The 72,089-nt window shown below is 40.3% G+C and overlaps 1 protein-coding gene across 2 annotated transcripts; it reads right to left on the minus strand.

The window, feature by feature from the left end:
- Positions 1-4,101: 4,101 nt before the first annotated feature.
- Positions 4,102-32,218, minus strand: LOC148019761 (glutathione S-transferase TCHQD-like). 2 transcript variants are annotated; one of them, XM_087699928.1, is made up of 4 exons: positions 32,022-32,218; positions 5,866-5,911; positions 5,543-5,781; positions 4,102-5,334 (listed from the first exon to the last, which is right to left on the minus strand). In XM_087699928.1, exons 3-4 carry the CDS (start codon positions 5,749-5,751, stop codon positions 4,749-4,751), a joined length of 795 nt encoding a protein of 264 aa, XP_087556054.1. In that variant the 5' UTR covers positions 5,752-5,781; positions 5,866-5,911; positions 32,022-32,218; the 3' UTR covers positions 4,102-4,748. The 2 variants fall into 2 exon arrangements, with proteins under 2 accessions (XP_087556054.1, XP_087556055.1); XM_087699929.1 differs by lacking the exon at positions 32,022-32,218 and adding an exon at positions 6,185-6,361.
- Between the last annotated feature and the right edge of the window lie 39,871 nt (positions 32,219-72,089).

Below are 72,089 nucleotides of genomic sequence, written 5' to 3' on the forward strand. Positions count from 1 at the left end.
CCTTGTACTTTGGCTCTCATTCTCTTTTCAAATATTAATAGAGAATATGAATAACCTAATAGAAGAGGTGAAAGCTAAGAAAACACCACATGGTGTATATACACTGGAAGAATGGATTCCTTTTTGTGGGAAAGTGATTGTATATCCCCAATATTGTGGAGCTAAACTATGGGGACACAAAGGTCAAAGCAAGAACCTAGAGAACTTAAGGAAATAATTGTTCTAGCCAAACATGATGGAGGAGATTATAGACTATGTCCAAACATGTCCTACTAGACACTACTAGTGAAAGCTCCCCACACCAAGCTAGCTAGCTTACTTCAACAAATGCCAATGCCAAGATGACCATGAGACATCATGAAGATGGAGGAGAGTTTTCTTCTAATGAGTGTGTTGACTAGAGAAAGAATGACATCAATGTCAACTCATAATAGCCCACACACCTTCAGCAAAATGGCATTATGAAGGGACACAACCATGCTATCATCAAGATGGCATGGTGTATGCTAAAGGGGAAAGGATTACTTAATTCATTAGTCAATACAATACTGTACATCTTTAACCAAAGCTACAATATGGCATTGAAGGTAAAAATGCCTCCAAAGCCTCACTTTGATAAAAAGCCTTCTATTGCACAATTTAGAACATTTGAATATGAATGGTATGTTCATATTCCAAATAAGAAATGCAAAAAGCTATAAGCCAAGGGCAAGGAATGTATCTTTCTTGGGTACAACTAGAAACCCAAAGCTTATCAAATTATATGATTGTGCATCTAAGAAAGTGATCGCCAAGCATGATGCAGTGTTCAAGGAGCAAGCACATGCAATGGAGGTAAAAGAATCATCTCCATTATCATCAAGCAAAGAAGCAACCCACCATGGCTACACCAAATGACAAAGTTCTTATAAAGAAGAAAGTGGAGGAGCTCTCAAATGATAAAGTTACTCGATCATAACCTACTTTGAAACTACAAGGGAGGCCATTTCCTAAATGGATAAAGCAACTCTTTGATAAAAAGAATCCAACCCCAACAATTGAGAAGCCACTTGTTGATGGATTTCAAGGGTCAAAGAAGATAATCAATCAAAGAAGGGCTTCTAAACACATTGTCAACATGGCCTCAATGGCTGAGATAATGCAAGTAACCTTATTCTACAAGTTTAGATGAGGCTTTGAATAATCCAATGTGAAAACTTTATGTGCAATCAAAGTATAACAACACATTCCAAATCCAAACTTGGAACTTAGTTGATCAACCAAAATATAGAAAAGTGATTGATACACCAAGTATAAATCAAATGGGTCTTTGGAAAAGTACAAGGCCCAACTTGTTACACAAGGCTACACAGATAAGACCCTGATTTTTAGGAGACATTTGCACCTACAACTAGAATAACCATAGTACTAGCCTTACTTACTTGTAAGAAGTGACTAGACCTTCAAATGGATGTGAAATTTGCATTCTTAAATAGACATCTCAAAAGGAGATATACATGGCCCAAATACCAAGATTTGAGGTTGTTGATCAAGAAAATAAGATTTGCAATCTTAAGAATGAATTCTATGGATAGAACTAGGCCCTAAGGGCATAATAACTAAGAATGGATGGATTTTTCAACAGCATTAAGCTTACCAAAAGTACTTCTAATTCTTCTATATGTTTAGGTAGGATAGCAATTATATAAAGATGGTTTTGCATGCACATGAGTTGATTCACACACTATATTATAAGCATATGCATTAAAAGCCTATGTAGATGTTAAATGCTAAGTTCAAAATGACAAATCTTATAGTTTTTTTTTGTCACTAAGATGTCTGAAGACCTAGCAGAATCTCCATTTCTCAATGAAGATATGTAGAGGAGGTCCCAAGGCATTCAAGGTGACAACATGTAAGGTGGTGGTCTCACCAATGGAAGTAAATGTAAAATTGTCATCATGGAATTACATCGCCACTAGTGGACATCAACTTATATTGGAAGCTCATGGGAAGCCTTGTCATCTATGCAACATTAGACCAAATCTTAGGTATGCAAATAAAACCATGAGTAGATTCTAAAATGATCCATGAGAGAATCATTGGAAGGTAGGGATATAAACACTCAATTATTTGAACAATATGATGGACTATGGTATCACCTAAAGATCAAGTAAGACCTTAGTCCAACATTGTGATTCAAATTGGATAAGAGATACAAATTCAAAAAAATCAATGACCAAATATTTCTTCTCACTTTGATTAGGAGTATTCTTTGGATCAACAAGAAGCAATCAAATGGGACATTATCTTCAACAAATACTAAGCACAAGGCAACATGCTTTGTTGCATGTGAAGCACTTTGGCTAAGAGAATATTGGGAGATATAAGACTTATAGTGAAAGATGCAACAATCATATAGTGTGACAATTAGAGTTACATGGTGATTGCAAACAACCCTATGTCTCACATCCACATAAAGGATATAGAGATTCAATATCACTATGTGGAAGCTCATTGAGGATGGAGTTGTGGACATGAAATATTGTTCGACATGAAAGAATTGATATAACATACTTACGAAGGCTCTTGGGAGCGATCAATTTAGCTCAAGATCCTCGTCAATGACCTTGGTCCAAACAAGTCCTTCACTTTCAAGTGGACATTAAGGAGGTTTGTCAAATGTGTAAACTACACATATGTATCCATAATTAGTCAACCTTCAATATTGTATATACATAAGAAAATGCTATCCTCCAACATCAAGGGATTTGCTATATGTAAACTCCCATTATTGCATGTGTTTTAAGTTCTAATTTGGAAATTTCCATCCCTTTTCTTTTCAACCTATAAAGATTCCCATTAAGTGATACCCTTTTGTGTGCTAAAAAGGGTCAAGTTTTTAATCTCTTTTTTTTAGCCCACATGATAAACTCAATATATATGAAAGACCCCTAACCTCAAGTCCCTAGCACATCATAGCCATTAGATATTCACATCTGCAATCACTATCTTGTAATAGAACTAGATGTTCAACAAGAAGTTTTTGCCTTTTTCCTTTGAAGCAATGTGCAATAAGAATGGGATGAGCAAAAGCAAAGCCTAGGAGACAATCTTGAAACATATATCAATAAGCTTGCTTTTGTCTCTTTGTGAAGCTTCTTCCAATATGGAGATGAAATGGTTGATCCATGGGCTACATTCAATGGTACGATGAGTTGTCAAGATGACAAAGCCTGATACTTTGGAAGCAACCCATGATGTGACCCTAGAAACTGAAGGACTACATATGATACAGATGCTTGGTAAGCAAACCACAGAAAGAAAACCAAAAAGTTTGTCCAAAGGAAGTCAAGTCAACAAGAGCCAAAGCGTGAGGATGGAAGCACAACACCTTTGCCATAAAAGAAAAAGCTAACATATTAGCAACTAGCAAGATATACAAGAGAATGGCGATGTTCCTCTCGCAAAGGAAAGGAACATAGCTAGCCAATGCCGAGTATGAGAGAGGAAGAAGCAATAGCAACAACAAGAGTAGTTTTTACACGATAGGAATAATCCTAAGGTGTCTTTAAGGCATATCCCACAATTCTTGGTCTGTGTATGTGCGTACACAACACATACTATGTACTTAATTTATTTGGTCCATTTCAAAATTGGTCTTATAAAGGATAGTAGCAACTTTTCAAGCTGACGTTGGGACTTGGAACACCTATTGAGAACAAAAGGCTTCATTTTTAGCCATGCTTCTATTTGTCCATGCCTAGAAAGTGGATGCAAAGGGGTTCGATTCTCCACCATAAGCTTGAAACTATGGTTAAAAGAAATATAATCAAGAAAACATGATTATAAGATGTCTAAAACTTGATTTGATCTTTCTAGAAGAGATCTAACCGCCACACTAAGGCAAGCCATAGCTCACCATGGGTTCAATAACATGACAAAAAATATGGACCAGAAGCTCCATGACAGATGCAATGCAAATGAATGGATAACTAATTAACTTATAGCAAGACTAGTGTAAGCGGATGCAATGCACAAATGTACAACATGATTAATCAATCAGCCTATGAGGAGATATCCACAAGCTAATTAGCACTCCAGATAGACAGCTGAAAGGCATAGATAAGCTTAAGATCACTTGTTTCCATTGCTCACTCTCCTTTTCCATGTGAGATTCTCTCATAGCTCACAAAAGGGCTTCCAATGTAAAGCATAACTGACAGTGGTTTGGTATGGTTTCAAGGCACTGACCAAACTTCATTTCAAGTAGATATTATACATCACGCTTTACACCTTATAACATGGATACAGTCTACAGATAGGCTTCTGACAAGCACGCAGATATTATTCCCTTCTCTGTTCATAAAAGCCGAATTCCAATCAACCATGCATACGACTGCCAAGTTCTGTCGTTTTGCAGTTGTCGATCCTTACTATACATAACCGTTCTGAAAACAGCAGTCACCCTCTACTTTCCTCCCGGGTTAACTTCTGGGCACCACTACACCGGTTTTTTTACAAATGTATCTCACAAAATATATATTACAACAAAAGAGAAGGCTTCTTGGCAAAGGTTTGAATGGACTGGGGACTCAGCCAGACACAAGGAACTAAATCCTGCAGCAACCTTTAGGTGAGTTTCTCACACATCTCTAACATGCCTTTACATGGGCCTCCTGCACTTATCACAGCCAATGACCGGATCAGTAACCAAAAAAGGGTGACATCGGAAAGTTACCACTCCGACCCCAATCAGTCCGCCCTAGTTAGTACCTCCTAAACAGATCACGAAAGCATATGTTTGTAGCAGTCATAAGCAGAGTCTTGTACCGATTCAAGCCAAGAAAATGCTTGCCAATGACTGTAAGATATGCCTGACGTTGCTTCATCCTAGCCCAGTACTCTGACAATTGCTGTCTACAGTGCACATACTCCTTATCAGTGCCCAGCAATTCCAGCCTTGCCAGAACAGGAATGAACATAACATCAGCCATTGTGAAGGAACCCCCCGCTAAATAATCTGATGCTGAGAGCTGATGCTCAGCTGCATCGAGTAGATCAACCAGCTGCTGAGTATTTGCAGTTACAGCTTCTGCATCCTTTAACAACTCCTCTGTGGCATAAGCACTCTGCAACTTAGCACGGTACTTACTTGACAGCTCAGGATGACTGGCCATACGTGCTATTACCACTCTTCGCTTAAATTTGTTAGCAAAGCGACGAAGCTTGTCTGGAACATGACTTTGCGTGAAGAGCTTTGGCGACCAATCATTCACCCTCTTCATCCAAGCTTGAACCTTCTCCCGGTCCACATAAGGTCCACCTAGTGGCTCATGAAGGTTATCAATGAACCTACAACAAATTAAACCTGATTTACTCAAAAACTACACGTAAATCGTATTTTTCCCAGTAGGTCCTTACAGATTTCATAGGTCCCTAGTGAAATGAAATCATAATATAGGGTCCCTAAGTTGATATCTTGACATAAACATAAGAGTCACACTACAGTAATTTGAAGCTCGCCTGAAGGTCACATTAAAGTACACTGTAAAGCACTTACTCAAGGATTGCAAGAGTCTCACACATGATATGACTGCCATTCGAGATCACTGGAATCTTGCCATTTGGGTTTACTCGAAACAACTCGGCATCTAAGTCTTTTCCTTCTAAAGGATTTAAGCTGTGAGCAACATAGTCTAGTCCCTTTTCTTCCAGTGCCAGCCTCACTTTCTGACTGTTCATGGAAAATGGATGGTGATACAGATGCATATTTGGTTGATTACCACAAAAGTGAGCACCCTGCTGACAAGCAAAAAGCACATTTGATACCTCCCTTTTAGTCTCTCACAAGTAGATTGAAATGCCTATTCAAATCCCACATACCTTCAATGCCCTCAAACTTCGGTATCAAAGACAGGCTCCTGACAACCTGTGTCAGTTGACAAATCATTTGCTAGATAGGGGTACAAATACAAATTGCAGAACAGTCAAAGATTTATTATTTAGATGTTTTGCCACATATACCAAAGCCTCATTGCAGAAAATTTGAGAACGAGACTAGATATTTTATTTATATCAATGTGAAAGAAACAGGTGAAAGTTTTAAGCTAATCAGATCATTGAATTTTGCTGTCTGCACCCACCAACAGGCTATGCAACAGAGAACAAGTACTACAATTTAGGTGTACAGAGAGTAGCCCACCTTGAAACACTGCATCTAAAGGTAAAATGCAACCTGAAGGGCTTGGCATGTGCATGAGGCATGTTTAAGTGTTAGTAATCACATTTATCCAAGTCTTTTTTGTTTGTCATCTCCTATTCATGAGCCTCAATCTGAGTCAAACAGGGACAGTTGGCGCTCTGGCACTGTCCACTTTAGTCCTGTTTGCCTGTGTATGTCCAGTCAGGCCTAGCAGCATGGACAGTGCCAGAGCGCCAACTGTCCACAGTTGGCGCTCTGGCACTGTCCACTTTAGTCCTGTTTGCCTGCATATGTCCAGTCAGGCCTAGCAGTGTGGTCCTGATTTTATGGTGTCATCCAACTATTTTTTGGTAGCTGCCCAGATGGCATTTTCAGCAGGTTTTCTGGCTACTGGTCCAACCAGAATTTATGGTCAGACCAGTTCCTCCTTTTCCTCTATTTATGGGTCGCCATTGCTGGCCAGATTCACTCACTTCTCATCATTCTTCTCCAGTGTTTTCTCTCCCCTTCCTGTCAAAAGTGTTACACCTATTGTGTTCCTCCTTAACTCTGGTGTGAACGCTCCCTTATCCACATGCACTTTTTACCTTCTAGTTGGAGACCAGCTTTTTCCCCGTGAACACCCACCAGTGGGTTTGGTACTTTGGTACCTTAGAGATTGTACCTTCATGTCATTCTCACATTAGTGGATGTGGCCTTCCAACAACCCTCCTCTTGTTCACTTGTTCATTGTGTGTGTGTGTGTGTGTGTGTGTGTGTGTGTGTGTGTGTGTGTGTGTGTTGCTGAATCCTAACCTAACAGTGGTATCAGAGCCATACCTCTTTCCAGCCACCACTCAGCTTGCAATCCACCACTGCCTCAGCTGACATGTGAGTCTCAAATTCAACCATCACTGTTTGTGGCATATCTGCCTAGTGAGCCTACCCTTCCCACCCTACGCAGCCTGTTTGCTGCCCATTCAGCTATCTTCTGGTCTGTCGCCCTGCTTGTGCAACAATTTTTGCACAGCCTGTTCACACCTGTTTCAGCCCTGTCGTCATCTGCCCATTTCTCCTGTTGTCTAGTGCGTTCACACTCTCAACCACAATAGCCTTTCAACTATCCTGTCATTCCTATCACCTAGTCTGTGAAGCCTGTCACTTGGTTTGCTTCACAGTTGCAGCCACAACACGTTGACCTGCAGCCAAACATGTCACACCACTCTAACACAAACCCACCTACTCCTAACACTTGATAAGTAATATTTAATGTTACCTACATTATTTTTAATCCCTAATCTACATTATTCCTACAAATGGGCCCATGTTCACACACCATACACGTAGATTTAAAATTATTGCACCAAAATGTTCAATTTCTCTCCCAAATTGACCAAAATTTGGGGTTTCTCATCAAATCATCAAATTCACCGAAATTTTGGGTATTTTCCATTCACAGCTGAAGATTGCCCAATTTCACGTTAGAAATTTGGGGCTTTTCACATTTGAGCCTAAATTTCTCCAAATCTTATCAAAACAAAAATTGGGGCTTTTGTGAAATTGTTCTACTTAATCAAAATTAAGGAAATTTTCATTATCTTCATTGACATTCCGGAGTTATAGAGCTGTCCAATGGATTCTCCATGCCAAAAGAAAAAGATTGGTTGCCATACCAACTCCATACGCGTTGTCAACTCATATTCAATGGCTGAAAACTCCAATTTTGGCAACAAAGAAGAGAAGAATGGTTATCTCCAAACTTGTGCTTATTAAATGCGTATTTGTGTGTGTGTGTGTGTGTGTGTGTGTGTGTGTGTGTGACCCCAATAGCCAAGATCAACTTTCTAAATGAGCAACCAATTGCTACTTAATTCAATCTCACTTTTGATTAAGAACTAGTTAATGTTGGAGATGGAGGAAGCGAGAGAGTGAACACAAGACAATGAGCAAGAGTGGCTAGTAGTAACACACTCAAAAATATGCAAGTGCTAGAATGATAGAATAGAAGTACAATAGGTCTTAAGACCTATCCCTAACTCAACCAGAGTTAATTTAAATCTAGAGTAGTGTTACTACTTTTAAAGACCTAGACACACTATACTTTGACGTAAGTGTCCACACCACACAAATTACATTTGAGATTGCCCATAATTCACCAATTCTAACACCCCCTTGCAATGCCAATGTGACGATGTACAAGGGGTGGATCAATCACAAAAAGGTAGTAAGTTCAAGGATTTTTGAAATTCCTTAAACTTTTCACATGATAGTGCCTTGGTGAAAATATGTGCAATATTCTCCTGTGTGGAGATGTAGATCATGCTAATCTCCCCCACATGTGATCTCTCTTTGACATAGTGATGATGTATCTCAATGTGTTTCATACGAGCATGATCATACAAGCATGAAACACTAGATTATGTGCTACTCCAATAGCACTCTCATTGTCAGAAAGAATAGGAGTGGGTCCCTCCAAATCAACATGAAGATCAGCCAATATATGGCACAACCAAATACATTCGACTGTTGTTGTGAAAGTTGCCTTGTACTCAACTTCACAAGATGAGATGGTCACAGTAGGTTGTTTCTTGCATAGCCAAGAAATGCATGACTAGCCTAGAAAGAAACAACGTCCACTAGTAGACTGCCTTGTATCGTGATCACTAGCCCAATCTGAATCATTGTAAGCATGCATTTGCAAGTCTCCCCCCTGGAAAATAACAAACCATACAATAGTGTTTCTTGCCAATAGCAAAAATACGCTTAACAGCTTGAAAATGTAGTATCCTTGGACTATGCATGTATCTGCTCACCTGTGATATTGCGTACTACTATATATCAGGACAAGTGTTGCACAAATTGATGAGACAACCAATGACCTGGCTATAAATAGCAACATCTAATAGATTACTACCATCGTGCATTGAGAGCTTCAACCTTGTTTCCATGGGTCTGCTCATAGGTTTACAATCTTGCATGTTAAACCTTCCTAGCAACTTCTGAACATGCCATGACTGAGAGTCGAGACATAACAATACCATACTGATTTTGGGTGAATTGAATCCCCAAAAAATAGTGAATCAGCCCCATATTTGACACATCAAGGCCTGGAAATCTGCAATTTTTATATCATTTGGTCCAATGAGTAGCGTATCATCTACATAAAGAATAATGATGATCAAATCCCCCCTCCTTCTCAACGTAGAGGGCGGGTTCAGTTGGGCTGTTTTGGAACCCTTGTGTGGTTAAAAATGCATCTATCTTGGAGTATCATGCACATAGAGCCTATTTTAAGCCATACGGGGGTTTTATTCAGCTTGCAAACCTTGTGCTCTTAGCCTTGCACAACAAAGCATAGAGATTGTGCAACATATGCATCCTCTTCCAAATCTCCATTCAAAAATGTTATCTTCATATCCAATTGATGTACATCCCATTTGAAATGTACAACCATAGCAATCACACATCTAATGGTGGTCATCCCAGATGTAGGAGCAAATGTCTCCTCATAGTCAATGCCCTCTTCCTAAGCATATCCCTTCACAACCAGCCTTGCCTTGTATCTATCAATAGGCCCATCAAATTTCCTTTTCAGCTTGTAAACCCAATGTGTGCCAATGGCCTTTTTACCAAAAGGCAAGTCAACAAGACTCTAGATATTACTGTACTCAATAAAGCGCATCTCATCACTCATGGCTTGCACCCAATGCACATACTGTTGTGCATCCTCAAAATATGTAGGCTCATCTTCATCCAAAAGAGTACTAGCAAAAGCATATGCTTCTTTATTATCAGCAAGATGACCCATATCAACAAAATGTCAAGCATATGATTCTTCATTATCAATAAGATAGCATGTATCAACAAAACGTGTCCCCTCTTGCATTTCTAGCATCGAAACGTGTACGTGAGGCAAAGGAGCATCCATATGACTCTCTTTAAGAGTCTTTAACAGCCATCTAGGGACTACTTTGACTGTATGTATAGCAGCCCTTTCTTACACAACTACATCATCCACTACCCTAGGAGAAACTGTATCAGCTAGAGGATGATTTTGGGAAAGTGGGGCAGGTTAGCATGCTGTAATGCATTTGTTTCTATATTTACACCAGGTACGGATCCGACTACAAGTGGCAAAAGACCCTCAAAGGCAACACCATTCTCAAAGGTAGCTGGCATTTCAAACCGCTCATGGGAATAGGCTGCATTTTCAACAAAAAAGACATCTCTGCTAACAAAAACCTGTGAAGCAAGAGGATAATACAAACAATACTCTTTGCTCTCTGAATTGTATCCAACAAAAATACATTTAAGTGCCTTATCATCTAGCTTCCCACAAAGCTCTTTAGACACATGAGCATATACTATACATCCAAACACCTAAAAGTAATCAACTTTTGGTTTCCGATCATGCCATGCCTCAAAAGGAATGATCGTCTTGAGGGCCTTTGTTAGCCGTACTATGTACATGATTAACACATTGTAGGCCCTCAAGCCAAAACTTATGTGGCAGCCCTTTATTTTTTAGCATTCATCTATCATCTCCATGAGTGTGAGATTCTTTCTTTTAGCCACTCCATTTTGTTTAAGTGCCATCCTCACAATGGCCTGATGTGTAATGCCATGCTGAAGCAAGAATATCTCAAATGCACGAGACATATACTCCCCCCTCGATCCGTGCATAGGGTCTGTACCTTCAAACCTATTTTTGCTTCCAATTTTGCAACCAAATGTTTGAAGTGCATAGATACATCCGATTTGGCATTCAAACCATACACCCAAGTGTATCTAGAGTAGTCATCGACAAATATAACAAAATACAAATGACCATCAAGTGCTCTCGTTTGCATAGAACTACACATGCCAAAGTGTATGAGCTGCAATTTCCAGAGAGCACATATCGCACCATCCTTCTTAAAGGTAAACTTGTGCATTTTACCGAGAATGCAACCCTCACAAGCATGGCGAGGTGGAGTATCCAAAGTAAGCAAAGCATCAACCATCTAACATCTCTGAAGAGTCATGAGACTACCAATTCTTATGTGACCATTGCAAGCATGCCAAAGCTCCGCATTCTGCATACTAGGAGTTAGTGTGCTAACTGTCAGAGCATGAAGAGATTTCTTCTCATAAGTATTAAGTAAAAAAGGACCTTTCTACAAAGTTTTTGATAAAAGAGCATAATCAAGCTCTCTATCTCTGACAATGCATTTGTCATCTTCAAAGATGACCTAAAAACCTTGTTTATTGAAGGCTGAAACTGAAAGGAGGTTTTTGGTGATCCGAGGCACAAACAAAATATCCATAAGCTGAAAAGAAAATCTGACCCACTTGTAGTAGCAGTGATTACAAGTGTACCAATGCCACATACATCATACCTAGAGTTTTTTGAACAAAATACTCTCTTCCCCATAGGAGATGATTGCACGGTGTAAAGAAACACTTCCATGAAGTGATGTGCTTGGATGCCCCACTATCAAAGTAACATGTACGTTGCATTTCAGTAACATTAAATCCTAAATCAAGTCATAGTTGCAATTCAGAAATGCATAGTCCTCCTAAACCAAGTTGGCTGTAGCATGACCATCCAAAGACCAACTAGTTGATGTTTCCTAGACAACCAAGCCGAAGTCCTTTTTCTTTTCCTTTGCTAAACTCTTGCAACATTTCCCTATGTAATGGCCTAGCTTTTTACATTAATGACATATTCCCTTCTTTTTCTTTGTCTGAATCTTGGGCAGCCTTACCAAATGACTATCCCACATCAGCCTTAGGCTGAATTTTTTGCATGTTACTTGCCTTTGCCCTTGCTTTTGTACCTAGAGAGCATAGTTACATCACCCGATCTCATAGGCATGTACCTAGATAGCATAGGTACATCACCCAATCTCATAGCCATGTATGTCTAAGTGTGTTCCTCTTGCAACAAGAGGTCAATCAACTCCACGAATATAAGGGGCTGTTGTGCATGCCTCAAAGACAAATTTAGTGAAGTGTGAAAACCGAGATAAGACTCTGGGAGAGAGTTCACAATGATATTGACCATCTCCTCATCGATCATCACCTCATCAATATTCAACAGATGCTCTCTCAAATCCTGAATGTTAATTAAGGTGGTCTGTCATAGCATCATCCTCATCCATGTGTGCATTCACCAATCCTCTTCTCAAGTAAGAGACTCTATCCTCATTGCATCCTACAAACATCTACTCTAAGGATATCCCAAGCTGCCTTTGAGGTCTTACATGATCAGACATGAGGTATGATTACCCTCTTGACTGAAAGAGCAATCAAGGATAAGGCATGTGTATCCTTAGAGTCCCATTTCATTTGTTCTTCTATAGGAGGAATGTGGGCAGCATTAGGGGCAGCTTGCTGTCCTCTAGGTCCTCTTTGAGGCATATGAGGTGCAAACCCTCCTAGTCTAGCTGAATCGCCAATCACAAAATCCCAAAGACCCTTGGCAACAAGCAAATTGTGCACCATGAAAGTCCAGATGGATTAATTGGTGCCATCCAATTTATCCTCCTGAGTGAGGACACCCAAAATGTTACTATGGTCACTATGACCTTGCTGAGCCATTGCTGCAATAAAGTGCATATCTACAATAAAGTGCACAAATTGCAACCAAACACTTGCAAGCTAAAGTGCAAAATGTGCGCACACGAGTATCGAGATCCCAACACGAGATAGATTATGCAATCACAAAACAGTCCAAAACTATCTCATAGCAAAATTTACTTGTAGATGCCTTGAAAGGCATACAAAAATTGTTCAAAACAGCAACACATGGCTATACCTTGAAATGCATGCCCAAAAAGGCAATTTCAATAATTTAATGATGTATTTCCCCAAATTTACAAAATAATTTCTGCCAAATCAAATCCAAACGGCAATTGAATGTTGTTGCTACAGATGTTTACTGCCTTGTGATGCATGCCAAGCAAAATCCCCAAATTTTCTTGACAAAATTTCCAAAAATAGAACAAATTTTATATTTACAACCTTAGAGTTCGGTATGCACGCTGTCGTGCCGCTATGTGCACACCGTGTAAAAAAATCTAGTATGTGGCTTTCTTATTGATTTAGAAAGGCAATGCCATTTTAGACATTAGTGTTAGTGTCCATGGTTCAAATAATTAGATTTTTGGATAATTTTTAGCCAATTTTTGATATTTTATATATTATATCTTATAAAAATCCATAAAATTGTAGACAACTTCTAGATTAGGATGACATGTAAAAAAAAGCATGTAGCTTTCAGCTATTTTGAGAGGATTTTATGTAAAAAGAAAGATTAGCGAAATCGCGCGACGCACGATCGCTGTTTTCAAGCAGTGAACAGTACTCCGAAGTGGGAGATAAAGGAGTCATCTCGTAGAATTTTGGCCAAGCGTGCTAGTACTTTACCCCCCTTTCAGAGCCAATGGAAGCATCAAATTGGCGATCTGAGCAGCATAGAGTAAGGTATTATTTTATACACGTTTTTGTCTATTAGAGTTTTATATTCTCATAATGCAAGAATAAACTGACAAGCTTCATCTCTGTTAGTATTCTTCTACATTTTCTAATTCTTTTTGGGAGTATTCTTCTACGTCTTCAATTTCTTCAAACCCCTTCTCTTCCGTCTACTCCTCTCCCTAAATCTACCTTCACCCTGCTGTCTCTTACCCCCATGGTGGACTCTCGACACCAAACGCACCGACACCGTGTTAGGAGAAGTTTATGTATCATCAAAGGTGAATTCCGAAAGATATTTGGGCTGATTTGGGACTGATATCTTCAATCATATTCAGAGAATTAGCTACAACATTGTTCTTTTAATTCATTTCTTACTCTACAAAAGACATCTGTCAAAATATGCAAGTATTATGTGCCCCTATGGCAAGGCAATGTTTGTAGATCATTCATAGATGCTTTGAGTTGAAGTAAGAGGAGCTTTTTCTCCTATTTCTTGGCTGTGGTAACTTATCCTTATCAGGAACTCAATTTGAAGCTTTTTTTAAGCAAGTCTCTTTGCCCTACAAGCCTTGTAATTGACTCATAAGCTTTTGTCCCTAACAGTCTATATTAAATGTAATCGTGCAAAGTTGATTCATGCTATGGCATCATGTATGAATGATGGGATGCAGAGTTGTTTATGATACATGACAGCATATTGTACTTGATTTTATAATTTATAATTGCTCTTACAGTCATGACAACAAGTTTGATTTGAGTTAGAACTTATGAGATAATACTCTTGTTATCTTTGCTAAGAATATGCAGTTGGAAGCTCTATCAACATCTTCAAGAACTTGGCTTGAAACCTTCAACCCTTCTCTTATCTCTACCATCTCCGGAGTTTAAGCTCTTGAACCCCATACATTCTTCTCTCTCAAACCCCTGTGATTGACCGTGAAGTTCCTCTTGAACCTTTAAACATTCATTGTTATCTACTTATCTCTTGAAGACACATCTCCATCTATCTTGTCCAGTTTTCTTGCCAAACCCTTGTGGTGACCTTCAACCCTACGTGCTGCAATAACATCAACAACAATCAGCAACTAGACTTCAACCTCGAGATGTGTGCCAGACACAAAAATCAAAAAAGCCCCAAACCTCTCATAGCAATGTCAAAGAAATTGCACAATGCTAGAAATATTAATGGAGATTCGTGCATGAAAGCTTGAATTGGGAAAAACTCCCAAATTTTCTTGACAAGATTTCAAGAAATTTTAAAAATTAAAAAAGTCATTTAAAAATGCCTAAATTTCTTGACACGAACTGTGAGAAATTGAAAAAAAATTTGAAATTGGAGAATGAGACAAGCAAGATGAAATAGTAATTCCAAAATTTTTTGAAAACCCCCGAATTTAATAAATTAGGGTTTTTATATTTTTTCTAGATTTGTAGAAAATTGCCAACAAGGATGAGGAAATGACGTGCACAACTGAGAATATATCGAGCAAGGCTGGGAGAGGCTGCATATGTAAGATTATGTACGGGACTACGTGCAAGTTGAAAACAATTGCAACTCCTCCAAAACAACTTCTCTTCCAAAACAACAACTCCTCCCTTCAAAATAACAACTCCTCTTCCTTTGTTGGCTATATAAACTTCACATGGGTAGCACTAGCTGAGCGATGAAGAGACTAAACCCATATATCTAGCTCTCATACCAACTATTGGAAATGGAGAAAGAGAGAGAGTGTGAAGTTTGAACACAAGGCAATGAGCAAAAGTAGGCAACAGTTTCACACTCAAAAAGATGCAAGTGCTAGAATAACAGAATAAAAGCACAATAGGTCTTAAGTAAGTTAGACGTATCCCTAACTCAACTAGAGTTAATTTTACTTTGGAGTCTAGTGTGACTACTTTTTAAATTCCTAGATACACTTTAATAAGTATCCACACCACACACATTGCATTGGATGTTGCTCATAATTGACCAATTCTAACAATTAATAACTTGGTTGTGCTTCTCAAATGAGAGAGAAAGAGTCGATCAATATCAACTTTCTAAATAAGCAATCATCTTCTCCTTAATTCAATCCCACTTTTGATTAAGCAAATCTTTGAATCCAATTCACCCCTTGATTCCACAGTCAAGAAAGCTCAAACTAAATCTACTTCTAATTGCATGCAATCAACTCTCTTGTAAACCTCTAGAATCTCACCCATTCTCTTATCCACAGCATTAAATTTGTATCAACCACCTTCATCAATCACTAAGACATGCATGCACACATTCCAACATACCGATGCATACTATGAGTCTTATCGGTTTTAGACTGAAATCAATAAATCTCCAATCAACAACACATCAAGTTGAAATTCGAGGCTCAAAATCTTCACTTTCAATCACTAGGAAGAATGAGTAGAAAAGATTTAAATCTCTAATTTTCAGCCTGAAACAATGACCACCCTAAATAGACCAGCATTTTCCAAGGGAATCACTTGTCAACAAAAATAGTGATCTCCTTTCATTCTATGCTCTATTGAGTTTGAATGGAGTCAAATTCAACGTCGGCTCCAATTGTAATACATCAAGGTAGAGTGCACCATTGAGGACGATCCAAGTCACCCTCCTCCTTTCATTTACATCTATAGAGGAAACAATCCTAAAATTTCACCGTGTAATGAACTTTACATCTACTTATACTAAAACCAGCACTAGATTCTAGGTCCTTATCCTTGGGATTACCAAGATGCTTAGAACTTTCAACCTGTTACAAAAATGATACATTTGTTGCAATTCTAGCTCGACCAACATTAAACATTGCATTTAGTTAACTAACCCCAATTCTTATGTACCAAACATACTAGGAGTACCAAATGCATTGCCAAACATTCCTCCTAGCATACCCAAGGGCCATTTCAATGTGATTGTACATAGGATATTTAACCTTGTATTTCATTCATTCCTAGCTGTGTACCAAATATATTTGTGTCACACATACCAAAAGAAGTAGTACCATGATCACCATAGCATGAAACCCACATCTTCCTTCAACGTAAACCCAATGTCTCATAGATGCACGCCTTGCAATCCAAAAGGTATAGTATTACATTTTCAAGGATTCCATTAGTGGACTGTCTGTTGATGTGGCCAATTGCAGCTGTCCGACTGCATTAAACTCCAATCAGTAGTACTGCAATAAATACACAATGCTGACATGGCAGAAAACGTGCTGGCATGGCAATCTTAGAGCGGTCGCAATGCAATCGTGGCCATCCTTGGGCTAGAAACTGGCAAGAAATACACACTAATTGTGCACAAACAGAAGAAATGCACACTAAACTGTGAGAGCTCCCACGTCTCCATCAAAATCTAACAAGAGCTCACAACCAAGAGATGACAGACTGGCATGACTAAAATAGGCAAGCTAACAGAATAGCCACTCTCTCTTAAAGGAGTGGACTGCTTAGGGGACGATAGCCAAATATTATTCTCTCTCAATGGAGTGGACTGTAGAACTGTAGGTTGTCAAGGTGGCATTCCTAAACCCTAGAAAAAGAAGAAGCAACCTCCATAGCACATTGCGGTAATCGCAACGGGGTCGAGGCACTGAACAATCCTCCTTTTGCTCGAGAGGACTTAGAGCGCATCGGATGTGTCTTATTGTCTTGAGCATAAAAATCTAGAAGCCTGTGCAAGATAAACTCCATGGCCCAAAAGGGAGAGGTGGCAAAGCGAGTACCTAGGGGTAGATGCATATATTCGGCGATAAAGGTAGAAAGATCCATGTCAGCAAGCATCGATTGGAGGTCCGATGATGCTGGAAGAGAAGCATCCAATAGTATATTGTCATGAGGACATGTATTTTTGAAAGCTCACTTAACATGTGGATTAATTTTTAATCACATGGTTGAGTAAATGTTGCACATGTGAGGTGTAACTAGGGTTAGCGTAAATTTACAAGTCCGGGACCTGAGGAAATCACGAGACGTCAAAGACAAAAGGTGCTATAAGTTATGCTACACAAGTACTTCGTGGTATCTGGTGCCAGTTGTTGGCCTAGGCCATTCATTTGGCCATAAGTGTCAGTTGATAACACTAGGAAAGTGGCGTTTAATGGTATGTAACGCCAATCTGATAGTCAAAGATGGCACAAAGATACTCGAGAATGAAAGTTACCTTGCCAATTTAATTATTAGCCAATTAGATTATTTTTTGAGGCACCGAAATAATTATTAGATTAATTGTCAGTATTTAAAGACTGAAAATTAATATTTAATTATGGATAATGCTAGGAAAACCATTTGGGAAGGCTGCCACTTGTCAAAAATGCCCATGCAAGACTGAAAAAAGTCTTTAGAGGCTCGACATAGGCATTTTTAGTGTATTCAACCTACAAGAGAGAGGGAGAAGATGTTACTGGTTTGATTTGCAGCCATTGGAGAACCTTTTGAAGCAACCAGAGGTAGGAGAAGACCAATCAACAGCAGGAGACAGCATCTACACACTATTAAGACAGGGCAACAATAGCAAATGACTAATTTTCTTCAGTTCTTTGCATCCACAAGCTGTTGAGACGGTGCAGCAACAATAAATGACAAATTTTCTTCGGTTCTTTGCAAAGAAAGTCTGAATTTTCTCTCTCCTCAGCCCTCTCTCTCATCTCCTAGCCTTTCTACAACCTTGCTCCAAAGATTACAACATTGAGATCACCACAAGCTGAGAGATTTCAGATTTCTCTGTTGTAAATCACCCAAATCTGCAGTAAAAATTAGGGTTTAGCAACAACCTCGAGAAATGTGTCAGAAATTGGAAGCTCCAAGACTTGGATTCAACAGGACTGAAGCTGTTATTTTTCAAATTCAAGTGGAGGGACCAAAAAATCAATGAATTTAGGGTATTTTCCATCTCCATCAAAGCGAGTGAAGGCTAAATGATTGCCCGAATCAAGGGACAAATCAAATTGAAGATTGGCTGGTCATTTTGAATAAGAAGGGGAGTTGAAATACTGAAAGGGATTAAGAAAATCCCATCTATATCAACTTCTTCAATTAAGTTAAATAAATACAGAAAGGAGTGCCAATTTTGGGGCCAACATGGTATTCAATGTCCAGGATTATATGGTAAAGTGTGCATTTCAGTTTTGTGAATTTGTTAATTGCTTTAAATAGTGCTTAATCATGTTATTTACGACCCTATCCGAGGAGAAAGCGTGGTTTCATAGTTCCATTGCCAAGATAACATTCAATCCCTTGATTTGGTGGCCCAAGACACCTGATTGCAAGCCAAAGCTTTGTGTTAGTGCTGATTTTTACTCTCAGTTGAGAAATTACAACAATATGTCTTCATATAGTGAGATGGACTCAAGTGGTGATTATGACTCTCGGTATGAACATTCACATGGAAATTATATAAGTTACATGTGATATACAAATATAATGTACATTTACATCACCTGCACATTTCCATGAGTTACATGTGATATGTAGGGATAATATACATTTGTATGAGCTACAATGTGATGTGCAGGAGTGATGTGCATTTACAAGTGATGCAAGAAAAATACGTCTACATGAGTTACATTTGAAATGCAACTTTGATGTATATTTGCATGAGTTATTTGAGATATATGCGTTGTAGATCATATATGGATACATCTTGGTTTAAGACATTATTTATGCTTAGTCTTTGCATTACTTTACCTTGGTATGGTCAAAATAGCATTTCAGTATTTTGTTGGTTCTAACAGTGGTTACAATTCATATGTGTGGATTGTAACTTGGTTTTGGTGGCTAGAATTTCAAGCATGCAAAGGGCATGAGCATGGTTAAGCAATAGTGGTAGACTATGATATTGCATGTGTTTCCAATGGTAACTAATCACTGGCAACCGAGCTTGATTGCAAGGTTTCAAGGGGGATGTGTCTCATAGAAACATGAATTTTAACTTAATGCTTGTAGTTAAGATACTTTTATGTGTGTGTGTGTGTGTGTGTGTGTGTGTGTGTGTGTAGTGCACATTTGAGATTAAGTTAAATACAAGTCACGTAATCCTAGCTTGGGCAGTGGGGGACATTGGTGAAAGAAGTGTGGATAGATGCTAGCCGTGTACCTTGGTCAGATCTTGATTAGGAATGTTAAAGAGATACTTGGATATGACTTTTGGTCTCGTAGGGGTTAGGAAACAAAATGATTTAATGTCTCTAACTAAGGTTCATGGAAAGTTCCAAGAGTTTCAAGTTCAAAACACATTAGGAGTTTAAAATTGAGGTTCAGTAGCACTTAATGTTATTTAAATTGAGGGCAAGCCAAAGGGCTATTCAGCTCTAATTTGCATATGGAGGCCCCACCAAAAATGCAAACTTCCCAAGTGTCAATTTGCGTTCAATTTTGGGTTACATAAAAGTATACCTTTCAATTCGGGCTCTTTCTTTCCCATCCTAATGTGGTTTTTGAGCTATGCAAGGCTAGAGAAGGCTACAAAGATTAGTTTTGGGACAATATACAACACCTAATACACATTCTAGAGCAATTGGCAGCTGCTCAACCTGATTTCAAAGGATTAGACAAAAAGAAAACCCTAATTTCTGCATAGAAACTCCATCTACGGTACTTTCTAGGCTCAGATATAGAGGGTGATTAATTTGCAAGCTTCTAAGAGGTGAAGTGTTGAATTTTTTAATTATCATTTATTTTATGAGTTCATTGCTTGTTGTAGAGTGTTGAGTTTTTGAGTTATCATTTACTTTATGAATTTGTTGCTTGCTATAAAGTGTTGAATTTTTTAATCATCATTTATTTTATGAATTTATTGCTTGCTGGTAAATTGTTGTAAATCAGTGTTATTCAAGGTTTCACAATGCTTTTGTAATAAGGAATATACAAAAAGCCTTTCATGTTATATTGTTAAGGCCTTCTCATAGGGATATGCCAAAGGATGCATCTGCTCAAATTCAGCTATATGTTGAGGAATAAATGAGGTTTTGGTACCTGAGAAAATTTTGGCACATAAAGAAAGGAAAGCAAAAGGCAAAGTTTTTGAGCGCTACTTGGTGTAGTTTCAAAATTACTCACCCATGGATGCAAAATGGGTGGAAGAGGGTGGCATGGCAAATCATCCTCAGTTATTGTAAAATTTACCTCAATGCATTATAAGTAGAGCCAACCTTAGATCAAGCTCATTCAAGTTCAACAAAGCAAGAGGTTCAAAGTATTGTTTGATACTCCCGGTGGAGATAACACTTGTACTCTAGTGATGGACAACTCATGTATATAGTGGATCTTGGATGTACTTTGTTTGCATCCAAGGTATTGGTTTCTGACAATATTTCTACCATAAGGTCATTATTCAATGTACAAATCAATGTGATTTGGTACGCAGATACCTATGGTTTGCATCCAAGCTTTAAAACTATATTTTTGCATCAATTATCTATCTATGTTGTTTGCGGCCGATATATGATTTACAGGAGTATCGTATGATAGATCTTTGTTGGGGCATTGTTCATGCTTAGTTTATGCATTACTTTGCCTTGATAATCAAAACAATGTTGGATTTTAATAAATGGATGCACCCGCTATGGTTTCAACAAGAGTTATGGTTTGTGTATGTGCATTGGAACATGGTTTTATAAAGTGGCATCAGATGTGTGAATTTCATCCCACACTATTACACGCTACAAACAATGTGCAATATATGCAAATCTCAATTTCAAACTAATATGATATGTTGTGCAAAGCCTCAACCGTGTTATGCATCAATGCCAATGTTTTGTCTAATCTTTGCACACCCAGTACACAGTCAAACTGAGTAAATAAAAACCTATACTACTATCACAACAAACCATCATTAAATCCATGCCTAAAACCAAAGGACAATTGCTCTAATTCATGTCATATGCATTCCATTACCGAAAACAGATCCCAAGTACCGTAACCACCAATCAAAGATAGAAGAGTGTTGAGGCAAAGAACTATCAAGCAACAATAGTAGAGGTGCTTGCTAATGTAGGCAGCCTGTTGGACAACAAAAATGCTAGTACAATAGTCGCTTGGTGAGAGGACAGCAACAACCTATTGCTTGGCACCAAATGCTGAAAACAGAGGTTAATCAAGTACTATGATGACACAACAAATGAAAACCTCCAAACAACAAGGCAATGGCTGGAAATAGATCACCGAGCTGAATAGTGACGGACCACAATCATAATTACTAGACAGCAACAATCGGTAGGTGGCTAATGGCTGAAATTTGCACAGTAGAGTGAGAAACTTACACGAAAGGATTAAAACTAAATGGGGGCAGCCTATCTATTTATATATGTGGACAGACCCTTCCAAATTAGGGTTGTCAGATGGGAGAGGATCGAGGTGCAGCTGAAGTGCAGTAGACAGTGTGAGAGTGAGAGACAGAGTTGAGCACGACACCCAATGCAATAGTACTGAATAGAGTGTAACATGAAAGTACAAATGATAACCCTTATACCTTAGAGTTATAAGGGGCTGTTCACACCCGAACACAGTAAGTGCCCGTAAGTGTGCACCACAAGCACATACAAAATAGTACACATAATCTGGGGGAAAAAACCTCTCCTACCGAGAGTAAAAAGTGCCCCAGTGTCCTAGTGATCACCCGCACACTCCCATATGAGCGTAGGCGTAAGTAAGGCGTGTGAGATACCCAACAAACCCCCCTGGAGTGAAGAGTGATCAAGTGTACAAGGATCATCCGCCACCAAAGGGCGTCAAATTCAAAGCATCGCGAAATGCTTCAAATTTGTCTCGTGGAAGAGCTTTGGTGAAGATGTCTGCCACATTGCTGGTGGTAGGACAGTAGACAAGGCTGATATCACCTGCATGTAGCCTCTCTCTGACAAAGTGGTAGTGAATCTCTATGTGTTTCGTGCGAGCATGAAACACAGGGTTCCGTGCCACTGCAATGGCACTCTGACTGTCAGTATATAAAGGAGTAGGCTCCGTAACAGATACATCCAAATCAGCAAGTAAGCGTCTAAGCCATACGCACTCAACTGCAGTAGTGAAGGCTGCCTTGTACTCAGCTTCACATGACGACGTGGCAACAGTGGATTGTTTCTTGCTAAGCCAAGAAATGCATGACGAGCCAAGAAAGAAACAATTGCCACTAGTGGAGTGACGAGTATCAAGATCACCAGCCCAATCAGAGTCACTGTAAGCATGTAACTGCAGTGGTCCCCCCTTGGCATAAAGCAATCCAAGAGCTCTAGTACCCTGCAAGTAACGAAACACACGCTTCACAGCTTGCCAATGCGACATACGAGGCTGATGCATGTACCTGCTCAAAACTGAAACGGCAAACTGTATGTCTGGCCGAGTGTGGCATGGATAGATGAGACATCCCACTGCTGGAGCATAAGTATGGATATCAAACAAATCACTGTCATCATGTAATGACAGTTTGAGCCCAGGTTCCATGGGTGTACAAACTGGCTTGCAATCCTGTAAGCCAACCTTCTCAAGAAGTTGCCCAATGTACCTTGACTGACATAATCCAATGCCTCTAGCATCATGTACAAACTGGATGCCCAAGTAATAGTGCAAAATACCCAAGTCAGACATGTCAAAAGTTTGCTGTAAATTATTTTTGAATGCTGAAATCTGATCAGCACGTGTTCCAGTGAGCAAAAGGTCGTCTACATATAGACACAAAATCAGCATGGATCCCCCCTCTTTATGTACATAAAGGGTAGACTCAGATGGGCTGTTTACAAACCCCTGACTAAGCAAGAAGGCATCTATCTTTGCGTACCAAGCTCGTGGAGCTTGTTTTAAACCATATAGAGCTTTTTTCAGCTTGCATACTAAATTTTCTGAGCCTTCAACTGCAAAACCAATGGGCTGCTGTACATACACTTCTTCCTGAAGTTCCCCATGTAAGAATGCAGTCTTTATATCCAGCTGATGCACTTTCCAACCAAAATGTGCAGCCAAGGCAATCATAGACCGAATGGTCGTCATACGGGAGGTAGGAGCAAAGGTCTCCTCATAGTCAATGCCCTTTTTCTGTGCGTAGCCTTTAGCTACCAGCCGTGCCTTGTACTTATCTATGGATCCATCTGCATTCCTTTTCAATTTGTAGACCCATTTCGTACCAATGGCACGCTTGCCAACTGGCAAAGACACCAAATCCCAAGTATGATTCTTATGAATAGAATCCAATTCAACTTGCATGGCTGCCATCCAATGCACACTATGTCGTGCATCCTCAAAACATTCAGGCTCCTCATTATCATGAGTACATGCTGCCATAACCAACTCCATGGAATGTGCTGAATCATGCAGTCGAGTTTGCCTTCGAGTACGACCAGCCAAGGGTGTTTCCAAATGACTATCTCTCATAGTCTGCGTGTACCATCTAGGCACCTGTCTTGCTTCCTGACTGTGTACAAGTTCCTGCTGAATTTCAGTTTCAGCAATGTGCTGATTTACTGCATGTTCCATAGGAGCAGCTGGCTGAACATTAGGTTCATTTGCTGAAGTACCAGCTGAATCACCAAATGTGATGGGCAGCAGCCCTTCAAAGACATCACGGGCAGCCTGATATGTATCAAAACCAGCCAAGGATAATTCTGATTTTTCATCAAATACAACATCCCTGCTGACAAAAACCTTCTTGGTCACGGGATCATAGAGTCTGTAGCCTTTGCTTTCGCTGCTATATCCCATAAAGATGCATTTTACAGCCTTGTTGTCCAACTTCTTTCGAAGTACCTGTGGAATATGGGCATATGCAAGACACCCAAAAGTACGGAAGTGGCCAACAGAAGGTTTGCGGCTGTGCCAAGCCTCAAAAGGTGTGACGGTTTTCAAGGCCTTGGTAGGGCATCTATTCAAAATGTGGCAAGCGCACATGACGGCTTCCATCCAAAAACTATGAGGCAAACTCTTTGCCTTCAGCATACATCTGGCCATCTCCATGAGTGACCGATTTTTCCTCTCTGCTACCCCATTCTGCTGTGGAGTATATGCAGTAGTGTACTGATGGATAATGCCCTTCTGCTGCAAATAAGAATTCAGCATAGAGGACATGTATTCCCCCCCTCGGTCCGAACGGAGAGTCTTAATCTTGCAACCAGACTGAGTTTCCACAAGTGCACTGAAAGCCAAAAATGCATCATACACTTCTGACTTCTTTTTCAAGCAGTAGACCCAGCAAAAACGTGTAAAGTCATCAATAAATGTTACAAAATAGTAACAACCACCCAATGACTGTGTCTGCATGGGCCCACAAACATCCGAATGCACAAGCTGCAATCTGGCTGTTGCTCTAAAAGCAACATCACGGGGAAAAGAGAAACGATGCATTTTCCCCAAAATGCAACCCTCGCATAAATGCTCAGGAGGTCTCTCCAAGAGAGGTAATCCATCCAACATCTGAGTACGCTGTAATAGCATCAAGCTGCCATAGTTTACATGCCCCAAACGAGCATGCCATAACTCTGCCTCTAACATAGCAGTAGTAAGAGTGGATGTCAAATATGCAGACTGATCTACCGAAAGAGCATCCAACTCATATAACCCATGACACAGAGAACCTGTCAAGACCAATGTCATGTGTTCCTTGTCACGGACCATGCAACGGTCATCATCAAAGGTGACCTGCAAACCACAACGTGCCATAGAAGAAATGGAAAGCAGATTCTTCTTAATGCCAGGCACATACAAAGCATCCTGTAGGCGGAGAATAGAGCCATCAATGGCTGTAAGCTGAATCTCCCCAATACCACGAACAGGGTATGATGCATTATTAGCACACTGAACAGACTTCCCAACGGGAGGTGCACCAAGAGAAGCAAACAAATCTCTACGAGATGTGATATGCCGTGAAGCACCACTGTCAAAGAACCAAGTGTCAGCATCCTCTGTAGAGCTAAATGCTCTATCAGCCCAAGAGACATCATAACTGCAAGTGTAAAAACAATAGTCCCTGTCTGCAACAAAGGACGCGGACTCACTAGCAGTGGAAGGAGCTGCAGAAACAGACATCCCTGACTCCTTCTTCTTTTCTTTGGCGATGCGCTTCCTGCACTCAGTGATGTAGTGGCCAGGCTTCTTGCAGTAATGGCATTTTCCTTTCTTGGCTTGCGTGCCCCCCTGTTTCTGACTTGTCTGTGAAGTGTTACTACTACCAGAACTCTGCGAAGCATTTTTCCCTTGGCTGTTTTTACCCTTCTGCCTTGACATAAAAGCCTGCTCAGAGGCTATACCATCCACACCACTGTTCCGTCTAGTTTGCTCCTCCTCTAGAAGCAAACTGACAAGCTGAATGAAAGTGATGGGCTCTTTCGAAATCCTCATAGTGAGGTTCAAGGCAGTATGAAAAGCCAAGTAAGAGGGAGGCAGTGAATTCAATGTCGTAGAAATCAGCTGCGCATCTGAATAGTACTCATCCACATTCATGAGTTGCTCCCGCAAGTCCTGAATTTTGTTGAGATGATCCTGCATAGAATCACCCTCATTCATCTTTAGAGTCTCTAGCTCTTTCTTCAAGAAAGAGATGCGAGTCTCATTCTTTCCTACAAACATCTGCTCCAATATCAACCAAGCTTCTTGTGAAGAAGCTGCTGAACGAATATGAGGAATGATAGAACGCTGAACTGCCAATGCAATCAGCGACATAGCCTGTGCATCCTGTGTATCCCAAGTTTTCTGAGCTGCAGTTCTTGGGGGAAGTGGCTGAGCGGGGTGAGGTGGAGGGGGCTGAGGTTGCCCTCTTGCACGTCCTCCTGGAGGAGGAGTAGCGGGAGCCACAACTCCCGGTCGTGCTTCCTCTCCACTGACATAATCCCACAAATTTTTGGCCACTAATACATTCTTCATCATGAAAGACCAAAGGGAATAATTGTTCCCATCCAATCGGTCTTCCTTAGACACATAGGTGAATACATCTCCTCCCTGATTTGCCATTATTTCCCAAAAGGTAATAGAGCAATGTCAATGCAGTACGGGCTGGAAATCTGCAAATTTCCAGAAATTGCAGCAAACACAAGTCTGCAATTAATGTGCAAAGGGTACTCTGTCAAAAAAAACTGTCACTGATGCACGCTTCCCAAGGTGCAATTAGTGCTCAGCAGCACTAAAACATTAAAAGCCCCAAAATTTTCTGCCCAAAATTTCTGTCACAAATGTCTGTTACAAAAGCCCCAAAATGTGCATTCAATGTGTCACAGGCTGACACAGCACATTTCCCAATGCTGAAAACTGAACCTGCTGTTCAGCACGTTTCCCAATGCTGAACCTGAACCTGTTGCACGAACTCCTATGTAAAAGAAAAGTGCAGAATGTTACCTCTGCGTGTTGACGACGGGCACGATTCCCGAGGTAATGACTGCTGGGTACAGTCGGACTGACGCACAGGTACAGGCGTGCAGGTCCAGTGACACGCGCAGGCAGGACTGGGCGCGCGCTAGGCTGAGGAGGCGGCACCCAAGACTGGCTGGTGGAGACAGGTGGCGCGCTGGCAGCTGGAGCTGACGGCACAGGCTAGCTCAGCGCAGGGAGGCTGCGCAGGCAGACTGACAGGCGAAGGGGCACTCTGGGCAGACACAGGGCAGAGGACTCGCTGGGCAGGGGTGGCAGCACGCAGGTACAGGAGGCGCGCTGTTTGTTGGAGCTGCACGCTGGGCAGAGGAGTCGTCTGGTGCTGCGCGCTGACGGACTGACAGGCGCAGGCAGGACTGGGCAGGAACAGGTGGCTGGGGCAGAACTGGCGGTGGCTGCAGACTGCAGACAGAAGACTGCTCTGAGCTGAGCTCTGATACCAAATGTCAGATGGGAGAGGATCGAGGTGCAGCTGAAGTGCAGTAGACAGTGTGAGAGTGAGAGACAGAGTTGAGCACGACACCCAATGCAATAGTACTGAATAGAGTGTAACATGAAAGTACAAATGATAACCCTTATACCTTAGAGTTATAAGGGGCTGTTCACACCCGAACACAGTAAGTGCCCGTAAGTGTGCACCACAAGCACATACAAAATAGTACACATAATCTGGGGGAAAAAACCTCTCCTACCGAGAGTAAAAAGTGCCCCAGTGTCCTAGTGATCACCCGCACACTCCCATATGAGCGTAGGCGTAAGTAAGGCGTGTGAGATACCCAACAAGGGTTTCATATAAACTCTCTCAAACCACACACTGTTTTTGCAGTTTTCATTAAATAAGCGTGTTTGGGGTTGTATATGAGGCTACTCAGCATGTAATGCACTTCTTAGGTCAACAGCAATTTAAGGAAAGTTAAATCAAAAGCATATTAGAGTATTGACACCTCCAAGATGGGCACTCACACAAGGACAAACGCAAGCAACAAGGTGGACACTAGAGCAAACAATTCAAATAGCCTGCAAGGTAGTGTGGGCAAAAAATCACGCATATCGCAACAACCAAGATTGCCATGTGGCAAGGAGTCAAACTGCCCAATTATCTGCATTTAATGCAGCTAACTGCATTGTTCTTTTTTTTTCCTACATATTTAGGCCTGGCTGGCCCCAATCTTGAATACACTGTTTTGCAAATCTGCACAGGTTGGGAGGTCTCTGGCCGATTGATATTCTCACAACCTTGAATGTATTCTACCTCTTGTATTCAGCATTCAGTTTTCTGCAATCTTCACAAATCTATCGTCTCTTTCTCTCTCCATGTTCTACATTTATGTTCAATCTAGGCCTACGCTTTCGCAACGCAACACTCTGACATGGTATCAAAGCAACAATAAGGGGCTGACTAGATAGACTTGAAGAGGGGATCTCAACAAGACACTAAGGTTGTGTTTTCAATGTTCAAGTGCAAACAAAAGGGCTATGCATTGACACAAGGCTGGAAGGAGCACAGATGTGTGTGAAAGGAGACTTGTTTGCTGTTTTTGTGTGCAAGACAAGCTATGAAAGAACGAGAAAGGTTGTGTTTTGGATTTTTTGAAGCAAATTTGATTTCGGCGATTAAGATTTCTTGTGCACGGGTGGACATCTTGGCAAGCTACCTTTTCAAAGTCGAAGGGAATACCCAATTCGTGCTTCATGGCCATGTCTTTTGAAGCAAATTTTGAGACTCAAGCAATTATGCACCACAAGGTCCCTGTCGTGCCAGCACTCCCACAAGATCAAAAGCTTAATGGAGAAAAAAACAGCATCGGGCACATTAGATGCAAGCAACTTGGAGTCTCATGATTTGGTGGAGCTTGTGACCGAAGCAATTGATTGTTCAAAGGTCAAAGAATCTTGCGCTCTTTCTCATGAGAAGCAACAATTGGAAAAGGTTCGAGCAAATTTGGACAAGTTGAATGCCTGCATTAGCTCATTCCTTTTCTTCTCATGCACACTAGCCCTGATTGCTCACATTAAGCATTTGACAACTACTCATGAGATTTGGCTAAAGTTGAAGCAACGCTATTGGCACTGGCCTTCCTTCTCCAAAAGGGTGATAATGACTTGATTAGGCACTTGCATGTGAGCATCAATATTAGTCAAAAGAGAACATTCGGAGCTTTGACATTGTCCTTGTAGTGCATTTCTTTTTGGGCACTATAGGCTGTCCTGGGCACCCACATTATGGGCCTAGCCACTTTGTTACCACATGTAGCCCCAATTTACCTATTTATAAGCGGCATGCCTCTCTCTCTCTCTCTCTCTCTCTCTCTCTCTCTCTCTCTCTCTCACACATCATCCATCATTGCTCCTTTGTGCCCAGCCAGCCCACTCCTCTTTCTCTCAATCCTCCCGGTACCGTCTAGCACCCACACTAACATGTAAAGCTGCGTGTTGGGGCTGATTGTTGCAACCTTATATGCTTCAGCCATTGCAATCAGATTGGTCCTTCTCTCTCCTACATTCTCTTCTTGTCTCCTCTCCCTGTTCACTTTCCATCGTGCACTCACATGGTATCAAAACCACGTGTGAGAGCCTAAGTCTACGAAGAGGAGCATGATGCCCAAGCATCCAGCAAGCTAGGTGTCGATTTTCAGGGCTGCAAACCTTTTTAGATCAGAGCGGTGTTCTTCCCTGACTGGCAGCCCCATTCAGTGTAGGAAAGACCTGCGTTTTGTGCAGGTTACTCATTGAAGACCTGCATTTTGGATGGATAGGCCATCATCTGCCTGGGCGTCACACTCCAGGCTGAGCTGCCTGTTTTCAGGTGGACAGACTCCCTGTTCTTGCTGCATTTACTGGATAGACCTGCGTTTTGACCCTGGGCAGTCTCTCCAAGTTCTGTCAGCATCCGATCAGACCTGGGCAACACAAAAGTATGCATCTCAGACTTTCAACCCCATCTCCAGCCTCATTAAAAGGCTGTGTTTACTGCATATTGCATACCAGCCTCACTGCCAAACATCACCTCAAATCTTCTGCCTCAAATAATCCCCATCTATAGTGCTACCTCTCAATCCTTTGTTGACCAGCACACCGATGGACCCTGAATAGGTGGAGAACTTCCTAGTTGCAGCATCTTCTTTTGTTTTCTTGTAGGTACTTTTTCGAAGACATCTATGGCCAATGTCTATGCTTTGGGGGGTCATGTGGATCAGGATCATGCAAACCAACCACTATCCTATCATTCTCTCCCTTCATACTCTTCCACCCTCTATGGTCATGCAAAGTCAAGTTCATCCTCGACACTTGTGACCTTTGGGACCTTGGTGTAGTTCCTACACCCCAACCTACTGTGGATTCCTGTGATGAAGAGACCTTGGACTCAACAACTTTACGGGATCAATTGAATGCCAAAGCCTACTCTTCGAGTTGTGCAAATTCTCTACTTGTGCACATAAGACATATCCGCACCACCACAAAGGTTTGGAAGAGATTGGTGACTCTCTGCTGGATCCAAACATTTGGGCATCGTCTATCTCTCGAGTAGAAGCTACAACAACTCTCTGTCCTTGATTGCCCTACTATGAGGGTTTACATTCACAACATGGAGGGGATACAAGATGAGCTTGCATCCTTGGTAAGGACATTTAATCGAAAGACCTAACATGACACTTCTCTCACATCTTCCATCGCCAACATATGATGTGTTCTACACCAATCTTCTCACCTCTCATATATGAGAGACTGTCACTTGGGAGGAGCTGGTGCTATTGGTGCTTGAGCAAGATGCGTGTCACAAGGGGAGAAATTATAGTGGAGCCTATGCACATAGCCATGCTTTAGCAGCTTTATCTACAAGTACAAGCCAAGCCAAGCCAAGCCAAGGCACAACAAGGGAAGAGGAAGAAGTCGGAGTCATTTTCAAACTCTAAAACAGATTTTGAGGGGAAGTGTAGAGGTTATCCCAAGTGTCCTCCCTATGGGAAGACCTCACACCCCAAGGTGAAGTGCTAAAAGAAATACCCTCACAAGCAACCACATGCACCACCTTTTGACCATCCATACTAGCACCCAAATAGGTGTGAAAACAGAAAAGTGAGCATGATCACCACTCACAATGTTCGACTCAACTCAATAACCCAAAAATAGGCTATATGGAGTTTAATTTCAGCCACTGATTGCTGAAATAACCTGCTCCAATGAATGCTTTTCAAGTACATTGAGTTACGTTGTGGCTGCTATCTGCCAGCCATGCCACATCAGAGACGTTTGTACCCAATCTTGAATAAATTTTATAGCTTATAGACACCTCAAGGTTTCCCTGCAGTTTGCCATGCAGTAGTTTTGCACAACCATTGACCATAAACCTCTCTATAAATTGCAGTCCCAACAAAGCCGACCCACTACACACATAACCTTGACTGCCATGCATGGGTCAACATCATACTAGATTCACTATGTTCTAATTGTTTGACGGCCTTCTCCATGATGTGGCGAGACATTTTTAAGTCCCTTGAGATTGGCATTCGCAGGATTGAGAAGCCTGCTTGAGAGCAAGAATCCTACCAGCAAGCGGTAAAAATGTATGTTTGAAATACTGACAGCTGCTGATATTAAGCTGATCAAATCAAATAGAGATTAATGGTGGATCTGGTTAAGGACTATGATGAATATACAGATTTCAAAAAATTTCGATTGCTTCACGAGAAAGATAAACGTTGAGAGCCCTGCAAAGAGCCTTACACGAGTCTATTGTAAACAAAAAACCTTACAGTTCAGCTACCCGCAAGTCACAAATTCCTACGTTCGAACTCCCTCGTTTGCTAGTTTTTCACGAAGTTATTTAAAATGCAGACCTATGACATGCTTGGATGTCAAGACATCTGCAAAATACAAATCACTGGACAAATGTATTGGCGATGACATGCCAGCAGGATGCAAAAAGAACAGCTTAGCTGCTGGCAAGATTTAACGCCAGCTTCCAACCCGGGCCGATAAAGCTCGTGCAGAAGCCATGGAAACTGACTATTTTTTCAAGAAGAATGGTGCAGACAAAGCAATAAAACAGACTGACTACCTGTGATTAAAGGAGCTGTTTGCAGACTAGAGCAGGGGAGCGGTAACAGCTGAGAGCACGAGGGACGTCTGTCTTGTCTCTGTGGGGAGAAGCAGTTTAGAAGACGAGGAAGGAAGGCTGTCTGAGGAACCAAGGAAGACCACCTCTCGCGCATTTTCCTACGCATCGATTATCAAACATTTGAACGTATAGGGCACTGTACTGCATCTTGAAATTCGATTTCACCACGTAGTGAGAAGGGGGCCTTGGGCCCACGCGCCAGCCTGCTCGACTTTACGCAAGTCCAGCTCGACAGCTCCGAGTCAAGACGCTTGACTGCCCGAGTCAGTTGATGGGACGGACCCGCGTGAGTTACCTCGCTGGTTAAGCGGCCACCCAAGAGTCAAGACTACCTAGGGTTGTGACACACCTAAAGTCTTGACTTTCGAAGCAACGGTGACTATAATTCTCGTAACTAAGAAGGAAAACGCGAAAGTAAAGATGACTATAATTTTCGTAAGCAAGAAGGGAAAAGTGCATCTCACACCACACAAACTCAACTTGTTTGAGACTCCTAAAAGTCCAGCAACATCTTCAAGTGGCCCTACTCCCACCATTGTAAAGATCAATGTGTTGTGCGCATCAAACTTTGTCACATTGATATGAATCTTTAAAGTGAAGTTGCGTGTGGCACCTCTCACAATATCAAGTCCTACTAATCAACATCACCTTGTGTGGCACAACTTTTGTCACTTAGTTGCACTAGAGATAATGTGACAAACCTCTCTCTCTCTCTCTCTCTCTCTCTCTCTCTCTCTCTCATTTCCTCTGCAAATGAAGCCCTTCCCCCTTCAATGTTATACCTCTCTTACATGAGCTCCTTGTATCATTCCATAACCTTTTCATAACCAACTATACAATCCTCTTGAGCATGATTGCTTCATCCTTCTTTGGGACAATGGCATCAATGCTACCAAGTTGACCCACTATATTTTTAATCCTTTAAACTCCACTTCAAGATGCTACTTCTGTATCTTGGCTTTTGGACCAAAGTTTTTATTAAATTCTAACCGTGCTTGCCTAGTTATTTATCAACTCAAGGACAAGATGGAGACCAATGAGCGATAGTAAACATTCATCCTTTCTGGTTTGATGCTATTGGATCTTTTTTCTTTCTTTTTCCTTTAGTTGCAAGTTCACAAAGTTTTACACATTAGTAGAAAATATAACTTGAGTTGACCACATATGAGACCCTTACCCTTCCATGACTTAGAGAGGTCTTACTATTGTGTAAGGGGCATCTGTCTCTATTACAACATTTGCAGAGACAAAACTGCATACAAACTTATCAAAACAAATTGGTCCTAATGCTTATGATTTTATTTGAGTACAAGGATGAAGATGTTAATATGTATACTACTATTAGAGCTGACTCGCACACAAGTGAAAATGACTATGGTGAGTTGACAAAGTTGTCCTCATGCAAGCAGCAAAGTAGAGAGGTGCATACTCAGCCGTCTTGAAGAGGCACCAAAGAGAAGAGGCAATAGGAGAGAGAATGAGCAGATCTACTAATAGCCATGCACCACATCAAATCCACTTCCTCAAGCTCATGGAATATCTCCACATCAAATTTCCTTCCTCAAGCTCATGGAATATCTCCAATTTTAGAGATTCTCCATGAACCGCTGTCCACACCAAGTTCCTATTTTTTGGTGTCAAAGTTAAACGTCATGGTCGCACACCACACTCCACGCCACTTATGATCAGGGCTGAGCTGGCTTGTGCTGCTACTGGTAATGGTGGAATGCTCGAAGCTTGACCGCCATGGTCGTGCGAAAAAGGATTCATCTCGACGCCATATTCGACGGGGAACATGGAAGTGTGAGATTCAGAAGCAGCAGCAATGTGAGATTCAAAAGCAACCTGCCACTGCACCAGTATACATATCAGTAATCAGTGATCCTCCTCGTCGGCCTGACAGAAGAAATAGAGCAATGGCGATAGCTAAATTGGGCAAACTCAACTACATGATGATGATGATAATGAGTTGTAGTGACATGAAGCGAGCCTGGTGATGAAAATCATGACAATGATGATGGTGGTGGTGGTATTGTGAACCCTTGGCTGCCATTGGAGCCTGCAGCACGTGGCAATTAGCATGCTCACCACTGTTGTGATCACCGTGTTCGAGAAAAAAAAAGGATACATGAGATGAGATTATGGTAGTACATATATAGCCATGCTCAGCTCCAGTCTCCTAAGTCGCCGCCAACATCGGCTGACAAGCAAGCTACTGCTGATCCGCCTCTTGATCACGTCACAAAGAAGCCTCTGAATGAGGGCTTTGGCGCCAGTGTCAAGTGATGTAGGGACTCGAGGACGATTCTCTCTCTGCCTTGTTGACAGACCGGGTCTTTTACTACATTGGAAATTGGAATGTATACCAAGCAGCTGGATATGCTCGGATTGACCTTTGCTAAGAAGAGTGGCCTGGGCATGTAGAAGATTTTGGAGGGCTATCCCAAGCTCCAAAAGCTAGAAATTTGTGACCACATTGGTCTACTCCTAAAACTATGTGTGCAATCGATCTATTGAATGCATTACAAATTGCAATTCAGGAATGGAGGATAAGTGGGTGAAGTTCATGGATGAGGCATCCAACCCATTTGCATGTTATGGCATTTGGAAAAATTTAATAAGTTCTTTTTGGAAACTTCGTTTCAAAATATTTTGCATGACATCCCTTCATCAAACCAAGCATCTCTTCCATCATTTTCATTAGGCAAAGTGTTGTAAGTTGTCAGAAGATACATTCACTAGGAAAAATCCATTCTTTCCACTAAACGTTGAGTAGTAGGATAGATCTAGCTAGCTAGTAGCAATAGCCAATCATTTAAGCAATAAATAATGCAACAATATGCTGACAAGAAGATAATCTATTTGCCATGGTAGGTTGTTTTCCAATTGGACTAATTCTTGCCCAATCAAATCAACTCAGGTTAACTAGAGTGTACACTATATGCATTATACAATTAGTTGCCCAAGTTTTTTTATCCAATCTATAGGCAATCTTGACATATTCATTGTAAACTTATGATTAGAGAGAGAACATGATTTTGTACCTCATCTAGCACACCCATATTATGATTTGCTATTGTTTCACTATTATTGTGCATTGTACTTTTCTCTAATTCTTGGCTACTCTATGAGTTGAGTTCTTTGCTAATGTCCTAAACTCTAGAGTAACCAAGTCTACTTAGATAATATTTAGTTCCATTGTAAATAAAGAGAGCTTTTATAATGGATTAAAAGTATGTGTCTCTTGCTATGTGTTTCCTTAAATGCATTTTAAGATAGAACGACCTATTGATAAGTGTGACTTGTTGGCCAAATATCATGCATGGTCAGTCCCAATAGGCAAGGTGTGTGAGCCAGATCTCATACAAGCCCAATCGCACAAAGCTAGAAAGCATATAATTCCTAATGATCTAATAGTGACTCCCCTTTTACACATGCCTCAATTGGGCAATATGGATCTCTAAAGATACACCTTGAGCAAAGTACACTACAAGGGAATGGGGTGATAGCAACGGCAATTTGTGACACGAAACACTACAACAAAAAGGCCTCTTAGATGCACTTTTAGACGCGATATTTGAATATAGAGAAAATCTTATGGGCACGTCTAACCGCCCATCTATTTGCAAGTCTACAAACTCGTGTCTATAGTCACATGTATGGAGAAATTTATACGCAAAAATAGATGCATAATAGACGTGCATATACACGCGTGAATACAAGCCCATAAAAAAACCAAAATTGTTATTTATTTATTTTCTTTTGTGCGTCTACCAACGCGTCTACATGGCAAATTAGACAGGCATATAGACACGCCATATACACACTTTTACAAGCGCCCATAGACGCGAACGCAAAACAAAAAATCTCCTTTATATATATATATATATATATATAATTTCTTTTTTAAAAAATTGAATTATGTAGCGTGTGTATGAGCGCGTGTACTCTGCATTTTAGACGCGCTTATAAACGCGTGTTTTCTGCAATTTAGATGTGCAGATAGACGTGCAAAACAGAACTGGAAAAAAACCCCCTCCCATACATCAAATTGTGCATTTGAGAAAAAGACAATGGATCTGAAAACACGAGAATGGAAAACAAAAGTCCATGTATTCATTATAGATAAAAAGCATTTACATGGGGAGTTTAAGTGCTTGCGACCTAAAGCGTGGCCGCAAGCAGTAGGCTCAAAGATGGATAATAGATATACAAGAAAATAAGGCCATAGAGGAGGTATGGTGCTCCTTTACGAATCTGAAGAAGAAACATCTTCGCTAGCACCACCATGGCTACTAGCGTCGTTATCCTCCTCCTCACTATGCTCCACATCGAGGTTCGCCTACACACGCAAAAGATCAAGGTTGCTTACGTACACATGGTGGAGGGAAAAAGTTATAATTAGCTATACTTTTAATAAGAAAGTAAGAAAAACATACCTCCTCTGGCTGTCGAATCCTCATAACCTGGTTGTATTGGTCCTCAGTGATGAGACCCTCCTCATAGAAGTGAAGCCATGTGGCTGTGCGGTTATGGCCTTGATGGTAATCTACCTCTCTAGGAGTAGGTATCCTACCAATGATAGTAGTTTGCAAAACAATTATGATATATACAAACAATTATGAGACACAATATATTAGAACAAATTATATAAAGAATTGAAAGAAATATAAATTTTAAAAAACTAGAAATCAAAATATACTTATAAACTCTGCCTCCCACAACTCTCTACCACTTGATCCGTAATAAGACGATCCCATGGTTTCCATTTGGATGCGTCGCGCCTCTGCGTGCTGGCGACTCTTCACTTTCTCTGTTGCTTTCTTCTTGGCTTTCTTCCACTCTACGCGGTGGCACATAGGTGGTTAGCTATATATAGGCTCCACGCCCCTCCTCCTGTCTCCGCAATGAGTCCCTGGCGCGTGTCATGAGGTGGGATCTTTTGTTGTGAAGCAAATCCCTCACTTTTGTGCGTCCCCAATCATTCGAGAATCGCTGACCCTCAAGATTTTGGTACCTCCTATGGACTGCCCTCAACACCTCCTGCCACAAGCCGCTTTTCTGATTTTGAAGTAAACGAAACAATCTTTATACGTTGCATGCACGACACTCCTCATGTACGCCATTACATCCCTTCCTTCATCATCATGGAAGATGCCACCAGTATCTATAACTCTATAGTATTGGTGTACATGCTCCTTCATCGTCATGATACAGGTGCTTCGGTCACAAGCTCCATGCAATTTCCATGATGATACAGGTGCTGCACGTGGAGTACTTGCAATTGGAGTTTGGAAAGTAGTGCTAGGCAAAGACGTCAGAGGCATTCCAGACATGACGCTGAACACCTCGTCTGCTGTGGGAGAGCAGCCAAGGTGTCTGGTCATCTCTCCCATGAAGTCTTCCTTACTAGGAAAATCTCCAAAAAATGCATTGACCCCTTTGTCGAACAAGCCCAATGTATCATTCATGCGATCCAAATCCGGGTCATTGATAGATGAACCAGGATGCAACATCTGCAAAAAAAAACACAGGAAAAAGACAAATTCGTACAATTTCAGAAATAAAAAATTATTTTTTATCAGAGCTGGCTAGTGTGTGTATAACCGCGTCTAAAATGCAAGATAGATGCGCTCTCGGACGCATCCCTAAAGTCAACCCTCTGTTTAGAGCGCGTGTATATTCGCATATGAGATGCAGTATAGACACGCTATCAGATGCGATTTCTGAGTCAATGCTTTTGGCGCGCGTGTATCCTCGTGTGTGGACTGCAGAATACACGCGCATGGAGACGCAACTCTGAAGTCAAAGCTTTTGGGCAGGGCACGTGTATTCTCGCATCTCACATGCAGGATACACGCACCTGGAGACGTGACTTTGAAGTCAAAGCTTCTTTTGTGCAGAGCGCGTGTATTCTTGCGTCTCCGACGCAGAATACACGTGCTCTGAGACGCGACCGTTGACGCAATGACAACAAACATAGCTTCGCATCTATCCCTGCATCTGTACTGAAATATAGACATGCTGGCAAACGCGCTCAGTCGGCTGATTTCAGTCCGACGACCGCCATTCATGATTTATTTGTGCTATACAAAATGCAATCATAGATCCTAATACACACACACACACACACACACACACACACACACACACACAGAGAGAGAGAGAGAGAGAGAGAGAGAGAGAGAGAGAGAGAGAGAGAGAGAGAGAGAGAGAGAGGACTCACCTTGGGTGTTTGGTGTGGCAGGTGGTGGCGCTTCTTCCTCCTCTTTCTTCCTCTCCTTGGTGAGTTACTCTCCCTTGATGCTTGCTTACTACTTGTTGTCTCCTCCCTTTGCTTCTTCTTCCTCTTGTTCTCTCTTTCTTCCTCTCCTTGGCTTTCCTTTTTTCCATATTGTCTCTTTGAAGTGAAAGAAGAGGTGAGTCATGAGGAGGTGAGGCATGAAGAGACTGCATGTCGGCTAAACTTGAGCTTCAGAACGCACAAAAAACGCAGGAAAGGAAAGGCGCAGTTTGAAAAGAAATGATTTAAGTATCTTATGAATTTTGACATTTGCATCTATTTTTACATGTATATGCGCGTCTAAGTTTACGTAAACGTGCGTATAGAAGCGAAGTTAGATGCGCAAATAGACGCAGATTTAGACGCGTAGGTAAACGCAGATATAGACGCGCATTTAGCTTTTATCATAAATTTTTGTTTTTAATATAAGTTTTGATAGTAAGTTCTTGTCATAAGTTTTTATGTATTTATGATAAGTTTTGTGTATTTAAAATTGAGATCTTAGAATAATTAATACGTCAGCTTGAAGTTTTTATATAAACATATGAGTGACAAATATTTTGATTTTGTCATGAATTAGGTTTAATCATGTTGTTGTCATCACCTAGGGCGGTGCATGTTGATGAGTCAACGAGCACATCCTCAAGTGAGGATGAAACATTACGTCTTCATAATCGAGATGCATGGCTACGACAAAAAATTAAATGCATGTGTGATCGTTGTTGAGGGTGTATTTTTCGAGCACATCGAGTTGCAATGTCACACCTCAGCATGTATGGAGAATGGGACCGAGAAAAATCATCGATATTCATTATTTTTTTAAACATTAAGATTGCTAGTCTATGTTACTCAATATATATCAATGTACATGAAACTCCCTTTTGTGGTTGAGCAGGATGCGGTGCCACATCCTCAAATGCTCCCTCCCGGGCGTCGAGAGGCTGCAAAACGTCGACACGAGGAGGCAGAGTCTTCAAGAAGAGTGGAGATTGACGACCATGATAGTAGCTCTCATGAAATGCCCCATCAAGTTGTAGAGGATGAGATTTTGGACAACATGGTACACCATCTATTTTCGCAACTGGTTCAGGGAGAAGGTCACTCTACGAAGCCAGATGATCCACTCTATGTAGTGTCATCTACTCCGTTGTATGAAGGTTGTACGTACTCCGTTCTTCGTATTGTGTCTTATTTCGTGGGATTCATGAGTTCGCACGAGAGTGTCCTGTTTGTGGCGAATCAAGATACGAAGTGGAGATGAAGTCAATGAATGTGCCTCGTAAGGTTTTGCGACATTTTCCGATTGTTCCACGTATTCAACTTATGTTCAAGTGTAAGTCTGTTGGAAAGCTCATGTCATGGCATGCTAGTCATTGTTCAAGTGATGGAAAATGAAGGATCCCTGCAGACATACCGGCATGGCAACATATAGATAATTTGTGGCCCGTTTTCAAAGAAGAGCCAAGAAATTTGAGATTTGGTTTAGGTATGGATGGAATCAATCCATTTGGCATCAAAAGCACATCATGCAGTGTATGGCCAATGGTATTGGTGAACTATAATGTTCCTCCATCCATGGCAATTAAAAAGAGACATGTAATGTTGTCCCTTCTGATTCCTGGAAAGCACAAGGTAAAAAACATGGACATTTACTTAGAGCCTTTGATTGAAGAGTTAGAAATGTTATGGGAAGGTATTGAGGTGCAAGATACAAGCACATCTGCATCCTCTAGAGATTTCACGTTGAAGGCCATGTTGTTGTGGACCATGCATGACTTTTCAAGATATGGAGAGTGTTCAGGTACATGTATATAACTCTATATTTGAAATTCAAGACTTGAATCAATTGCATTTTATTAATTCACTTGTTTGTTCAGGTTTAACCACATCAGGATATCATGCATGTCCTATTTGCGGTCCCTCTCTAGTTTCCTCTAGGCCGACACGTTTAAAGAATGTTATCTACAACAATCATCATTGATTTTTTCCTATTGATCATCCCAAATATGTTCTCCCTACTAATCGAATGACTCCACAATCTCTAACTATTCGAGATTGAAAGGAGAGATGGATTGATGCCGACAGCCACCCTCCACTCGACATGAGTCGGTAAGAAGTGCATTTCTCTCGATTGACTTTAAAGTATTTAGCATGATGAATTGTTTACATAATATATTGTTTGTTTGTTAGGTTCTCTATATTTTTTCATCTTTTGTATTGGATTGAATTCAAGATCAATCACTTGTTGGACCCTATGCACATATTCAAAAATGTTGTATCTACATTATGAGATCACTTGATAGGGGCTTGTGATTTAGTCAGTGTAAGGGAGGATTTACGTAACATTGGTCACATGAGACGAGCTTGGCCACACATTGGACCCAGAGGAAAGATTGAGCTACCCCATGCACCTTGGATGTTGTCAAAGAACGAGGAAAAAATAGTAAAGGAATAAATATGTAGCTTTCGAACACCCACAGGATGTATGAGATGTCTCAAGGGAGCCTTCATAAAGAAAAAGAAAAGAGGTGTGGAGCAACTATCTGGTTTGAAGTCCCACGATTGGCACAAAATGATTCAAGTAAGGGTATCTCTAACCATGAATATAGTAATTAGTGGAGTAACTATGTGTAAACTTTGGGGTATGATGTCTTTTTCCTCAACTAATCATTTGATCTATGAATATTGTTTACATTCAGTTCGTACTTTCTACTAGCATATTCCATTGTGTATTCAAAGATGTACGTGATATCATTTACAAGATGGGAGAGCTTTTGAGGTGTGTATACATTGTATTTTTTCATTATATATCTTTGAATTTCTACACAAAAATAAACAATTGTAAAATATATACTAACAGATATGTGAGCTTGAAGGAAATTGATCCAAACACATTGCATGATACTCGAGTATTATCTGTTGAGGTGGTTTGTTTGGTGGAGAAAATTTTTCCTCGATCCATTTTGACTACTCAATTACATTTACTCGTACATTTGATTGATGAGATCACACTTTGTGGGGCAGTTCATGCAAGGTGTATGTTTTTTCTTGAGCGCTTCATGAAAACCTTAAAAGATTTTGTGAGGCAAAAAGCACGGCTTGAGGGAAGCATGGCTGAGGGTTGGTTAGTGCAATCATCCCTTGTTTATATCTCTGAATATCTTGCTAAAGTGGACCCCTCTCAACCACGACTATGGAAAGATGATGAAGACTTGAGGATGACCTCTATAATACCTCAAGGAAAAGGAATGAGTAAAGTGCTAACAAAAGAAGAATTTCGTAAGTTAAATAGTTTTTGTGTGCTCAATAGTGATGTAATGAGCAAATGGGCGACACTATATAATGAAACAAGGGTAAGAAGAAAAAGCGAAAGACAAGCATTTTGCACTAGATATGGACGTAATGTCTCATTTTCACATCATCTAAATGCGCTCCCACGTCATATTGATATAGATTGGTTACATGAGGAAATGGAGAGAATGGAAAAAGATGAAGAAATTAATATATCTCAAGAAGAGTGGGAATATGCACGAGGTTGCTTATCAAAGGTGAGACATACTATCAATTAATTTGTTTCTATAAGTTATATTTTATATAAAAAATTGACATGTTTGATCTTAATCTTTTACTACTAGTGCACATTATTCAATGCTCTTTGGTGTGAGGGTAAACATCTTCGAACTCAACGTATAGATGAAAAGAGAAATACCCAAGATTGTGGTGTCCTTACTCACTTCGAGGATGCCGATGGTACCATGGAAGATTATTGTGGCTTGATCCAAGATATTCTGAAGCTTGACTTCAGACGATTCTTTATATATGTACTGGATGTGAAGTGGTAACAAATGGTGAGCATTGCACAATCAGACATCATCCAAGTGGTTTTGTAATCATTGACTCTACAAAATTTCACCAAAACAAGAATGACACATTAGAACTACCTCAACAATGCGAGCAGGTATATATGCAAAAGCTAATTTTTTTATATGTATACATGTGATATATATACACAATATAATAAGTATTTAAGTTTCTTGCTTTTGTTTTTCAAATACAGGTTGTGTATCATCCAATGGTAAACAATAACCGATGGTGGTATATCATCCCTATATCTAATCGTTCAAAATCAATATATGGTAATATTACCGACATAGAGATAGCAGATGACAGTCCAACAATTAATGATGATGTACATGATGATACCATAATGGATGATATGCGTGATATAGTACAAGATGAACCTTGCGAGAATGTTCAAGGAAATGCAGAAGAGGACAATAATGTGATTGTCGATGATATTGATGAAGTTATTGAACAATATAGCAACACATTTGATAGTGGGATAGACTTATTTGTTTCGTTACCTCTTGGTAACATAGACCTAGAAGTAGATAGTTTAGCAAGGGCTGATCTCATTGAAGATGAGATGGATCATTCACTGTAACATATTTAATTTGCTTAATGATTCAATGCGTATTTTTAATTCTATGGTTTTTATTATGCGCACACGTGCATACTCAAGAATCAATACACTACAAGGAATTGGGCAATTAGCAACGCCGATTAGCGATGGCGGATATTGACGTCGCTATTTGCGACGTAAATAGCGATGCCGCAGGAAAAAAAGCGCGGCCGAAACCCGAGCGCCGTTTTCATTTCTTTTGTTTCGACTTTTGAGAGCGAGAGCGAGGGAGAGAGCGAAGGCTTTGTGAGAGAAGAAGAGGAAGAAGACTTGCCGCCGCCGCCGCCGTTGTTCGCGAAGGAGAGGAGGAGCCCTCATTGCAAAGAGAAGCCGCCCCACGCTCGCCATATCTCATTGGTGAGTCTCCCTCTCTCTTTCTTTTGCTTGTTGAAGGTTTAAATCGTTCTCTTTTGCTTGTTTAAGAGAGGAAATGAAAGAGAAGGAGAGGGAGAGGGAGAGAGAGGGAGAGAAAGAGAGGGAGAGGGAGAGAAAGAGAAAGAGAAAGAGAAAGAGAAAGAGAAAGAGAAAGAGAAAGAGAGGGAGAGTGCATTCTCTCTCTCTCTCTCCCTTTTGCTTGTTTAATGTTTAAATCACTTTCTTTTTTGCTTGTTTAGGAGAGGAAACGAGAGAGTAAGAGAGAAAGAGAGGGAGAGAAAGAGAAAGAGAAAGAGAAAGAGAGGGAGAGGGAGAGGGAGAGGGAGGGGGAGGAAATGAGAGAGGGAGAGAAAGAGAAAGAGAGGGAAAAGGAGGGAGAGTGCATTCTCTCTCTCCCTCTCCCTTTTGCTTGTTTAATGTTTAAATCACTTTATTTTTTGCTTGTTTAGGAGAGGAAATGAGAGAGAAAGAGAGTGAGAGGGAGAGGGAGGGGAAGGAAATGAGAGGGGGATAGAAAGAGAAAGAGAGGGAGAGTGCATTGTATCTCTCCCTCTCCCTTTTGCTTGGAGGATGTTTAAATCACTTTATTTTTTGCTTGTTTAGGAAATGAGAGAGAAAGAGAGATAGAGAGGGAGAGGGAGAAAAAGAGAAAGAGAGGGAGAGGGAGAGGGAGGGGAAGGAAATGAGAGAGGGAGAGAAAGAGAACGAGAGGGAGAGGGTGAGGGAGAGAGAGAGTGCGCATTCTCTCTCTCACGATGGGTTTGGTTGTTTGTTGTTTGAATCACTTTCTTTTTTGCTTGTTTAGGAGAGAGGGAGAGGGAGGGGAAGGAAATGAGAGAGTAAGAGAGAAAGAGAGGGAGAGGGAGAGGAAGAGAAAGAGAAAGAGAAAGAGAGGGAGAGGGAGAGGGAGAGGGAGAGGGAGGGGGAGGAAATGAGAGAGGGAGAGAAAGAGAAAGAGAGGGAGAAGGAGGGAGAGTGCATTCTCTCTCTCCCTCTCCCTTTTGCTTTTTTAATGTTTAAATTGCTTTATTTTTTGCTTGTTTAGGAGAGGAAATGAGAGAGAAAGAGAGTGAGGGGGAGAGGGAGGGGAAAGAAATGAGAGAGGGATAGAAAGAGAAAGAGAGAGAGAGTGCATTGTATCTCTCCCTCTCCCTTTTGCTTGGAGGATGTTTAAATCACTTTATTTTTTGCTTGGTTAGGAAATGAGAGAGGGATAGAGAGGGAGAGGGAGAAAAAGAGAAGGAGAGGGAGAGGGAGAGGGAGGGGAAGGAAATGAGAGAGGGAGAGAAAGAGAACGAGAGGGAGAGGGAAAGGGTGAGAGAAAGAGAGAAAGAGAGGGAGAGGGAGAGAGAGGGAGAGAGAGGGAGAGAAAGAGAGGGAGAGGGAGGGGAAGGAAATTTAAGATAATAGACTTATTGATGATGGTATGCAATGTGCTTTGCCATGGGCCATGTACATTGGTAACTCTTTAAGATGGCTTAAATATGGTCAATTCCTTCATAATGTCCAAGTAGGGGATCTAATTGTGATATGCATAATTAGAAATCATGCCAACTAGTCAACGGAAGGACTAAAAGAAAATGATACCCTGGCTAACGGTCATTAAAGTACTTCATCAAAATGAACCCAAAAGTATTGTTATAGAAGAAGAAACCCTTAAATTGAGTATAGGATAATTTCTCTCAGGTCTTATGACTATGAGTAGAATTGATTGAAATAAATTTTATTACTAAAGTTATTAAATTTCATAGATTGCGCGCATTAATTTTAAAATGGATTACTTATACTCAAAGCCGAGATATAACAAATAATTATCTACCGAGACAAACAAATCCTTGAGCATGATACAAGGCTGAGATATAACATCGGAAAATCTCTCAACTACTATATACAATGCAAGATTTATGGTCTACTTGCAACTAGACGTACATCTCCATAAAGCTATCCATTTAAGCCTCGTTTGCTGTAATGTAGATAAGATGGAAAACGAAGAAGGTCTTATTGTTCAAGACCGCGAGACATATCTTAATCAGCGTGTCCCATGTCCTTGCTCTCAATGCAAGTTGGCAATAAGACGAAAACGCCGATTGTCTATAGAACACGTACGACGATTTGGCGAGTTTCAATCTGAGATCATTGATCAGGCGATTGCGGATTTTCAGCAAACGGTAATTTGAAGTTAATATTAATCATGCATTGTACTCTCAAGCTAATTGAAAACCATACACAATAAGATTGGGTCTTGTTGGAAAATTTTCTATCCAGGGGGGTGATGTCTCGACCCAAGGGGGAGTGCACCCTTTGCGGCCAATTAGAAGAGTTCGTGGATGTGCGATGGATGGATTGCAGGAGCCAATCGACCACTCGCAAGGCCCATCTATACCGTCAATGCCAGAGGAGACACACAACCTTCCCGACCTGCCTACAATCTTGGAGCCTGAGATGGAGGCAATGATCGATGCATTGATTCCCAAGGATGTTGAGACATCTGACCCGCTTAGAGAGGAAGCATCCATACCATTATATGATGGGTGCCGAGTATCTTGGTTGAAGACATTGCTTGCACTCTTAAGTGTGCAAGCAAAATACTGTTGGAGCGATACGAGTGTGACTGAGTTATTCAGGTACCTTGCACACAGGCTTCATTGATTTTTTTTAAAACAATATTATTGCAAACATTTGTGTTTTTTCAAGGTGTTTAATGATTTTTTTCAGGTTATTGAAATATCATATATTGCCACTTGCAAATACCATGCCTGAGTCTCGTGATGATGCATGACATGTTTTACGAAAGCTTGGCATGGACTACAATAACATCCATGCATGTATCAACGACTGCATATTGTTTCGAGATGAATACGAGACTATGAAAACATGTCCAAAGTGTGGTGCTCACAGGTATCGGCAGGACTTGCAAGGGAAAACCATCCCTCAAAAAGTTCTCACACACTTTCCACTCATCCCCCGCATAAACCACACGTTTTGCACGTCTGCCATGGCAAGCTTGACAACGTGGCATGTGCAGAATAGGTCCACCGATGGAGTTCAATGAATATCAACGGACTCACGCACATGAAGCCACATTGACTCTACCTTCCCAGGCTTTGCGCGAGAGCCAAGGAATCTTCGGCTCGGTCTCGCCATGGATGGTGTGAACCCATTCAGTCTGCACTCGACTTCTTACAGTGTGTGGCCTATAGTGCTTGTCAACTACAACATCCCTCCATGGCTTTCTACGAAGAAAGGACATCTCATCCTTAGCTTGCTCGTCCCGGGCCGCTACAAAGTTAAAAATATGGACGCGTATCTTCGTCCATTAGTCGATGAGCTTAAGATTTTGTGGGAGGAGGGGGTCACGGTGCAAGATATGAGCAGGTGCGATGGTCGGCGGTCAGCCAACATTCGAGCCATTCTCATGTGGACGATGCATGACTTTCCGGGATTGGGAGAGTGCTCAGGTGAGCAAACCTTTGTTCTCGCTGGTAATATCTATATTTTATTTCATTCAATCAAGTATTCACTAGGTCATGGCTCGCCTTACAGGTCTGGTTACCTCAGTTTATCATGCATGTCCATTGTGTGGGCCATAGTTAGACTCCCGAAGGTCACGAACCATGAATAAGATGGTATATCAAGGACACGCCGCTTTCTTGCCGGAGGATCATGAACTCAGGGAAGGTTTTCTTGGATGACCTCCAGCACGTATGAATGCTGCAAGCTTGTATGAGTTGAAAATGGTAAACCCGAAATCACATCCAAATGGAATGCGACGGTTCTCAGTTTTCTACGAGTTGCCATATTGGACCCACTTACAGGTCAACCACTTGTTGGATCCCATGCATATTTTCAAGAATGTGGGCAGCTTGCTATGGGACCACATCACAGGAAAGAGAGACACTATAGGGTACGAATGGATTTAAAGGAGGTAGGTAAGATGGAGGTGCTTTGGCCGCAGTCGAGTGCTGAAGGGGGAGTGCAGCTTCCTCGCGCTCCCTGGGTTTTGTCTACCAAAGAAGAGCGCATTGTGAAGCAAGTAATCAAGTCTATCCGCACTCCGACGGGTATGATGCGTTCTCTCAGGTCCGCATTTTCTAAAGATGACCAAATGTCTGGGCTAAAATCCTATGATTGGCATAAGATATGTCAGGTATGTAAATAGAATGGATCATTATTCATAATGCTTTGAAAAGTGACCATTATTCATAATGCTTTCTCATTTGTGGCAGTTTGTCCTACCGATTGCGATTGTAGGATGCCTTACTCCAGAAATCCGCGGGGCCATTTACAAGTTGTCGACTTTGGTGCAATGGATCTCACAGAAAGAGATTAAGACGTCCTCTATTGAATCCGCAAGGCGGGGAGCAGTTGAGGCAGTCTGTCTCTTTGAGAAATACCTGCCCACTAGCATGCTCACGATGCAAGTTCACCTTCTTGTGCATCTTGTGGACGAAGTGGAGATTGCTGGACCTGTTCATATGCGATGGATGTTCTTCCTGGAGCGCTTCATGAAAACCCTGAAAGGCTTTGTGCGACAACGAGCTCGTCCAGAAGGTAGCATGGCGGAAGGTTGGTTGGTGTCAGAGGCGTTAGTGCATATCTCACAATGGCTACCAACAGTGGAACCGAACAATGAAATGCTTTGGACGCTGAAGGACGATGACAGGCTGACTAGAGATGTGGCAGTTGGAAATGGGGTAGAAAAAAGAACGGATGCCTCAATGGAAGAAAAGGTGAATCGCTTTTGTATGTTGCACCATGCCTCCATGGAGACGTGGCTTGCCAAGTACCAGATTGCAAGGCAAGATCAAGAGGAACCGCGAGTTGAATTTCGATGCAGTACGCGTCACCGACCGATTCGATATCCCGAAGGCATGGAGGAGATGCCGCAGTTTATGTCAATACGATGGTTGCATGGAGCCTTGACCGCAGCATCCAGCGAAGGGACAGAGGTCTCAATGGAGGAGTAGGAGTTCTCGAGGGGATGTAGTCCAAAGGTGATGAGGGGTTTAGAATGTGTTGTATCTAAATTTGCTTGCTACATCTAATTTGAGTGTTTCAAATGTGCAGTACAAAATATATAGTGCAGCATGGTCGTGTGGACGACATTTTCGCGTAGAGCGTATTGACAAAATGCGTTCCACAATGGATTGTGGTGCCATGGCAAGGTTTGTGCAAGAGAGCCGGTGATGAGCAACGGATCCGAACATGGTTGTGGATGAGATGGAGTATTTTGGGAACTTGCAAAGTATTATTATGGTGGATTACCGTAGCTTCTCGATGATACTATTCGAAGTGCAGTGGTTCAAAGTGGTACTTGGAGGAGCTGGAGCAACAGTTCGACGAGGTCCATCTGGATTTCTCGAAATAGATTCCGATAAAAAATGGACGGATTTGCGCGACACCTTTGTGTTGCCGGCCCATTGTGACCAGGTGCAAATAGTTATTTGCTTGCTAATTGTAATACGACATGGTTTATGTCACAATGGTTTGAACTCGCTTTGTAAGTGTTTATGAACATGTAATCTTCTATCCAAACCCCCAACAACCTCGATGGTACTATGTTATACCTTCAACTCCTCAAGGTGCGAGAGTATATGATCAAAGTGATGTTCCAAGCATAGATGAAGAAAATATGCAAATAGAGGGGTCGATATTACAAGGGATGGAGGCCACCGCAAGCTTGGAGCCTGCATCGGCTAACAATGATGGAAATACAGAAGTCGTAGAATTTTTTGAGAACGAGGCAGACTCATTCTTTTGTGGTGACATGTCTATCGACCTTCCAGTGTATGCAGAGTTGTGTCAGGAGATTAACATGGGACCATAGAATACTTTATTCTTCGAGAATTGTATTACTCAATTCGTTGTTTAGATCTCTTATAAAGGTAGATAAGATATACATTTTAAGAGGGATTTTTAAAAAATGATTTATATTAATGTGCTTTGTATAGTTTAAATTGATTATTCTAACATCATTTTTATCTGTGCAGGTATCGACATTTTTAGGATGAGTCGAGGGATGAGCAATGAGGAGTTTCAGGACATGATGGCACGCATGTCTCCAGATCAGCTCGCGAGATTCAGAGAGATGGCAGACCAGGAGCTATCTCGTTCTTCGTCAAGGCGCTTTGCTAAATCTGCTTCAGCGCGATCATATGCTTCAGCTTCGAGCAGACAATCTCGACGCTCGCGACTTAGGCCAGAGAGAGGAGCCGCGACTGTAGGAGGATCAGGGGGGTGCTGCTGTGGAGACACGGACGCGGTGTCTCCGTCTCGTTGTTCAGCTGGAGCTGCGTCACCTCCAGGATTTGTCACACTTGTGGGGACGTCAACTCTAGTTACTCCGGCTTTTGCGCAGCCGTCGGCAGATGGCACGCATTTTGGTGGCACTTCTTTTGGTGGTACCCCCTTTGGTGGCACCCCTTTGAGTGGCACTTTGGGAGAGGGTACCCCCGTCGTTACACCGGATATATAGGGGTCTCCTGGATATGCCTATGAGCATGGACGGAGATGGGAGAGGGCCCATCTTAGGCAGACTCCTAGGGATTATGGATACCTAGGGATAGTAGGTCAGGAGCCATCATCATGAATGATGATGGGAGGAGGGTGATGGCTCGCATGAGGGAGTTGTGCCAACAAGTTTTTCGGCACAATGTCCTGGATCATTGAAGGAACATACCAGAGGGGAGCAAGGACTACATAGTAGCATCCTTGCACGAGGAGTTTCCGGTGCCAGCCGCAGTAGATAGATTCTCTACGGGCTGGATGATGGATTGCATGTGTGCATACATGTCACATAGACGATCCGACGCACGCAAGGCAATCAAGAGTGGGGCTTCAAAGCCCGAGTGGTTAGATGCAAACGACTGGCGCCGACTGAGGGAGGAGGCTACAAATTCGCCAGGACGTTGGAGTCAGCAGCAGCGGGAGGTGGCGAGGGCACGAATCGAGGCCGGATCAGTGCATCATCTTGGGAGAGGCGGCCACAGGACATATTTGAAGGACTTTGTAAGTTTCTCTTTTGTTTTGCTTATTTGTTTTTTTGAGATATTCTTTGTACTGACAATCATGTTTCTAACAGTTAGCATTTTGTTTTCTTTGCAGCACTTCATTACAAATCGCGATCCGCAAGGCCTTGAGACTCAATATGCAGAGAGGCACGGTCTCAGGGCATTGATAGACCGATTGTATAGACGCGGCGGCCCTGTAAGTCACTCATCTTTCTTGTCCATAGTTACAATGAGATATTTGAATGCATTATTGTATGGTGGATTGATATGTTGTTTCTTTTTCTGCAGAATCCCTTTGATGCTCCTTTGCGGCGGGAAGAGCTTTCGGGAGACGAGGATTTGTAGCTCGCCCTTGGATCCTTAGAGCTCACACACCTTTAGTTTTTAGTCGCCTGATCTATGTAGACATTTTCTATGTATTAGTGATATCGTTTCATGATTGTACCAATCGCATTTTATGCGATCATGTATTTATTTAATGTATTAGTTTTATGATTTCAGTATACATTCTTTTTGTTTGCAAGCGCTTTGTATGCAGCAGTGCAGAAACTATTTTGTATGGCTCTCATACATCGCACAGTGCTATATGCAAGCTGCCCTGCCACAATTTTTTTTTCTCTGTTACCATCGCTATTTGTGTCGCAAATTTACTGCTCGCGTCGCTATTGGTGTCGCTATGAGCGTCGCAAATTCTCTGTAACCATCGCTATATGCATCGCTATATGCGTCGCTATATGCGTCGCAGCGACGCATATAGCGACGCAAATAGCGACGATTCTATGGCATCGTCAATAACGACGCTTTTTGCGACGACGAGGGTAAATTTTGTTGTTTGTATTTTCGTCGCTTTAAACGTCTCTATAAGGTCTATATCTTGTAGTGATAGTCAAGTTTAAAGCTAAATTGAATTTTCCATAATAAAAAGGAAGTATTTTTTATCATCTTCAAGTAGAGAAATTACGAGATACATGCAATGCTTGCAACTAATTGTATAATAAGGTTTCTGTCGCTTGCCGCTAATTACTTATATCAGGCTTGTCAACTGGAGGAACTGCCATTCATTAGAGAGCAATGCAAAAATAATTATTAACTCTGGTTTTCTTATTATATTAAGTCCAATTTCAGGTGGTTAAATAACTACGCGTCTGAAGATGCGTCTATATTCGCGTCTATTTATGCAGATATATAGACGCAAAATTCGCGTCTATTTACACGCTCTTTTACACGCACATATAGATGCAATAATAAACGCGCCCGACTTTACGCGTCTAACATGCGTGTCTATGCCTTGTTTCTGTTGTAGTGAAATAGTACACTCACTGTTTGTGTCACTATATACGTCGCAAATTTCAATTTGGGATGCATATAGCGATGCTTGACGACGCCAATAGCAATGCTTAGTGACTCTATAAATTGTGATGCAAATAGCGATGTCAGTTCGAGAACAAAAGCATTAAAAACCCGAGTATAGTATTTGCCGTAAATATTTTCGAGAGAGAGTGAGAGAGATCACTGCTTTGAGAGAGAGAGAGAGAGAGAGAGAGAGAGAGAGAGAGAGAGAGAGAGAGAGAGAGAGAGAGAGAGAGAGAGAGAGAGAGAGAAGGAGAGCCTCTCATCGCCATTGCTGCTGCCACCGCTGTCATATGCAAAGAAGAGGGAGAATTGCGCAAGGGAGAAAAAGAAACCCATGAAAAGGAGACACAAAAGAATTCATCTTCGGGCCTTTGAAGTAGGTACATCGCCTCTTCTTGCTTTGTTTTTGTGTTTTCTTCTTTTCTTTTTTTGTTTTTCTTTGTAATGAAATGCATTGAAAGAGAGAGAGAAAGAAAGGGAGGGAAGGAGGGATTAGAAGAAGGGAGAGGAAGAGAGAAATGAGACATGAAGGAAGGGAAAGAGGAGAATTAGTTAGAGAAACAATGAGGGAGAGAGGGGGGAGAGAAACAAAGAAAGAGAAAGAGAGAAAGAAAGAGAGAGAGAGAGGAGAGAAAGGAGAGTGAAAAGAAAAGAGAGGAAGAGGGAGAGAGAGAGAGAGGGGGGAGAGAAACAAAGAAAGAGAAAGAGAGAAAGAGAGAAAGAGAGAGAGAGAGAAGAGAGAAAGGAGAGTGAAAAGAAAAGAGAGGAAGAGGGAGAGAGAGAGAAGGGGAGAAAAATGAATGGAAAGAGAGAGAAAAAGAGAGATAGAGAGAAAAACAAATAAAGAGCGAGAGAGAAATAGGGAAACAATATGAGAATTAGAGAGAATGGAAATATTGAAAAATAAATGGGGAGGGGGAAGATAAAGACAAAGAGAGGTAAGGAGAGAGGGTCTTTCAATATACTTGTTTTTAAAGTTTTTTATTTTTTATATTTGATTTTGATTGTAATGAGATGCGTTGAGTGAGAGTGGGGAGGAAAGGAGAGAGAAATAGAGAGAAGATGGGAGGGAAAGAAAGAGAGAGAAGTGAGAGCGAGGTGGGAAGATGGGGGGAGAGGGAGGGAGGGAGAGAGAAACAAAGAAAGGTGAAGGGAGGCAAATAAAGAAAGGGAAAGAGAGAGAAAGAGGGGTGGGAAGAGAAATAGAGAGGGAGATAGATAAAGATAGAGAGAGGGGGAAAGAAAAGGAATAGATAAAGAAAGATGGAAGGATTAAATGGAGGACGATAATCAATGGGAGAAACAAAAACATAAAATATAGACCAAATTAAACGGAGAATGATGATGGTCATGACATCCAAGATTGTGAGGTGTATCTTAATCAATGTATCCCATGTCATTGCACAGTGCAAGCTGGCAATCAGACGAAAGTGTCGTTTGTCCATAGACCACGTACGATGCTTCGGCAAGTTTCAATCAGAGATCATTGACTAGTTGATCTCAGACTTTGAGTAAATGGTAAGAAAAGTGTGTATCAATTGTGCTTTACATTCACAAAGTAATTGAATATCACATACAAAAATTTTAGACGTGCCCCAAAAATTTCTATAGAGAGATGATGCTTTATCCTAAGGAGGAATGCACCTATTACGGTCCATTAAAAGAGTTTGTGGGCATGAGATGGATGGAGTGCCTGAGCCGATACACCAATTGGAGGGTAGGCCATAGACTACACCCTCGATACTAGAGAAGACAGTGGACCTGTCGGACCTTCCTCCAATCTTGGAGCCTGAAATAGAGGCAATAATCAATGTATTACTACCCATGGATGTCGAGTCATCTGATCCACTAAGAGAGGAAGTGTCCATACCATTGTGTGATGGGTACTGAGTATCTTACTTAAAGACGCTACTTATGCTCCTAAGTATGTAGGCAAAGTATGGGTGGAGCGATGCAAGTGTGATATAATTGTTTAGGTACATTCTATGCTCCATTGATTTTGACTCCATTATTAAAAACTCTTTTTTTGTGCTCTTCAAGGGTGCTTCATGTTTTTTAAAAGGTTGCTAAAATATCATATATTACCACTTGAAAACACAATGCCTCAGTCCTGTGATGATGCACGATTGGTATTATGAAAGCTTAGTATGGACTACAATAGTATTCGTGCATGTGTCAATGATTGTGTGTTGTTTTGAGGAGGCTACAAGACTATGGAGACATATCCAAAGTGTGGTGCTCACAAGTATCGATAAGACTTATAAGGGTAAATTGTCCCTCATTAGAAGGTTCTAAGATACTTTCCACTTATACCGCATATACATTATATGTTTCGTACGTCAGGCATGGTGAACTTGACAATGTGGCATGCATAGAATAAATCCACAAATGGAGTCCAATGAATATTAACAAATTCACATCCATGGAGCCACATTGATCCTGTCATGGCTTTCTACGAAGAAAGGACACCTAATCCTTAGCTTGCTCATTCTTGGGCACTACAAAGTCAAGAACATGGACGTCTATCTTCGTCCATTAGTTGATGAGCTCAAGATTTTGTGGGAGAAGGGGATCACAATGGAAGACATGAGCAACCACGATGGTCAAGGGTCCACTAATATATGAGCCATTCTCATGTGGACCATGCATGACTTTTTGGGATTCAACAAATACTCAGGTAAGTGGGCAGCTTGTTCTCATTGTTAATATCTAATATGGCTCATTTAATTTTGTGTTGACCAGATAGGGGTATTGTGACAAGTTTAGTCACCTTAGGGTATCATGCATATCCATTGTGTGGTTAGACTCCCGAAGGTCACAGACCATGAAGAAGATGGTATATAGGGAGACACTGCTTTCTTGCCGGATGATCATAAACTGAGGGAACGTTTTCTTGGATGACCTCCAATGCGAATGAATGCCCAAAGCTAGTATGAGTTGAAAATGGTCCACAAGGAAACACATCAAGGCGGAATGTGATGTTCTCAATTTTCTACAAGTTGCCATATTGGATCAGATCAACCATTTGCTGGATCCCATGCATATTTTCAAGAATGTGGGTAGCTTATTATGGGACCATATCATAGGAAGGAGAGACACTATAGGGGCATAAATGGATTTGAAGGGGATAGACAAGATGGAGACGCTTTGGCCAGAGCCAACAAGCTCTGACAACCACTTGCAACTACCTTGTGCTCCTTAGGTCCTGTCCACTAAAGAAAAAGAGCGCATTGTAAAGCAAATTATCAAGTCTATTTGCACCCTAATGGATATGATTAATTCCCTCACGTCTTCTTTTTCTAAAGATGACCAACTATCAAGACTACTAAAATTCTATGATTGGCATAAGATATGCCAAGTCTGTCAGTCCTAGACTTGATAGTAAGTAACCTTAGTATTTTGCTATTTAGTGTCTATTCAATGTTCGTAATACTTTAAATATTTGAGAGTTCGTACTATCGATCGTGATCGCGGGGTGCCACACTCCAAAAATATGCTCGATGATCTATAGGTTGTCGAATTTAGTGCAATGGATCTCACAGAAGGAGATCAAGTCATCCTTTATTGAATTTGCAAGGTGGAGAGCGGTGGAGACAGTCTGTCTCTTTGAGAAGTACCTGCCCACAAGCATGCTCATGATACAAGCTCACCTCTTGGTACATCTTATAGATGAAGTGGATATTGTGGAACCCATCCATATGCGATGGATGTTCTTTTTAGAGCACTTCATGAAAACCCCAAAGGGCTTTGTGCAACAACAAGCTCAGCCATAAGGTAGTATGGCCGAAGATTGGCTAGTGTTGGAGGCTTTAGTGCATATTGCAGAGGGCTACCAATGGTGGATTCAAACAACAGTATGCTATGGTCATTGAAGGACGATGATAGACTGACTAAATATGTGGTGGTTGGAAATGTTGTAGAAAAAAGGATGGATGGTATCATGGAAGAGAAAGTGAATTGTTTTTGTATGTTGCATCATGTAGATATGGAGAAGTGGCTCACTAGGTCAGGTCAAAAGAAGAGAGCGGGAGGGAGCGTGATCAGAATTTCGATGTAGTACACACCATCGATTGGTTCAATATCCCGAGGGGATGGAGGAGATGCCGCAGTTTATGTCTATGCAGTGGTTGCATGAAGCTTTGATCATAGCTTCTCGCAAAGGGATAGAGGTCTCTACCGAGAAGTAGAAATTCTCAAGGGGATGTAGTTCGAAGGTGAGTGCATGCTTTACTTGTTGTTATATCTAGATTTTATGTGCAACAACTAATTTAACTATTTTAGTGTAGATTACAAAATCTATAGTATGATGTGGTCGCGCGAGCGATATTTTTGAGTTGAGCGCATCGACAAAATGTGCTCCACAACGGATTGTGGTGTTATGGCAAAGTTTGAGCAAGAGAGCCAACAACAGGCCACATATCCGAATATAATAGTAGATGAGATAGAGTCTTTTGGCAATTTCCAAAGTGTTATATCAATGGATCATCATAGCTTCTCCATGATCATATTTGATGTACAGTGGTTTAAAGTGATATTTGAAGGAGCTGGAGCAATCATTCAATGAGGTTCATATGGATTTTTGGAGGTAGATTCCGAGAAAAGATGGATGGATCTACGTGACACATTTGTCTCGTCGGGTCATTTTGAATAGGTGCATGACCTTTTTTATTAAATTTTCCACGACACAAAATGGTCACAAATGTTGATTCACTCTTATATGTGATATTGAACATGTAATCTTCTATCCAAATCCCTAACAACCTCGATGGGTGGTATGTTGTGTTATCAACACCTCAGAGTGCACAAGTGTATGATGAAAGCAATGTCCCTAGCATGGATGAGGAGATTATGCAGGTAGAGGGATTGATGTTGCACAGGGTGGAGGGCGAAGAGGACTTGGAGCATGTAGAGGAGACATGCACGAGTAACATAGATGAAGAGATAGGAGGCTCAGAATTTTTCGAGAATGAAGTGGAATCCTCTTTCTATGGTGACCTATCTATAGACATTCTAGTATATGCCAAGCTATGCCAAAAGCTTGACATTCTAGTATATTTGCGTCCGTTTGCTCAATTCGTTGATAATTCACTTTTAAGGATACTTTAGTATATGTGTTTTAATTAACATTTTTTTTGCAGAGTTATGTTGTCATGCTTTACCTAAATCCTTATATTGAGTATGGATAACATCGTTTTTTGTGTGTGTAGGTTATCTTTGACGATATGTAGAGAGCAGGATGAGTCAAGGGACGACCAATGAAGAGTTGCAGGAGATATTTACATATATGTCTCTGGATCAGATGGTCCGCTTTAGAGATATGGTAGACCAAAAGTTATCACGTACATCATCACGCCATTTTGTGAGGTCTACTTTAGCACACTTCGATGCTTTGATCTCTAGTAGAGGAGAGGTCACCACTCTAGACTATTAGATTGACCCCAAATGGAGGGAATGGTTCTAGGAGGTGTTGCAAAGATGTAGATGCTATGAGCCCACAGGGTTGGTTCCAGAGAGGGTTGCTACTTCTCGCTCTTGTACCAGTTCTAGAGAGGGTGACTCAGGTGGGTGTTGTGGAGGCATTGATGCAGTGTCTTTGTCTCATCGGTCTGGTGGACACTTGCCACCTATAGGATTTGTCACACTTGTAGAAACATCTACTCATGTGACTTCGAGTTTCGCTCAGTTGTCTACGGATGGCACCCTTATGGGTACTACTTCAAGAGATACTATCCTTGCAAGTATGCTAGATGTATAGGGGTCTCCTGGTTATGCCCAGGAGCATGATCGCAAGTGGGAGAGGCCACACCTTAGACATGCCCCAGTAGGGTATGGATATCTCATAGATGACAAGACATGTGTTGTAATCATGAATGATGAGGGGAGGAGGGTGATGTCTCGCATGAGAGAGTTGTGCCAACAAGTATTTAGGCACAATGTTCTAGACCATTGGGAGAGTATACTAGAGGGGAGCAAGAGCTATGTAGTGGCATCTTTGCATGAGGAGTTTCCGATACCTACAGCGGCAAAGAGATTCTCCCTTGTGTGGACGATGGAGTGTATGTGTGCATACATGTCACATAGATGGTCAGACACACACAAGGCAATCAAGAGTGGCACCTCAAAGCTCAAGTAGCTAGATGTAGAGGATTGGCAAAGAATCGAGGTGGAGGCCACAAACTCTCCATGATGATGGCGGCATAGCAGTGGGAGGCAACGAGGGCACGATTAGAGGTAGGGGTCATGCATCATCTAAGGAGTGGCGGCCACATGACTTATTTGGAGAACTTTATAAGTTTTCTTTTGGTTCTTCTCACTTTCTTATTTGGAATATCACTTGTACTAACAACCTTGTTTCTAACAATGCTATTCTATTTTCTTTGCAGCACTCCATCATCACAAACTGTGATCCCACATGTTTGGAGACTTGATATGCAGAGAAACACAGTCTCACTGCACTTTATATTCGCGCGATGGCCCAATCAGTCAATTGTCTTTCTTGTCTATAGTCATTAGTTTTATTATGATGCATTATGTATGGTGGACTAATGTCTAGTTGTTTATTTTGTAGAGTGCATTCGACGCTTCTAATTTGCATCAGGACGAGCTTTTAGATGGCAAGGATTTGTGGCATGTGCTAGATTCGTGGAGCACACATCATCATCTTTTTTGGTCTTGTGATCCATAGAGGCCTCTTCCATGTAGCATTTCTTATATATATTTATCATCCTTTGTATAAAATCGCACTTTGTGATATTTATAGGTAGATTTCCATGTTTTTTTTGGACTCTCGTCTCCATGGTTCCATGTAATTTTATGAGTTGTCATCACTAGTATTGTACTTATTTTATGAGTTATCAGTCTTGTGGTTTTAACTAGTTTTTGCGCATGTCTTTATGACAATTGCATATTCAATATGTAATTGCTTTGTAAAATATTACTCAGCACATGGTGCAACCTGCCCTGCCACCATTTTTTTCATGTAACCATCACTATTTGCATGGCTAATTTACTACACATGTTGCTATCTTAGTCGGTATATGTGTTAGAGAGCATCACTATTTGCATTGCTATTAGCGTTGGTTTTCACTAATAGTGATGCATTATGACTTTGAGCCGAAATATGACTAACTTTTGGACCATAATACTTCCATCCCACTAATTTAAATAGATTAAAAAAATAAAACTAAGCCTCAATCATTTTAAGTATAAGTTTTCTGTTACCTTTGGTAAATGTGTTTTTAGACTAATCTCTTGTGCAAGATTCCTATAGGTTTAGCTATGTTTTTATGCATAAATAGGTCTATCAAAAATCCAACTAAATTGTAGCTTAGATTACTAAATCTTTGTACATCTATCCTAAGTATATAGACAAAGCATGATGTGAGGTGCACCATCGGTAACGTTTTGCTAGCAAAGGGAAAAAATTGTGCTACATAGAAAATGTGAAGCTAATAAGGCATAGCCAACTTTGCAATGGTATATTTTTGCAAAAAATTGAATTGAGAATGAGAGGCCATTAGAGTAACACTAAAGGATGTGGAGTGCAACTATTTGTTGCATGTAAACTGTGTCATTTGTTTTGATTTTTGTGAGCAAATGGAACCAACCATGCAATAGCTGATGCCAGGAGGCATATTTTACGGTGGATTCCGTGAGGTTTTATGGTGGTTTCCGTAAACTTTTATTACCAGGGCTCATATACAAAGTGGATTCTTTGTGTGAGAAGTCGATGGGGACGCCTATCGTTTTCGGGTGTTTCGTTAATTTAGTGTGAACATGGATGATTCCGCAAAATACATATTAAATTAGTAAACATTTATGAGTTTAGAGTGCACACTCGTGATAAATTAAGATTAGGATTGATTTCTAACCAATTGATTTATTTATGTAGCTGAAGACTACTAGCGAGGGCTGAAATGATGAACGAGTTGCCTCTTACCCATCCAACCTCCAATCCTCACTAAGAGAACTAAAGAGGGACACCACCTAGCCAAAGGGAGGATGGGCTAGGACATCCCTTTTCTCAAAGAGAATCAAAAGAACCAAGACACACATTTACAAGAGAGAATATATGCACTAGACACTCTATTAGAATATGAGAGAGAGAGAGATGAGAGGGGAGGGAGACAAGAGGAGAAGAGGTAAAGGGAGCTTTCCATTATGTATTCATGGAATGGGAAGATGAGAAGAGAGGGAGACAAGAGAAGAAGAGGTAGAGGAAGCTTGCCATTATACTACATAATAAAAGAACTTACTCATAGCTTACCTCAAAGAGATGAGGGTATTCTAGAGTGCTCTCATGTGCTTGTCATTGTTCTCCCCTCCCCCTTCTTCATTCTCCATGGGCTTTTATATAGCCTCCATGAGAGATTAGATTAAGCTAATCTTCCCGATTAACATAATCCTAGATGATGTATGACATCTTTGAAAATATGGAGAGTAGTGGATGGGACAAGTCCCCACCTTGGTCATCATGCAAGAAGCCAAGGGTGGTGGTAGACAAAATAGAGAAATGGAGCTAGACTACAAGAGGTGGGTGCCCAAAGCACATTATTATAATATATTTACAAGAAGGATAGAGTGGAAAGTTGGTGTGGTGAAAGAGAGAAGCAAATTGCATGTAGCCAGCAGTCTGTGCCTTTGTAACTTCAAATCCGCGAGGAATTTGAAAAAAGTTTCTTCTGCAACTTTGTAGACCAGCTCGAATCGGGTATCATGGAAATTTTCTTGAAATTCGCTTTTCCTTGGGAGTTATTGAGATTATAAAAATGGCTTCCAAAAGCTGCTTTGAATTTAGTCTCCCATATATATATATATATATATACATATAAGCATGTCATAGAAGGGGTCCATGCTTGTAAGCTTTTGTGTAAGATCCAAATGACACCATGATGTGGATATTGACTTGTGTGCTAGGGTGAGGTGTCCTCTAATGATGGTGATAGATTCCAAATCTTAGTGATGCAAGTGGAGTCCATGTGTATTTGGAGGCTAGTCCTTTGAAAAATCTATGCATTCACCCAACTCCTAGGTGTAATCCATTTTCATCTTCACTAAAATAACCATCCCTTTTACCCTTTACATTAACATGCCTCCTAAGAACTTGTTTCCCCCATTTTCTAGAGTTATCATAATCGAGAAGCAATGTAGCATACTTAGTGCTTGAAGAGTAAACCCAAAGTGATATGGTAAGCTCTTGATAGGAGTTTTGGCCAAATTTTGTGGTAGTAATCCGGGTTGTAAAAAACCCGGATCACTAGGTATTCACTTTTGTCGATTTAATTGTATTATTTTACTAATGATTATGAATGCTTCAGTTGATGTGTAAAGATAGCAGCAGTGTCGGTGGAAAGCATTGGAGGATAGCGTGTATTCGAGTCATCATGTATATTTTTATGGGTGCATACCTTAGGCACGGCGCTTATATTTTGTCGCGCCTATTATATTTATTTATTATTTTTGTATGCGCATGGGCGCACGATTTAGATATTTGTATTTGGACATTGTATTGGGTATGCTTGACTCCTTGGACGCCCGCCCATTAGCTTTATTTCTATTTGGCACTAAAGCAAACTCAAAAGCCAAAAGCGTACTATTATTTGAGCTTGAAGATGATTAATACATAAAATACATGCTTTGTGGAGCGCTCACACAAGGCATGGGGGGAGATTGCACCCAATTGGTCTCTTGTTCATGTCGTGCATGCTTTCTACATTGATTTGTGTGCAAAAAATATAGTTCTTTTGTTCTTGGGGACCTTTTGACGCTCACTACGTGTGCTTATGACATCCGATCTGTGCACCAGTGGTATCAGAGCGAAGCTGAGATTGAGAGCTTCTAATCACTACCCATCTTGTGCGAAGGCGGAGCTCTTGGAATGATCGAGCTCTACAGTGAGTTTCATTATGAACGGTCGATACGGGTGGATTCTTGGTGGTCAAGAACCTCTGTCTACAGTCTCTGATCGCGAAGGACTGGCCTGAGGAGGCGGAGGACCACTCCTACATCTCCCTCTCCAAGTCGTTTTTTCCACAGTCAACAGATAAGCTTCCATATCTTTAAAAAAGTTTAAGCTTAAGTCAAAGCTCAAGTAAGCTTAATAAGCTTATTTAAAAGCTTAAGGGGCCTAAATTTTTCCGTCTGGTATCGCAGCATCTCCTGGACGGAATCGACGGCGAAAAACGGCTATCCCCCCTAAATTCGAATCGACGACAGTCAGTTTATTTTAAGCTTAGTCACATAAGCTACAAGTCATAAATCTTCCAAAGTCACTCAAGTTCTGCAAATTGTTTTACTCTACAAGTCCTCCAAGTCCACAGAGATCAAAACCGACTTATCTTAATTACTCCCATAAGGACTGTTTGTGCGCAGAAGCACAGAATTACATAATTGCTCCCTAGAAGACTCTGTTCACATACACAAACTTGCTGAACCAGTTTCAGCACATGCAAAAGGTCATACGCAGTTTCTACAAAGACAACAAATCCCGCAACCGCAAAAGACTAAGACCGTAAAATCCAAACAAAAATCTATAAGCCTTGTATACCTGACTTTGAGCTACGCTCATCCTGCTAATCAGATTTTGAGAGTGGAGGTCTTTTGGATTTTTATAGGATGACGGAACAAAACATGGACGATTTAATGGCTGAAGGCGAACTTCCCGAACCTACGATAAAACAAAAATTGGATTTAATTATGATGCAGCTTGATGAAGAACGAAGAGCCCGACAAGCTTTGCAAGTTCAATTGGCCAATTTGCAATGATCTACCACTGACAAAGATGAACCGCAACCCGAAGATCTTATCCGACGTACCATCAATGCGACGCTCGAAGCTCAATCCATCCGCAAAGAAACAAAGATAAGTAAAAGAAATTTCAAATTTCGTACTTTCAATGGAACTCGAGATGGAAAGACTGTCCTTGCATTTATTAGTCAGTTTGATGATTACTTTCTTGAAGAGACATATGCTGAAAAAGACAAAATTAAATGTGCCACTAATCATTTAGTCGATTGAGCATCTCTTTGGTGGACTGTGGTTTGCAAGAGCATTGATTGTCCCACTACTTGGGAGAGTTTCAAAAATAAGTTTTTGCAGAATTTCCTTCCTCCTCAATTCCATGAAAAATCCATAAAGCAATGGGATCTTCTACAGTAAAGAGATCATGAGCCTATTTCCCAATACACCGAACATTTTTGGAATGCCCTACTGCAACTCCGCATGCTCGAAGATGTACCTGAAGCAACTCACAAACGCAAGTTTATGTCTGGCTTACTTGGACATTACTACGCTGAAGTCAATATGTTCAAGCCAACAACCCTTGAAGATGCAATTTCTTTGGCTCATGACATTGAAGACAAGAATCGAGGAAGAGACAAGCGTCCACAACAATTTCAAGCAAATGGTAACTATGGTTCCAAGCAATTCAATTCAAATTTTAGAAGATTCAATCAAAGTCGTTTTCTTCCATCGTCATTCTGTAAGTCTTGGACAAAACCACATGCTTTGCCATCAAATATCAATCCAAACCCTAAGCCATCCTCACAACCAAATCCCAATATTCCTAGACTTCCTGCCATTGCCAACAATGTATCTAAAGCCAAACCTATAGTTTGTTACAAATGCCATCAACCTGGACATCTAGCAGCCAATTGCCAATTGAAGAAACTACTTATCCATATCAATTATCTTGGAGTAATGGAAGAAGAAGAACGTGAGGAAATGCCCGACTTTACGGAAGATGAAGACGACATTGGTATTCATTCGGATACTTTGCCAGGTATGCCAACTCCACATTCTTTGTTGACAATGAAATGTTTAGTGTATGGAAAAGAAAAGATTATTTTGCATGATGATAGTAGCACACATGATTTTGTTTCTGCAAAGTTAGTGAAAGAATTGAAATTACAAACTATTTCTACACATTATCACATTAAAGCAGCATTCTTAGGCACAAGATATAATGGAACACAAGAGGTGCATAACTTAGAAATTAAAATTGGTGAATACACTGAACGAAGGAATTTCCTAGTTGTACCTTTGCAGTCAAGTGATATTATCCTAGGTATGCCTTGGCATCATCAGTATAATCTTGACATAGATTATTCCACGCATTCAATTAAAATTTATTTTCAAGGAAAACAAATTACATTGCATGGTATGTACGCATCCAATAATTTTCCACTGCTTACTCATACTCAAGCTAAACTTACATTATGTAAAAGTAGTAAATCTGATCTAATTTGGGTGAATGAACTTCAAGCTAAAGAAAAACATATGCATCCTATGCATAAACAATTTCTTGCTCAATTTAAAGATTACTTTGCTGATGATTTACCACTTGGACTACCACCTTCACGTCCTGAAGATCATAAAATAGATTTAATTCCTGGTACACAACCACCATGTAAAGCACCATATAGGCATAATCAAATTAAACAAAAAGAAATTCAAAATCAAGTAGAGGAATTGTTAAACAAAGGATTAATTAGACCTAGTAGTTCTCCATTTGGCGCACCTGTTTTATTAGTAAAGAAGAAGAAAAATACTTATCACATGTGCATTGATTATCGTGCCCTGAATAAAATTACAGTTAAGAATAGATATTCAATTCCTAGGGTAGATGATCTTATGGATAAACTACAAGGTTCTGCTATATTCATTAAGATAGATCTTAAATCTGGTTATCATCAAGTGAGATTAGATAAATATGATATATTCAAAACTGCATTTAGAACACAATTTGGACATTATGAATTTCTAGTGATGCCTTTCGGTTTAACTAATGCACCTGCTACATTTAGTCGAATGATGAATCACATATTTTTGAAATATCAGCATTGTGTTACAGTATTCTTTGATGATATATTGGTATTTAGTAAAAATGAGAAAGAGCATTATGAACATCTGTCTTTAGTTTTCAAGTTGTTAAAAGATAATCAATTATATGCTAATCCAGAAAAGAGTGAATTCTTCCAGATAGAAATTGAATATCTAGGTCACATTGTTTCATCAGAAGGTATTAAGGTTGACCCTAAAAAGATAGAAGCAATATTGAATTGGCCCATACCCAAAAATGTGCATGAGTTACGTTCTTTTCTAGGTCTTGCTAGTTTTTACAGAAAGTTTGTGCAAAATTTTTCATTACTTGCTTTGCCTTTGACTAAACTTTTAAAGAAGGGTATTGTTTATAACTGGACTGATAATCAACAAAAATCTTTTGATTTATTGAAACATGCATTAACCCATGCTCCCGTATTACAACTACCCGATTTCAATAGACCATTCTTTTTAGTAGTTATTGATGCTAGTGGATCTAGAATAGGAGCAGTACTTATGCAAGATAATCATCCCATAGCCTACTCTAGCTGTAAACTGAAACCATCTGAACTTAAATATTCTACATATGATAAAGAATTGCTAGCTGTAGTACAAGCCTTACATCAATGGAAACATTACTTAATGGGTTCTGAATTTATGATTAAGACTGACCAACAAAGTATTAGACATCTCCTTAGTCAACCCCAAATATTTGACCGACATATTAAATGGGCAGCTTTCATTCAAAGTTTTCATCCCCTTATACAATATCAACCAGGGAAAGAGAATGTAGTAGCTGATGCTTTAAGTAGAAGACCGACCATTCATAATATTTCTGTCATATCATTTGATTCTCTTATCCCTATGAAAGATACTTATCATCAGGATATTACTTTTCAATCTGATTAGAATAAATTAGTTGTAAATAATTGGATTCCTATTGATTCACTATCTTACAATAATGGATTCATGTTTTATGAAAAGAGATTATGTGTTACAGTTCCATTAAGATCTTTTGTTTTGAATGAGATTCATTGTCCTCCATATCAAGGTCATAGAGGTATTATATCTACTTTGCGTACATTGACTGAAGATTTTTATTGGCCACATATGGATACTGATGTATCTAACTTTGTTTCTGAATGTTTAGTTTGTCAAAGAGTTAAGAGACATCATGGTAAACAGTATGGTTTACTAATGCCTTTATCTATTCCATCAAGACCATGGGAACAAATTTCTATGGATTTTATTACTGGTTTACCTAACACTAAAGCTAACCATGATATGATTTGGACTGTTGTAGACAGGTTTAGTAAACAAGCATATTTCATTCCATGCAAGAAAACTTTAACTGCATCTCAAGCAGCTCAATTGTTTTTGAAAATTGTATTTACTAATCATGGTTTACCAAAAGTTATTATTTCTGATCTGATTCTAGATTCTATAATAATTTTTAGATTACTTTGTTTGCTAACTTAGGAACAAAGATTGATTTTTCATCTGCATTTCATCCTGAAACAAATGGTCAAACTGAAGCTACTAACATTACTATTTTAGATCTTTTACGTGCTTATACTATTTCAAAACCAGATACATGGGATACACATCTACATTTACTTCAGTTTGCATATAACAATACACCGCATACAACTACAAAGAAAGCACCATTTGAAGTGATTTATGATAATAGATTGCCTACACCTGTTGCATCTTTATCAAATAAAATTCAGACTATTGATGATATTGCTAACATGCACACTACTATTTTTGATGAAGTTAAAGACATGATTGCCAAAGCCCAGCAATTATATACGAAACAAGCCAATAAGAAAAGACAGGCCATGAATTTTAAAGTTGATGACTATGTTTGGTTACGAATAGAAAAACGTAGATTACAAAGTGTAGATAAACACCCAGTTGTGAAATTAGCATCTAGATTCTATGGACCATTCAAGATCATACACAAAATCAATGACAATGCATTTAAATTAGAACTACCACCACATTGGAAAATTCACAACACCTTTCATATTAGTTTATTACGACCCTTTAGAGGCCAATTACCTGTACACCCTGTCTATGAAAACCCACCTTTGTTAGATGAAGAGACTGAAATCCTTGAGCCTGAAGCTATTATAGATAGTGACTTTATGACCACTAGAACTGGCTGTAGATATTCTAGATATTTGGTCAAGTTTAAAAACCATCTTGTTGAAGAAGCCCAATGGATGCACGTTAGAGACTTAAATGCTTTCCCCACTCTATTAGCTCCACATTGAGCTAATAGCAATTGAGGACAGTTGCTATCCCACTCGGGGGTATGATGCCAGGAGGCATATTTCACAGTGGATTTCGTGAGGTTTTATGGTGGATTCCGTAAACTTTTATTACCGAGGCTCATACACAAAGTGGATTCTTTGTGCTAGAAGTCGATGGAGACGCCTATCCTTTTCAGGCATTTCGTTAATTTAGTGTGTACATGGGTGATTCCATAGCGAGTAATTTCGCAAAATACATATTAAATTAATAAACGTTTATGAGTTTAGAGTACGCACTCGTGATAAATTAAGGTTAGGATTGATTTCTAACCAATTGATTTATTTATGTAGCTGAAGACTGCTAGGTATTCACTTTTGTCGGTTTAAATGTATTATTTTACTAACGATTGTGAATGCTTCAGTTGATGTGTAGAGATAGCAGCAGTGGCGGTGGAAAGCATTGGAGGATAGCGTGTATTCGAGTTATCATTTATATTTTGATGGGTGCATACCTTAGGCATGGTGCTTAAATTTTGTCGCACCTATTTATTAAGGCGTTCGATATTTATTTATTATTTTTGTATGCGCATGGGCGCACGATTTAGATATTTGTATTTGGACATTGTATTGGGTATGCTTGACTCCTTGGGCACCCGCCCATTAGCTTTATTTCTATTTGGCACTAAAGCAAACTCAAAAGCCAAAAGCATGCTATTTTGTAATTTGGGCTATTATTTGAGCTTGAAGATGATTAATACATAAAATACATGCTTTGTGGACCGCTCACACAAGGCATGGGGGGAGATTTCACCCAATTGGTCTCTTGTTCATGTTGTGCATGCTTTCTACATTGATTTGTGTGCAAAAAATAGAGTTCTTTTGTTCTTGGGGACCTTCTGACACTCACTACGTGCACTTACGACATCCGATCTGTGCACCAATAGCATGATTGCTTTTCTTGATCACAAGGATGAAAAGCAAGTGAGGTGTAGCCTCATGAGGTTCGCATAACTACGTGAAATATGGTCAGCACAACTTGGCCAATGAGATCAACTAGGCAAGCTAGTTTAGGAAAGGAAAAGATTATCCATACAAGTGAAGAGTGCCAAGATATGATTCGGTTTCTTCTTACTTCTTTTGTGTCTTTGATATAGTCTTCTTTGCAATTCTTAGTGCTAGTTTGGATTGAACTATAGGCTCTTCTTTGGGCATGTAATTGGTTGAGGTGGCAAATGATGCTAGCTTTTTGGTATAATCAACACTTATTTATGTGTTAGACACTTATGATGAGTGAAAGGATAATGAGACTTGTTCACTTAACATCACATTCACAAATACAAAATAATTTGACAAATAAACAACTATGATGCATCAAGAATGCACTAACATTAGGAAGCCCTGATTATTAGGTTGTGAAGCTATGGCTTCCTTGTTTCTATTAGACTAGTAGTCAGCCGAGAACAAATAGCTAACAACATAGTTGACCTTTGCACCTATAAGTTCATTTGAGAGTCAACTAAGTGCACATGCTAATGTTGCCAACGAGTCAGAGAGAGATTTTGATCATGATGTTGCAATCATACAACCAAAAATAATGTAATGTATCTGTTATCTTTAATAAACTAGCCACTTGGCTAGTGCATGAATGCCTTGATACACTTGCAAGTAGCATAAGTAATGCATGCAAACACCCTTCTAAGACATATAACTTTTGGAGCTTCACAAATGACCAAAAAGAAGAAAAAAGCAAGTTAATTAAGTTAGTTGGAACTTTTTGTGTATGAAATGTTAATTTAGTAACTATTAAAAGGAGAAGGTTAACTATTAATAGTTTCGATAAAAAAGAAAAATCAAGCAAACAAAACATATAAAGATTAAAGGGGGAGATGATAATTATTAGGGGGATGGTAGACATTAATGGCCATCGACCAACCATCCACCTCACCCCCCTCATATTCTTTACATGCTACTAGGGGGGGTCCCATAATCGTGCCACCTTCCCCCCCTGCTCCTCTACCACCTTCTCCCTGCCATTGACCTCCCCCTCCTTATGATCACTGTCCTTTAGTTAAAAATGGTGGAAAGGGATTAGCATGAAGGCAAAAGAATGACTATTGTTAGATCATGATGATAATATACATAATATGTGATGAGAACATCGTCTTTAGTATCAGCCCAAGATAAAACCATGGAGATGTTGGAAGTAGGATTAAAACAAGGGGAAGGGACATAACTTGGGTACATTATGAATTTTTGGATTAATCCCTATTGGAAAATTAATGCTCGTTAACGTAAGATACACATTAAAAACATTCTAGAATAAATAATAGATAGATGATTGATTGTTATTGCAAAACAAGTTGCTTCTTGTTTAGGCCTAGTACGAAGATGATTATGTATTGTAGAAGCCATGCAATAGTATCACTATGGGGATAGTTGCAACATGTAATGCTATTTTTAAAAATTTGTACATTGTAGGTATAATAAAATGTATCATGTATGGTTGTAAGAAATGATTAAGGAGAAGTTACTTCATAACATAGGGCGAAGTTTGTCACTAAAGTATCCTTCCTTTTATGGTCATAATTATCATAAGGATTAGTAGAGGGTGTCGTTGGAGGATCAACAAAAAGGTTAGGAGCACCAATGAAGATCTAAAAGGAAACTTATCCCTCTTCATGCCTTACAAGGAAAACCTTACGATCACCAAAAGGAGGCCTTGTTTGTAACGGGAAGAACCAAAGGGTAATTTTTTGATACAAAATAGCAATTATTATGCTATTAAGATAATTTTTAAGAGCTACTCTCAATTCCTAAGTGGTGGGGATAGTGAAAACAAAAGGAACATATATCAAAGGATTGATTTCTTGGCACACAAGTGTCTAGTTTTGGGATGGTTATGTTTCTATTAAAATAAGGAGTATGCAATTCTATCATTAGGAAAGAGAGGAGAAAAATGTGTAGTCCTAGATGTAATGGGTTTGGGAATCATACCTCATGTTCACCTAAGTGTGTTGCTATCTAAGATAGGGATTACCATATAGGATCATTGATTGGATAGTTATAAGGTGATTTTGTTGGGGGTTAAAGGAAACGTATGCCTAGTCGACTATATTTACCTATACACAGACTTGCAAACCTATACACTACAAGTGGCCGTCAACCATAAATATCACTTTATTCTTTGTTCTTTTAGTGGCAATTGAATAAGGGAAGTGCAAGTCACACATTTGACTATTAGAGTTCCCACATATCTCTCTCTCTCTCTCTCTCTCTCTCTCTCTCTCTCTCTCTCTCTCTCTCTCTCTCTCTCTCTCTCTCTCTCTCTCTCTCTCTCTCTCTCTCTCTCTCTCTCTCTCTCTCTCTCTCTCTCTCTCAAGCTTGAACGACCATAGCTCTCGCTCCTCTCTTACTTCTGCTCGTGTGCTTCCACTTTGAGGAATTTCTTCATCAGTGACTTCAGCTAGTGGCATATCTACAACTCATTGTTTCTATGATAGCCATTACTTCAATACCTTAAGGTGAGCATTGATTTTTCACTTGTTTCTGGCTTGCTTGGGCTTATTCCAAGAAGTCTTGAAACTTTTTTGAGCACCCTATAGTTCTCGCTTGTGGCCATATTCAACTACAACCTCCCAGCATGAGCTATAACAAGTTGTGCCTATTCTTCCAGTAGACCTTCCCTAACTTACAACACTCATATGCTGCTCTTAGACACCATCTAGCACTTGGATAACACCTTAGCATTATACTTGGCATTTATTTGGCTCCATTTTGACACACTCTTGAAGTGTTATATCTCTGTCATGGCTATTATTACAATATACCTAATGTATACAAGTTTGGACAACCATACCTAATGTTATATCTTTGCATACAACTTTGGCTCCATTTTGACACTCTCTTGAAGTGTTATATCTGTGTCATGGCTATTATTACAATATACCTAATGTATACAAGTTTGGACAACCATACCTCTCATGATTGGAGCTCATATATGCTCATATATTCATGCATTGATGGTGGGATCATTGGTGGATGTCATGGTAATGTATTAAGATGGTCCTTGAGTGGAAATAGCTAAGCACTTATAGGGTTTTTAACATTGCTATAAACACTTGGACATCAAGTATTTTAATGGGAAAGCTTTATGCGTATTATGATTACATATGCTTCATGTATGCTACTTGGCTATAGTGATGCTTAGTATTGATCTACATGCTTGCATATGCTTATGACATGCTTTGAGGCTTGGATTTGAGCTACACTCAATGCATTTGATCTTTGGTCAGTCACTTCAGTGATTCCACTTATGGCTATTAAAGACTTATCGGACACTCATGCTCCCAGATGTATCTTTGATGCACTTGGGCTTCCTAGATTCTTTGATGTATATGAATTGAGTTTGTCTTTCTCACTTACCATTCCAGATTGCTTTAATGGATGCACTTTGATTTTGCAAAGCTTGGTTCCTTGAGATAGTGGGACTCTTCTAACTTATATCTATGGTCTCATGTGTCCTACTTGATGTAATTGCTTCTACTTGTGGGCTAATTTGACTCTGTATGCTTTGGACATTGGCACTTACCTCTGTCATAGTTGATCAATGATGTATACATGCATATTGGTTATATACTAAGTGTCATTACTCTTTGACCTATTCATTATGCATTCAACAGATATTTGCAGTTGCTCTTAAGATCTTTTACATGCATGATGTATATGCTTATGGGATGTATGGTTTACTAACACTTTGAGTTCTTGATAATCTTTGGTATTGGTGGTCTATGCCTATTCACTTGCTAGTTGCATTTTATATATCTTGATTGCAATTTGGATATTCTTGGCAATTGGAGCTTGCTATTTTGTCTATCTTCCCATAGTTGGATTGACATACATTGTTGCATTTACTATGGTAGTGTTGTGATTACTGTTTTTAGCATTCCTTTAGAGAGCAGACACTTTGATTTGACACTCTCTTGATTATACTTGATGGTTAGTCATATACTCTTGTATTCCCTCTTATTTGCACTTACTTTTGGCTCAATTTTGGGGCTACCTTTAATGCATCAATTACAGTCGGTACTTCTAATGCATCAATGCTATTTTTAGCATTGAAATGCTTGATGATAACAACTTCTAATATTGGAAGATGCAAATATGGCATGTATTGGTGCATAAGAAGTAGAATTGGCCATTGAAAACCAAGGGTATAATGCCAGATAGTTGGGATAAAGATGACTAGGATGAGCTTGATGAGTTATGCAAGCCCACTATTACACTATCTTTGTCTAAGCAAGTGTATTTCAATGTTATCTTTGCTTGTTGGTGGTGCATATGATTTATGGAAGAAGATATGTGATCTTTATGACAAGCAAAGTCTTGCATCTCAGTTGTATTGATTAAAGAAACTTGTGGACCTTTGCATTAAGGAGGGCACCCCTATGT

Source organism: Lygodium microphyllum, chromosome 19, assembly GCF_053477565.2.
Source record: "Lygodium microphyllum isolate KBCC chromosome 19, Lygodium_microphyllum_v1.1.10, whole genome shotgun sequence".
Classification (NCBI taxonomy): Eukaryota; Viridiplantae; Streptophyta; class Polypodiopsida; order Schizaeales; family Lygodiaceae; genus Lygodium; species Lygodium microphyllum.

Coding starts and splice junctions, on each gene's coding strand:
- LOC148019761 (XM_087699928.1), bottom strand. CDS start 5,751: ATGCATCTGTATCACCATCCATTTTCCATGAACAGTCAGAAAGTGAGG. Junction 5,335..5,542: donor GAGACTCTTGCAATCCTTGA/GTAAGTGCTTTA, acceptor AATTTGTTGTAG/GTTCATTGATAACCTTCATG.